The sequence below is a fragment of the Perca flavescens genome, chromosome 1, assembly GCF_004354835.1.
Source record: "Perca flavescens isolate YP-PL-M2 chromosome 1, PFLA_1.0, whole genome shotgun sequence".
Classification (NCBI taxonomy): Eukaryota; Metazoa; Chordata; class Actinopteri; order Perciformes; family Percidae; genus Perca; species Perca flavescens.
In genome coordinates, this window is record NC_041331.1 from 15,245,293 (window position 1) to 15,317,381 (window position 72,089).

The 72,089-nt window shown below is 40.5% G+C and overlaps 1 protein-coding gene across 7 annotated transcripts; it reads right to left on the reverse strand.

Moving 5' to 3' along the window:
• Positions 1-12,033: 12,033 nt before the first annotated feature.
• tle3b (TLE family member 3, transcriptional corepressor b) lies at positions 12,034-42,693 on the reverse strand. 7 transcript variants are annotated; one of them, XM_028581659.1, is made up of 21 exons: positions 42,589-42,693; positions 41,887-41,987; positions 41,581-41,644; positions 38,820-38,864; positions 32,372-32,434; positions 31,541-31,615; positions 27,461-27,499; positions 24,892-25,096; positions 24,519-24,577; positions 20,831-20,953; positions 19,916-19,966; positions 19,229-19,384; positions 18,109-18,244; positions 17,012-17,184; positions 16,313-16,389; positions 15,961-16,210; positions 14,759-15,006; positions 14,389-14,536; positions 14,110-14,260; positions 12,518-12,594; positions 12,034-12,219 (listed from the first exon to the last, which is right to left on the reverse strand). In XM_028581659.1, exons 1-21 carry the CDS (start codon positions 42,610-42,612, stop codon positions 12,112-12,114), a joined length of 2,373 nt encoding a protein of 790 aa, XP_028437460.1. In that variant the 5' UTR covers positions 42,613-42,693; the 3' UTR covers positions 12,034-12,111. The 7 variants fall into 7 exon arrangements, with proteins under 7 accessions (XP_028437460.1, XP_028437477.1, XP_028437455.1 ...); XM_028581676.1 differs by having other exon boundaries at positions 24,519-24,535; positions 31,511-31,615; XM_028581654.1 differs by having other exon boundaries at positions 31,511-31,615.
• Positions 42,694-72,089: the final 29,396 nt, after the last annotated feature.

A 72,089-nucleotide genomic window follows, 5' to 3' on the forward strand; every position in this document is an offset into this window, starting at 1 on the left:
GTCATGACGTGGCTCTCTAGTCCGTAGAAAAGGAAACCAGTTCTTAGAAGGTTCGTAACTTGATCCAATGGCAAACTGGCATTAGCATCAGCCCAGAACTAGAACTAGGTTAGCATTGGTGGAAAGGGGTAACACAGAATCCAAACCTTGATCCACTTGTATGTACAAAATATGTACATGTATGCATGCATCGCTTAGCCATACGTACAGAGCACTTCAGCCCACACAGTTAGATGAAATGCATGGCAGAGAAATCTCCCCATATTGCATCCCTCACCACCCTGTCTCCCCTCTCTCTCTCACACACACAGTCAGAAATCACAGCCTTACAGCCAGCCCCCCCACAGTTGTGAAAATTAATGCACTCACCACCTGTGGTGGGAGCAGAACAAGAGAGTGGGAAAGGACGTAGGAGAGGAAGACGGAAAAGACACAGCAACTGTTCAGGGTGGTGAGTCAGATTCACACACACTCACATTAATAGTATATACCATGAGTAATCTATGGCTTACTTGACACGCTTGTGCTTGACAAAATACATGACCGAAAAAGCCAAAAGTTGCTATTTCATAATCATGTGCTGGCCGTTATTGCCATGTTGTTATTTTATTCTCCAATCCTGTTTCACAATCATCACTGGTATCAGCACAAAGCCACGAATTCCCAAAGTAGTTTGTCATTTTCTGAGGTGTGTGTGTGGGAGTGTGTGAAATGTGAGTGTGACTGCTGAATGTGTCTCTGCTGGTTCTGTGATTCAAGTGAGGCAACAGAGGTGTGTGTGTGTGTGTGTGTGTGTGTGTGTGTGTGTGTGTGTGTGTGGGGGGGGGGGGCATGTGCGCAAGCGCGCACTGTGGCAAGCCACACAGGTCCTGAGCTGTGTTTGTCTCATCCCTTCCACCACTACTCCTGTCGTTCTCTCTCACACATTTTTACTTCAGTTTAGATCTCCTCTCTCTGTCACACTTCACTTGTTTCATATCAGTGTGTGTGTTATATTACAAGCTTTTGTGTCACAACCGTGACATCTGACAGTTCCCATTACCAACAATTACACCTACAATAACTACTTGATTTCCCTGTCAGCAGTGGCATTTGGTCCCTGTTTATGTTTTTCATAACCATCCCATTTTATTGTGTGAGTTTACAGTCTGAACACCAAACTAGACTGGTAATATATGCAGTAAAGTGCCAGGCTGGTGTTTAGACTGGCGTTTGATCAAATATTTACACTGGTGGATAAGTCTTTTGAGCTGACTCATGACCGACTTTTTGGTAGCGCCTGTAAGATGGTTATCAAAAAGGAAACACATAACAATCGCTGAAAAATGTGTTAAAACTCTCTGCAGCAAACTTGTTAATCAACTCACAGTCAGTGTGGTGTTTTAGCTAACATTGTAACAAAGGCCATAATAGTAAAACACTTGACATTTTACTGCGCATTGAGTATGTTTATTTTGATTCTTCAAGTAAATGTTGCTGATAATACTTATATACAGTACATTTACTTGAGTTAAGGTTTAAATGCATTATTTTTATTTGGAGTATTTCCACAGTGTGGTATTATTACTTGTACTCAAATAAAGGAACTGATTGCTTCCACCACTTAGATGCTAGCTGATTAGCTTACTAGCGGTAGTGCTAACTTGTTGCGTTAGGGGCCATCACATGAACTAAATACAACTTTCTTAGCCTGCAACATGTATTTGTTTTGACTCATAAACTCACGTTTCAATTCATCTTCAATCTAAACTTAACAAATCATATCTTTCATGCTGTGTTTTGCTTTTTAAACAGAGATTAACATGGAATTCCAGAACTTGCCCCACAAGATTTGGCCTCAGACGCTGCATTGTGAACTTCACACAGAGACAAGGCAAGAGGACTAAATGAGTCCCTGGTCACACTGAGGTGAGCCTCACTCAGACAACTGCTAAAGTATTTTACAATCCTCAAATATTGGTTTACTGTACGTACACATCGTCGCCAACTTGAGTTTCTAAGGTTACCGGAAATCATTCATTTTCAATGGAAGCTGGCTTCTCTCAGCTGCAAGGAGCGGCAAATATGTCGGCATCGCATTTTGAGCTACCACAGCGTCAATCAGAAAGTTGAAAGTATGTCAACTTTCTGGTAATGAGCTATGACGCGGTTCAGCCGCAAGCAGCGACAAACGCCAGCAACCAATCGGAATATAGACGTCCTTTGCGCTGGCTGATTCCAGAGAAACATACAATACGATGTAAACTTTCGTAAACTTTTGTAAGCTTCCGAGAAAATGGAGGAAAAGCTCGTAATCGCCGTTGCTGGGTTCCCTATCATTTATGATATGACGTTGTTTGCGTATAGGGACCAGTTAATGTTACCTGCCGGTCACATGGTCTCTAAACAGCCCGCTCACAGTGAAGTCCTGTACGGGTCAACAGCTGGCTGCTGCTCGCTCTGCCTGCATTCTGCTGCGGTTCAAGCGGCTAACGAGCGAGTTAAGTTAGCCAGTTTATTGTTAACAAACAATACAAATTCTGTCATTATAGATGTAATTTATAAAAGGTTTCTAGTTTCAATGTATTGGCCGTGCAGTGGCTGCTTGTGCTTTTTCTTCAATTGTGTGTTGAACAAGATCAAAGAATGCTGCCACGTCAGAGCGGCCAAAGCGTCAAAAAGCTTCCCCGTATGTTTTGACAAGCGTCCTTGACAGGGCGGCCAGAGCTTCTTTGCAGCTCAAGTTGGCGGCGGTGTGTACGTACAGTTACTTTCTAACTCCTGAACTTTTATGAGATTGGAGAGAGTTATTATTAAAATCAAGGTTCTTTATTGATCATGTGCACAACAATCGTTGGCAATAAAATAACAGACCTCAGGCACCTCCAACAGTGCTCAATAAATAACTAATGAGAAAATCACACAAGAAAAAGCCCAATCTGAATCTAAGATCTAAGTACAAGTTAAATATAGGGCTAAAATATACACAAATAAATATAAATTAAGTAATATTAGTAAGTAAGTAATTAGTGTTGACAGTATATTAAAAGTGAATGTAAAAAGGAATATCAGCCCCTGCTTTAAGTTTGACCAGAGATGGTTTAGAACCGAGATGCCCCAACTCAAAGTAATTTACTGTATCTGTGTCACGTGGGTTTCACTACTGCCATGCCTCTTTAGGAGATCAGTGGCAGTGTATTGATTCCAATGGGAGAAGTGAACATGAACACAGATTATGACTGATTATTTCGCCCCATAGTTACCAAAGTCAATATTGGACCCATTTATTCCATTTATAGTATATCGAAAAAAGCCATTCTATAGTATGTCAGAAAAAGTGATAAAAAAAAGTCATACAAAATATCGAAAAAAAGTGATTAAAAAAAGTCATAGTGTAGTTGGTCGAAAAAAGTGATAAGAAAGCCATAGTATAGTATGTCAAAAAAAAGTGAAAAAAGTCATAGTATAGTAATGTCAAAAAAGTGATTAAAAAGCCATACTATAGTATGTTGAAAAAAGCCATAGTATAGTATGTCGAAAAAAGTGATTAAGTCACGGTGTAGTATGTCAATAAAGTGATAAAAAAGCCATAGTATTTTGAATAAAGCCACAGTATAGTATGTCGGGGAAAAAAAGCCATTCTACAGGATGTCGGAAAAAGTTATAATATAAGCCATAAGATAGTATGTTGAAAAAAGTGATAAAAAGCCATACTATAGTATGTTGAAGAAAGTGATGAAAAAGTCATAGTATTGTATGCCACAAAAAGTGATGAAAAGCCATAGTATAGTATGTCAAAAACGCCATAGTATAGTAGGTTTTAAAAAAAGCCATAGTATGTAGAACAAAAGTAATAAAAAAGTCATAGTATAGTATGTCAAAAAAAAAGTCAGAAAAAAGTCAGAAAACTTCTGTGCAAATAGACATATAAAAGTCATAATATGACAAAAAATGGGATGTATATGTTTATAATTGGTGCTTTTATGTTTCTCAGAAGTGTTCAGTCTCTTTATCACTTTATCATGCACACAGGAGGAGGTGGGGATTGAACTATCAACCTTGTGGTTAAAGGAAAACATGCTTCCTAAGCAACTCTGCCCAATGTTTAACCACTGTACTAACAAGAAAAACTATAATTATATCATTGTATTGCATGTAGAAAATAGTCATCATTTTATATTGATGAACATATGAATTTTAGAAATGGTGTTAAGGTTCTTGCTGATTCAGCACGTAGAGCTTTGGGAGGAATTATTGGTAAAAGCAGGAATCTGAAAGACATAAGTTTTCAAACGTATTCTAAATTGTTTCAAGCCTGTGTGTGCCCTATACTTGATTATATTGTGGGTGTTAGAGGACTTAGGAATATATCTAATTGTAAATTAGTGCAAAATAGTGCTATAAGATATTTTCTGGGTGTGCATAAGTATACCCCTACATTGGCGATAGTGGGAGACATGGGATGGGAATCATGTGAGGCTCGCTGGAAGATATGTATGGCCCAGTTATGGAATCGTCTATTAGACGCAAATAGGTTGACAAGGAAAATATTTCTCTGGGATAAACACATTCTTGGTCTTTGGTCTAACGACATATGCAAATTGTTTTGTAATTATGGTTTTGGGGATTTTTTTCTTAATAATGAAAAGCTGAATGTCGGTTTGTTTAAAGAATCTGTGTTTGCTAAAGACAAAAAGCAGTGGGCTGATGATATATGGGCTAAGCCAAAATTGCGTATTTTTGTAATGATAAAACCAGAATATGGCACTGAGAATTATGTTGTATATAATTTGTCAAAAAGGCAAAGATCCTTATGTGCTCAAGTGAGATCTGGTGTTTTGCCTTTGACTATTGAAACAGGACGATATGTTAATGTAGAAGAGGAAAAACGTATCTGTCCTATGTGCTGTTTGAATGATGTAGAAAATGAGTTCCACTTTGTTTTCTGTTGTCCTTTTTATCGTGAGCAGCGTGATTTTTTGTTTTGTAGGATAAAAGCAGAGATTGATTTGGTAAATATGGATGATGCTCAAAGATTGAGATGGCTGTTCACATATGAAACATATAAATTGGCTAATTATTTAGATAAAGCCTGGGAGAAGAGGAAAAAATCTCTTTATCGAGTGTAGATGAGAACTAGTTGTTTGTGTGTGGTATGTGTGTACGTGTATATACATGTATGTGTGTGTATGTCTATATATTTGTATTCATGTATTTGTTCGAAGGATTTGTATATGCAACGGGAAGATGTTTGTTGAATAAGTGAATTTGTGGTGTCTTGTAATCCCATGTGGGATGGGCCAAGATGTTTGGCATGACACAGAAATAAAATATAACTAACTAACTAACTAACTAACTAACATAGTATAATAAGTCAGAAATAAGTAATAGTATAGTATGTTGAAAAAAATCATAAAAACGTCATAGTATAGTATGCCTAAAAAAAGCCATAGTATAGTATGTCGAAAAAAGTGATGAAAAAGCCTTAGTATATTATGTTGAAAAACACCATAGTATAGTATGTCGAAAAAAAAGCCATAGTATAGTATGTCGAAAAAAGTGATAAAAAAGCCATAGTATAGAATGTCCTAAAAAAGTAATAAAAAAGCCATAGTATTGTATGATGAAAAAAGTCATAGTATAGTAAAGGAAAACATGCTCTGCTTCCTGATCAGCCCAATACTAATAGCATAACATGTATAGGCGTTATGATTTCATAGTATTATATGTTGAAAATAGTCATACAAGTAATAGTCAGAAACAACTATAGTATAGTATGTTGAAAACAATAATAAAAAAGTCAGAGTATAGTATGTCGAAAAAGTCTGAAAAGTTATGCTATAGTATGTTACAAATAGTCATAATGAAGTATGTCGAAAAAAAGTAATAAAAAAAGTCATAGTATGTCGACAAAGTCCGAAAACTTTAAATAGTTTGTGCAAAAAGGCATATAAAAGCCATAATATGACAAAAAAATGGGATATATATGTTTATAATTGGTGCTTTTACGTTTCTCAGAAGTGTTCATTGTCTTTTATCACTTTATCATGCACACAGGAGGAGGTGGGGATTGAACTATCAACCTTGTGGTTAAAGGAAAACATGCTTCCTAAGCTACTCAGCCCAATGTTTAACCACTGTACTAACAAGATAACATGTAAGGCAGAATAATATCATAGTATTGTATGTAGAAAATAGTCATATCGTAGTAAGTCAGAAATAAGTAATAGTATAGTATGTTGAAAAAAGTCATAGTATATTGAAAAAAGTGTTAAAAAAAGCAATAGTGTAGTATGTTGAAAAAAGGCAAAGTATGGTATGTCAAAAAAATTTATGAAAAAGCCATAGTATAATATGTTGAAAAAAGTGATAAAAAAGTTATAGTATAGTATGTTGCAAATAGTCATAATGAAGTATGTCGAAAAAAAGTAATAAAAAAGTCAGAGTATGTCGAAAAAGTCCGAAAACTTATAGTTTGTGCAAAAAGGCATATAAAAGCCATAATATGACAAAGAAATGGGATATATATGTTTATTATTGGTGCTTTTACCGTTTCTCAGAAGTGTTCAGTGTCTTTTATCACTTTATCATGCACACAGGAGGAGGTGGGGATTGAACTGTCAACCTTGTGGTTAAAGGAAAACATGCTTCCTAAGCCACCCAGCCCAATGTTTAACCACTGTACTAACAACATAACATGTAAAGGCATAATAATATCATAGTGTTGTATGTAGAAAATAGTCATAGTATAATAAGTCAGAAATAAGTAATAGTATAGTATGTTGAAAAAAATCATAAAAACGTCATTGTATACTGTTGAAAAAGTGATAAAAAAAGCCATTAGTATGTTGAAAAAAAGCCATAGTATAGTATGTTGAAAAAAAGCCATAGTATATTGAAAAAAATGATTAAAAAAAAGCCATAGTATAGTATGTTGAAAAGTGATAACAAGGTCATAGTATAGTATGTCGAAGAAAGTGATAAGAAGCCATAGTATAGTATGTAGAAAAAAAGGATTAAAATGCCATATTATAGTATGTCGAAAAAATTTATAAAAAAAGCCATAGTATATGTCGAAAAAAGTGATAAAAAAGCCATAGTATAATATGTTGAAAAACGCCATAGTATAGTAGGTTTAAAAAAAGCCATAGTATAGTATGTCGAAAACAGTGATAAAAAAGTTATAGTATGGTATGTTGCAAATAGTCATAATGAAGTATGTCGAAAAAAAGTAATAAAAAATTCATAGTATGTCGAAAAAGTGATTAAAAAAAGCTGTAGTATAGTATGTTGAAAAAAGCCATAGTATATTGAAAAAAATGATTAAAAAAAAGCCATAGTATAGTATGTTGAAAAGTGATAAAAAGGTCATAGTATAGTATGTCGAAGAAAGTGATAAGAAGCCATAGTATAGTATGTAGAAAAAAAGCAAAGTATGGTATGTCGAAAAAAAGTGATAAAAAAGCCATAGTATAGTACATTGAAAAAAGGGATTAAAATGCCATATTATAGTATTTTGAAAAAATTGATAAAAAAAGCCATAGTATATGTCGAAAAAAGTGATAAAAAAGCCATAGTATAATATGTTGAAAAACGCCATAGTATAGTAGGTTTAAAAAAAGCCATAGTATAGTATGTCGAAAACAGTGATAAAAAAGTTATAGTATGGTATGTTGCAAATAGTCATAATGAAGTATGTCAAAATAAAGTGATAAAAAAGCCATAGTATGTTGATAAAGTGATAAAATAGCCATAGTATAGTATGTTTAAAACAGTGATAAAAAAAGCCATGGTATAGTATGTTGAAAAACGCCATAGTATAGTAGGTTTAAAAAAAAGCCATAGTATGTTTAAAAAAAAGCCATAGTATGTAGAAAAAAGTGATTAAAAAAGCCATAGTATGTTTTAAAAAAGCCATAGTATAGTATGTTTAAAAAAAAAGCCATAGTATAGTATGTTGAAAAAAGTGATAAAAAAGTTATAGCATGTTGCAAATAGTCATAATATAGTATGTCGAAAAAAAGTAATAAAAAAAGTCATAGTATAGTATATCGAAAACTTATATTATGTGCAAAAAGGCATATAAAAGCCATAGTATGACAAAAAATGGGATGTATATGTTTATTATTGGTGCTTTTACGTTTCTCAGAAGTGTTCAGTGTCTTTAATCACTTTATCATGCACACAGGAGGAGGTGGGGATTGAACTGTCAACCTTGTGGTTAAAGGAAAACATGCTTCCTAAGCCACTCAGCCCAATGTTTAACCACTGTACTAACAACATAACATGTAAAGGCATAATAATATCATAGTATTGTATGTAGAAAATAGTCATAGTATAATAAGTCAGAAATAAGTAATAGTATAGTATGTTGAAAAAAATCATAAAAACGTCATTGTATACTGTTGAAAAAGTGATAAAAAAAGCCATTAGTATGTTGAAAAAAAGCCATAGTATAGTATGTTGAAAAAAAGCCATAGTATATTGAAAAAAATGATTAAAAAAAAGCCATAGTATAGTATGTTGAAAAGTGATAACAAGGTCATAGTATAGTATGTCGAAGAAAGTGATAAGAAGCCATAGTATAGTATGTAGAAAAAAAGGATTAAAATGCCATATTATAGTATGTCGAAAAAATTGATAAAAAAAGCCATAGTATATGTCGAAAAAAGTGATAAAAAAGCCATAGTATAATATGTTGAAAAACGCCATAGTATAGTAGGTTTAAAAAAAGCCATAGTATAGTATGGCGAAAACAGTGATAAAAAAGTTATAGTATGGTATGTTGCAAATAGTCATAATGAAGTATGTCGAAAAAAAGTAATAAAAAATTCATAGTATGTCGAAAAAGTGATTAAAAAAAGCTGTAGTATAGTATGTTGAAAAAAGCCATAGTATATTGAAAAAAATGATTAAAAAAAAGCCATAGTATAGTATGTTGAAAAGTGATAAAAAGGTCATAGTATAGTATGTCGAAGAAAGTGATAAGAAGCCATAGTATAGTATGTAGAAAAAAAGCAAAGTATGGTATGTCGAAAAAAAGTGATAAAAAAGCCATAGTATAGTACATCGAAAAAAGGGATTAAAATGCCATATTATAGTATTTTGAAAAAATTGATAAAAAAAGCCATAGTATATGTCGAAAAAAGTGATAAAAAAGCCATAGTATAATATGTTGAAAAACGCCATAGTATAGTAGGTTTAAAAAAAGCCATAGTATAGTATGTCGAAAACAGTGATAAAAAAGTTATAGTATGGTATGTTGCAAATAGTCATAATGAAGTATGTCGAAATAAAGTGATAAAAAAGCCATAGTATGTTGATAAAGTGATAAAATAGCCATAGTATAGTATGTTTAAAACAGTGATAAAAAAGCCATGGTATAGTATGTTGAAAAACGCCATAGTATAGTAGGTTTAAAAAAAAGCCATAGTATAGTATGTTTAAAAAAAAGCCATAGTATGTAGAAAAAAGTGATTAAAAAAGCCATAGTATGTTTTAAAAAAGCCATAGTATAGTATGTTTAAAAAAAAAGCCAAAGTATAGTATGTTGAAAAAAGTGATAAAAAAGTTATAGCATGTTGCAAATAGTCATAATATAGTATGTCGAAAAAAAGTAATAAAAAAAGTCATAGTATAGTATATCGAAAACTTATATTATGTGCAAAAAGGCATATAAAAGCCATAGTATGACAAAAAATGGGATGTATATGTTTATTATTGGTGCTTTTACGTTTCTCAGAAGTGTTCAGTGTCTTTTATCACTTTATCATGCACACAGGAGGAGGTGGGGATTGAACTGTCAACCTTGTGGTTAAAGGAAAACATGCTTCCTAAGCCACTCAGCCCAATGTTTAACCACTGTACTAACAACATAACATGTAAAGGCATAATAATATCATAGTATTGTATGTAGAAAATAGTCATAGTATAATAAGTCAGAAATAAGTAATAGTATAGTATGTTGAAAAAAAATCCTAAAAAAAGTCATAGTATAGCATGTCAAAAAAGTGATTAAAAAAAGGCCATAGTATAGTATGTTGAAAAAAACCATAGTATATTGAAAAAGTCATAGTGTAGTATGTTAGAAATAGTCCTAGTATAATGTCGAAAAAAAGTGATAAAAAAGCCATAGTATAGTATGTCGAGAAACGCCATATGTTTATGAAAACGTCATAGTATATTATGTCGGGAAAAGTGAAAATAGTATAGTATGTCGAAGAAAGTGATAAGAAGCCATAGTATGTCAAAAAAGTGATTAAAAAAGGCGTAATGTAGTATGTTGAAAAAAGCCATAGTATATTGAAAAAAAGTGTTAAAAAAAAAAAAAGACAATGTAGTATGTTGAAAAAACGCAAAGTATGGTATGTCGAAAAAAAGTGATAAAAAAGCCATGTATAGTACATCGAAAAAAAGGATTAAAATGCCATATTAGTATGTGGAAAAAAATTTGTAAAAAAGCCATAGTATGTCGAAAAAGTCTTTGTATAAGTCTTAGTATATTACAAATAGTCATAGTATAGTATGTTAAAGAAAGTTTGGAAGAACCTGCAAACCACACAAAGTCTAAGTCACACAATATACACACATTAAACACGCCTGAAAGAAGCACTGAAGTTACACAGTGATACCACACGAAAACTGTTAAGTTTTAAAAAGTATAAATGGTAGAAAAAAAGTTGAATACAATTACAAATGTCCTTAAAGAGCTGAATATTTTCATATTTTTTTTGTAGCTCAGTGTAAATAATAGTACATGATCTCGGTGTCCTAAACGGTAGCTGTTGTAGGAACACCTGATGAAATGTTATCAGTAGGTCAATCACAAGGAAATAGGCCATTCTACAAAAACTGTTTTATTGATTTATTAACAACTGTACATTTCTTTTCAGCGCTGACAGCATTAGCTACATACTTTGGTGTGATTCAGAGGGACTGGCGCATTTGGCCCCTTATTTTCTTGTAGGAAATGCTGACATGATCAGGAGCACAGTGTACAAACCAGAATTATTCATTGTTGTCTTAACGTAGGCGACTTGATTCGGAAATTTTTGTTTACATTTAAGTGCTGTTCCCTCCGTCCCCATGAGCATTTACATGTCTCTCTGCCAACAATATTCCAGGAATATTGATAAAATACAAAGGGCAGAAGGATTCCAAAAATGTTTTAGTCTGAAGCCAAGAAATCAATGGTGCAATTCAACATCCATATTACGTCAAGTTAACTAAAAGTACATTTTCATCCAGTTTGTGCCTGCTGCAGTGCGTCTGCTGCCAACGGAGGTCCAAGGGTTAGGCTAATCATTAAACGTCCCCTACCACCCAGAATCTAACAAGGTAAAACAAATAGGGAGAAATATAGCACAGACAGAGCAGTACACTTTAAAAAAAAAAAGTCTTTTTATATATATATGAATTAAATTTACATCCATCTCTTTTCCTGAATCATAGTGTCCCGCTCCAAACCAGCAGAGGCTCTGCCGGAGTCAGAGGACTCCTCGTTTTCATTGTCCGGTAAGAGCACTGTGACAAAAGGCCATTTAAAATCTCCACAAAACGTCCTACTTACAAGTTTTGAGTTTCCGAGTTGCTCCTCTTTGATTTCTGAAAAGGTCCGTCTGAAGAATGTGCTTTAAGAAAATCAAAATTGTTAAAAAGTTCTAATCTATGTTCTGCTCTTCCACTCAAATAGCATGGCATAAGACAGAGTGGGCCCAAAAAAAAATCATCACAAGTACACCCAGGACATGAAAATATATATATTTTTATAATATATATAAAATGTCTTTTATTTAATCCAATATATACACTTTTCACAAGACGGCTGGAGGAACGAGGTTCTCAGAAATGAAGCGCCGCTTCATTGGGTTACACCCAAAAATTCAAGGAAAAACAGGAACCGAACAAATTCTGTCACAAAAAATGTGTAACCTTCCCCCCCTCCGAAACAAAAAAAGACAGAAAAACTTCTTTCCAGCACTAGCATCCTTGGGACAACAGCTCTATCAATTTCCACCAGGTGAGACTGCCATATCTGTAGTTTGTCTCATCGTGTTGTAGTCCACAGACACATGGCCGGTCGGGGAAAGTAAGTCATTTCATCAGAAGTGAGCACAGAAGCCTCCTTTGTCTCTAGTAGATGACTTCGTAGACGGTGGCCTTCTTGTCACCGGATCCTGTCACGATGTATTTGTCATCTGCTGAGATGTCACAGCTCAGGACGGAGGACGACTCCTTCGACTGTGGAAGTAAGAAGGGGGGGTGTACAGGTTCTCAGTTATTTGTGATCTTTACATTCTTTACTGTCTAATTAGGTTTTTCTTCTCAGCACATGCAGAACATACATTATAAAGGTTCAGTGGTACAGTTGTCTACTAACGCAAATAAGAAACCAGAGCGCCTCTGATGTCTTTCTAAAAGCATTATGGTTTATTATGGTCCAGTTAGTAACAGCGACAGAAAAAAGATTTGTCTGTCAAAAATCTTAAACTGCACTGCTGGCTCTAATGGACTGATTTAATTGTGTGTCTGTGTTTACCTGGAATATGCTGGCACCATAAGGAGTCCTCCATGCATTCAGCAGATTGTCCTTCCCTGTGCTCACAAACCATTTACCTGCAAACAGAGAACAGACATCTTGAGAATATAATCCGAAAGTGTGTACGCACACGCGCACACACACTTTTGTCTTCTTTAGTCTTAGAATAGAGATTCACATTATATCCTGCAGCCTACAACAACAGCTAATAACCTCATCAATAGACATAAAATGCACATAATAAAGAAGACTTGCACCATTTCCACTCTGGTAATTATTTAAATCACCCTCTGATTAATTACCCACTGACTAGTTGGGTAATGATTTAATTAGTGGCAGCAAGAGCTCTGAAGCAGTGAGCGTCATTTGAATTAACCAGTTCTGCGTTGGCAGTGATATGAGACCGTGCTGTGGGGGGTCTTGTGAGGAGGAATGAATACTGAGAGTGGGGCTGCAGGGGGGGAGAAGGCGATAGTGAAACCTCATTTGTCTGAGCCTTAAACTTGACACCAGCTGGGCAGACCAGCAGGCACAGTGATCTGAACTGAAAAAGCAATGACAAATTTAATGAGCATATTTGTAAAATACACCTTCCTTGGGAATGCACAAGCCTTTAGTCTGTGCAATTTAGACTGTACAGCGTGACATGAGCAAGCGTCCATCTGATTTTTCAAACTAATTCTTCTCACAAATAACCAGCACTTATCAGGAGCTCAGATAAAAAAAAAATGTTCCAGCGCAAAAATAAACAGCATTTTGATTGCACCCTACAAGTGACTAAGTAAGTCACTGGATGTTTGAATAATTTCAGCATCTACAGAAGCTGTCTCCTACACAACCCACCAGTAACCAACTGCAGCAGCTGTATGTCCAGTCGAAGACTGGTACTACAGCTAATACTCATCAAGACTGTAAAAATCTGACCAGACATGACTCAAGGATCTGGTTTCTAACATTGACAAAATCATTTTGATTTTGTCAAGACTAGAACTAGAGAAACACTGCGAGGGCATGCCTCGGCAAAGGTCTGCACTCTCAGAGTGCCCTTCTAGTTTATTCGTACATATGTGATATATATGGGTGTAGTTAAACCATGTCATCCGAATAGGTCTACCTAAAATCAAGTTTAAAAGACTGGTGCCATTGACCAACTGCCACTTTGCTCCTTTAAAAGCCATGATGTCTCTCTCATGGGTGGTAACCTATGAGAAAGATATTGCTCCTTATGACCTCATAAGGAGCAGATTCCAGATCGGTCCATCTGAGCTTTCATTTTCTCAAAAGGCAGAGCAGGATACCCAGGGCTCGGTTTACACCCATCACCATTTCTAGCCAATTGGGGACCATAGGCAGACTGGGGGAACACATATTAATGTTAAAAAAACCTCAAAGTGAAATTTTCATGCCATGGGACCTTTTAAAAACAAATCATCCACTGAATTTCAACACTAAATTTAATGGCAGTCAGCCAGAGTTGCTCTTGACCACACTATCCCTAACCAAAGATTAAACCCTTAAATCTTCTAGCTATTGAATGCCTAAATATTATTTGTTAATCCCTATAGGTCTGTGTTAAAGAGCCTGCTACTTACCACAGTAGGCGAACTTGAGTGAGAGGACACAGCTTTCGTGCAGGTGCAGCTGGTACTTGTCTGGCTTGGTGTGGTGAAGCACCTCCACATTGCTGCTCTCCATGCCCACAGCCAGCCATTCTCCAGTGGGACAGTAGCCCAGCGAAAAGATCTGCAACAGGGAGACAGCACATTTGGATCAAAAGTCATCAGCAGAAAGTAAAAGACACACTGAATGCATTCATCTGTGTGTCTTCTAGACACTCTAGAAGCATTTGTTTTAGACCGGCTTCTCTCTACCTGTGAGGTGAAGTCGTGTTGCTGGAGCTGTCGTCCCTCTCTCAGATCCCAGGAGCGAACAGTGTTGTCAAGCCCTCCGGTCCACAGTTTGGTCCCGTCGTGGGAGATGTCGATACAGCTGGCTCCATCTGTGTGGCCCTGGAACTGCCTGGAACACACCACAAGACACCAAACAAAGTCAGGAACAAAGGACAAAGCCTTCCCAACTCTAACAATAAGGCTGCCTTGTGTCGGTGGCCAACTATTTTATTCTTCAAACACAATGAGCTGTGTATTAAAGAAGGCCTGTAGCACGCATCCAAATGAGTCCATTGAGTCTTTCAGTATGTGCTCAAAGCGAACCATATTGGTAAACATACAAAGTACTGACCTAACGAGGGTCTGGTTATGGAGATCCCACACGGCGATGTTTCCATCCGAGCAGCAGGAGAAGCAGACCTTGGCGTCAGGGCTTATGGCCAGCGCGTAGCAGGCCGGAGCAGAGGAAGTGAGCTCGGCCTTGATGCGCGGCGTCTGTGAGGCCAGGTCCCAGATGGTCAACGTGCTGGCCTCGCCACCCACTATCAGGGTGCGGCCGTCAGGCAACAGCTTGCAGGAGCGGATGTAATTGTCCCTGTTCTGGAACAGAAACACGTATCGTCACGGTATTGATGTAATTGATCTGTAAATGTGAAATATAATAATAGCAATACATTTTATTTGATGCCACCTTTCCGGACACCCACGGTCACCTTACAGTAGATAAAAACACGCTCGTATAAATAATGCTCTGAAATATCTATGTGAACAGGGCAATTTGAGGTTAAGAACAAACTCAATTACAATTCTAAATGAGTAAAAAGAAGGGATTAGCAGCATACATCACTGGGTCCACGTCAAGACCATTTCTACTTAAACTCAAGAGAAGCTTTTCTTTGACAGGTGAAGTTTTCAGGCTGCTGCCGTCTCTTTTGTGTTCTAGTGAAGATGTGGATGTCAGCTTTAACAAGAGATGTCGGGGGAAAGAGTGGGGCTGCAGCTTTTGGCCAGGCTCCAAGAGAGCAGGAAGACCGATCAATAGGACTGTGAAAGCTCTTGCTCGAATTAAAACAGCACCCCGATGGCTTTATAAGACCCAATTGCACTCTGGACGCACCTTGACGGTGTTGGAGGCCATACAAGTTGAACGGCATGAAGCCGCAGTATCAAAATGAGAAATGGGAGGCAGTTGGGAGAAAGTAATAAGCTGGGTAATGGCAGACAGGGTTGGCCAATCAGAACATCATTACTCAGCAGGCTTCTTTTTTTTTTTTTTTTTCCTCACTAAGGATTATTTCAGCACAGCAGTGAGACACTTGGCTGAATTATTCACATCTCTGTCTGTTGGGATCTGGGGGGGAAGCTACGATGGGATGTGGAGTCAGGCTACATTTGATGCTCAAGAAAATCTTAATGAAGGAGGGCTGATGGCAGAGACCTCATGAAACAGGAGTACATTATGTTCCTGTTCTGATTGGATGCCTTTTCAAACATCCACAGTAATCAGCACAGATCTGAAACTCTTGCACAAACACAAAACCAACAACTAGTTACCAGGCAGTCGAGTTGGGACACTGGGCTCTTGCTGCCTGGTTGGCTGATGTCCCAGATCTTGACACAACCTTTGCCACCGGTGTAGACGTGACGTGTGGGGTTGCTGATGGTTACAGCGCACACCACTTCCCCGTGGCTCAGTGTGTTGATCTGGCGAGCGTGGCGCGGGATGCCCGGGCCTATCAGTGCGTCTGGAGGGAAGGGCACGGGCTGCATCTGACCATCTGCACTCACATGAAAAGAATAAGCTCTGCGGGGGACAGAGGAAGGGAAAGATGGTCAGTGTGAGCCTAGAGGTATATTCTATATGTTGATAAATAAAATAGCCAAATCCAAAGCTGCTGCTACTCACGGTTTTCCTCCAGAAATGGACGTGAGGCTGGCTGGCAGGCCCGGAGCTCTCATGTGAGGATGAGGATCAAACCCCGCCTGCATGAGCAAGAAGAGCCAAGAGTTAACAAACAACCAATAACCTGCAAAGATAAATTAGACTAAGCTAATATTCAAATTAAAAACTATGCCTCACTTTATCTGCTAACGCCCTGAGGAACTCTCGTACCATCGTTTCCAGGCAAATCCCTTGAAAAGGCGCAGATTCAGCTTCATTGCATACAGAGAAGCTTTACACAAGGCTACAACATCCCACTTGCTAATGCTAATGAAAGCCTGGGAGATTTTCAAACATGGAGACGCATTTCAGGGGCAAGCCTTTTTTTTTTTAAAAGCCTTTAGAATGCTAACTAACTAACATCAAAGTAAAGGAGCTAGGCCGTCTTTGTACTTTCTCATTATGTACACACAACAAGTTGCAGCCAGCCAAGCAGAAATATTCACAATGAGTTATGGAAATACAGGATGAATGCTTAAGTTTCTCAAAGTCGTTTTGCTAACGGATTCTACAACCTACAGCTGTGGAGGATACTTCATACAGAGGTGAAGTGAGGGCTTGTATCAAACTGATGGAATATATGAATTCATTTATGTGAAGAAGAAGAGGAGCTTTGTTCATTCATTGGATTCATAAATTCTATATAGAAGCTGGAATAGTTACAATTGGTGAGCGTCCATAAGCGGCAGCAGCTGCAGCACTCATCTGTGGTGAAATAAGACCCGGATAGACACCCGGGCTGGTCAGGGACCCGTTCATGTCATGATGACCCATCATGGCAAACGGGGAGGCATAGGTGCCCGCAATGGACAGAGGTGTACGCAGGGCTGGGGCGGCTAGAAAAAAGAAAAGGGCATTTTAATTGATTTATAGAAACTCTGCAGACGGGAGAGACAAAACAAAACCATGACGCATTACATATCGAAAGCTCCAGAACAACTACTAATGAACCTAATCATCAACTTTCAATTTGATCTTATCGTCAATTAAGCTGCAGTAGGGATGTTCACGAATAACGGTTTACCCACAATAAGAATTTTGACCAATTATTACTAAAACGGTTAAAAACAATATTTAAAAAAAAATATGTTAGAGTTATATAAAAAGACCACTTGAATTACACTGTGCTGAAAGATTATCATGGAATTTCTGCCCAACGATGCCAAAAACAAATAGCCTACCAAAGCTTTAAAACGCACCGAGTACGCCAGGCAGACAACCTCGCCGGTGGATGCGGTGGAGAGAGGCGGGGGCGTACGCTCCAGGGACAGCTACGGACTTGTGTCGGTCGGGCGGACATGAAAGAGGAAAGTGGCTGCATGTGTTCACGACAATGAACGCAACATCGTGGGTGCGCGACAGGTACAAGTCCGCGGCAGTCAACAGCAGCGGATATTTCTTAACCTCCCCAATGGATGAACTGGGACTCAGTTGCCTGCTGTCGGTTACCGGTTAATGATCGGTTAAAGAGGGTCGGCTATCAGTCAGAAATTAGCATCCCTAATCCGCAGATTACTTTCTTGATTAATTGTCTGGCCTGTAAAATGCTAATTTAAAATAAAAATATTCAGTTTATTATCACATAAGAAGAAGATTAAAAGCACATTGTATGCATCTTTGGAGAAGCATAATTCTTTTTTAAGTAACTTTTCAAGCAAGAATATTACATTTCAAAATAGCTTATTGTTTGTTTTGTTAGAATGAATGGCTTCACATCTAAATAAGTGGGACAGTGAAGGTGTGCCCAAGTGTTTCCATACCTAATGCCTCCATGCCGGGTGGTTTGCCCATGGTAAGAGGCCGTAGCCCTGGCGTGGTGCTGGTTCCTGGGGTTGGGGCCTCATTCCTCGGTGTAGGTGTGTTGGACTTCAGGCTTGGTGTGGACGACTTGTCGTTCTAAAACAGAAACACTCTTTAACCTCTTGGGGAAACCTTGTTTTGTATCCTATTACTGAAAGTTGAGTTCACTTATTCTCACTCTCAGCCCCACACACACGAAAATGAAACATGCCAGAGTTTAAAATAAAATAAAAAATTCCCCAAGTAAGTCTAAAATACCCTCACTAGCAGAGAATCCAGAGTGACTATCTGACTGGATGGCTCAAGGTAATCCAATCTAACAGTGACACTTCATTACAGCCACGGTGTCGGTGTGTGTGTGTGTGTGTGTGTGTGTGTGTGTGTGTGTGTGTGTGTGTGTGTGTGTGTGTGTGTGTGTGTGTGTGTGTGTGTGTGTGTGTGTGTGTGTGGGTGTGGGTGTGGGTGGGGGGGGACAAATCACCCTTTGCTTAGAAGTCAAGCTTGTTAAGAGTGGCTAGACAAGCAACCTGGTGGCCCAAACACTTCTATCACAATTAATCCATCTTCTTCTACATTTGCAGATGGAGTTCGAGGAGTGGGGGGGTTTAGTCTGGTGACACACTCTAATGAGATACGGAGAGAGGCTGGGTGTCGTAGGAGGTGGAGGGTAGTGATGTGGACTATAAATCTATCCTAATCCTCAGTGAAATGGTTTATGTAAAACCGATGCATGAGGATTGTTGTAGCCCAGTTAGTGAGAGACGAAGCAAAAAAGAGGGAGACAGCAGTTCCCCTGCTGCTGTGTCTCTGATTATTTACAGCCTCAGGCCGAGGAAGAAATGAGCATTTATTGGGTAAGCCATAAAGGAGATTGAGAGGAGTGAGCCACAGGGTTTGATTTCCTGAGAGTGCATCTCTGCCCCTTCAAGCCCCTCATAGCAGCCAACTGCTAAGCCTCCTGCGTATTAGTCCTTCACACAGACACCCACTTCACTTGACAAATGCCCTTTAGTCTGTCAGCTCACCCTCCACTGCAACCACCTTATTTCATCTTCTCTCTAGTCTTTCAGTGTCACTCACGTGGGCGTGGTCTTTTGCTTTGGAGGACGGCGTGCTGCCTGACGAGGCGACGGAGGCGGGGCTGTTAGGGGCAGCATCCTTCTTCAGGACTCGTGATTTATCCAGGCCGTTTTCTGGAGGAGAGTGAGCGGGGCTGACTCGAGGAGTGGCTGGATCCTACAGAGTTAAACGAGACAGACAGAGAGCGAGACTGAGCAAACAGACCGGAGGAAAGCCACTGGCATGTACATGTAGGTCAAACAAACTGGGGCCTCATGTGCAAACACCGATAAATATACTTCTGCGTGCTCGTTCACACACACACACACACACACACACACACACACACACACACACACACACACACACACACACACACACACACACACACACACACACACACACACACACACACACACACACACACACACACACACACACACACACACACACACACACACACACACACACACACACACACACACACACACACCTTCTCTTTGTATTCTTTGTATTACTTTCTGCATGAATGGCAAAAGAAATACAGCAAGTAGGCACACACAACAAATATTATGACAGACTTTTTGGCAACGCTGTGAAAGGTGTTGAGGCTTCTACAGACACACGACAAAAGAGCACTGTGTTTATTTTCTGTGCAGTGTTCACATAGGAATGTGGCAGAGCAGCTGAGTTCAAACGCAGTCTTACCTCATTGGAAACATCCACTACCAAGTCGTCACTTTTGTCTCCGTCACTGTCCTGAAATGAAGGTGTGACAGGCTATACATTACTGGGAGATCACTAACAGTGCACATAAACCAATGCAGTCCAATTTTTGACTACTAGATCAACATCAAAGACCAGATTTATGGACTTTACCCTCTTTTTAGCATTTTTTTTGCTTTCGATTCTGTATTATCGTAACAAATGAGACTGGGCAACGCTTTTTTCACAGTTACATTAGTTCCAATTTCTTGAAGGTTTTCTGGAAAGAACTGTGTAAATTGGTAGTAATTATAGGGACAATAAAGACAGCTCTGTAATTATTTAAGTCAGTAGTTGATATCCAGAGTAATGTCTCTAAAAGAACAGGTCCATTCGAATCCAAGTAAATTATATTATACACATATTATTGGAAACTTTACTCTTCATATACGTTGAATTGTATACTCAGCTCAGCTGTAAACAATGTTCAGCTGACATGCTGTGCACTGACTTAAAGACTCAAGGATGCACTAGCTTAGCATTTGATTGGAATTTATTAATTCATTGGAAGTGTACCAATTGAACACTGTCTCTATTTGACCTTTAATTAGAGCCAAATTACTGTATGTATTCCTTTCCAGGACACTTTCTAGGAAATTATTAGGAATTTACTGACGCATAAAAATAAAGCATTTCCAAAACTTGGTTGGGTATATAATGAAATAACTGTATAATAAATGAACTGGTAATAAACTGTTTAATTAGTTGTGCAACATTTTTCATGAGTGGCCTAATCTAGTTAATCAAAGTTAAAATATAAACAGAAACAAAGCTCAGGGCCCCACCAACAGCTAGAGTAAGACAGCTACAAACTCATTAATGCAAACACTACAAACAATAAAACTAATAAACACTCACATATCGGCTCATGCTGTCTTTGTCGTCCACTTTGCGTTTCTTGGAGTCAAGGCTGTAATCTGATGAGCCGCGGTGCTTCTCACTCGCAGCCCGCAGGCTGTCTGATGGCGACACGGAGTTATTCTGCCAACAACAACAACAACATGCAGCCAGACCACATCAGTTCATTCTGAGTGTGCTACACCTTTGACTCTTAGCATCCTCAAAAACACTGTCAATAATCACCACATAGGGACACGCTTTCTATGAACATTACGGTGTTGTATCTTGCAGAATTGCAGCTTCAGCAATATCATTTGAGGAAGTGAGGTCTAGCACTATTGCAAATGCGATCTTACTCCATCTGAACCTATCTTGACATGATGTAAAGATGTTTTGCAAGGTGTGACTAAATAACATTTACGTAGTGCAAGAAAGTAAGCACTGAGTAAGCTGTACTGCCCTACCACCATATGCCCTCAGTCAAGTGAATGTTTTGGGGCTTAAATGCAGCAAGTGACAAACCCTCAGAAACCAGAAATGACCAAATGGTGTGTAGCCCTTTCCTTTGTCAATAGACAATATTGACTGTAAAGCTAAAATACACAATGCTCTTGGATTGAGCTGGACTGATTTGGGATAGAAGGTGGGTACAGATTCAGGGACAGTACGGCACTGCTGCCAATGCAATGTGGAGTAAGAAGGAAACCGACGAGGCAGCTGCGCAAACAAACACCTCTGGTGACAAAAGCATGAATTGGCAAGCAAGGTGATGCGCAGGACAGATTGAGGAGAGGTGGAGATAAAATGTGAGGTGGGAGCAGAGTGCAGCATGGGAAAACCTGACATCTAATCCTCTTGTAAACCCTCACAGTGACCTGGTCAGAGACACGCTTAAAGCAACATTAGCAATTCAAACCAAACACAGCTTGCATTCCTGACTTTCTGTCAGTGACATGCAAGTACATGCAAATAAAACCAAAAGTGACCAAAGTCGCACTGTGTAACTGTAAAACCCACGTTAAGGACTGCTGGAGAGTCTGCGGGTGCGTGCGTTAGGGCTGGGACAATTCGTCGCCGTAGATTACTTAAATGCGTCGACACAAATAATTTGCGTTGACACGTCACTAAATAAAATAAATAGATAACACTTGCATGCAAATTAATTAATGTAATTCAGAACTAATGTAATGCGGAACTACTGTTAGATATGCGGGTTCTAGGGACACCTAATCTGTAGCCCCGCCTTAGCTCTGAAGCTAGCAGAGCTCCTCCGCCTACACGCAGTGTTTTGTCAGGTCGACGGTCCAGTGAGTGAGTCAGAGATAGACAGAGCACGAAAGGACGAGTATGGCGAGTGCTGGCGACCCACAAGAGTTCCCTGCCGGCCTCTTTAAGATCGCAAGTTTGGCAAAACTTTGAGACTATATGGCTGCAGTTTGGAGCCTCCTGTGTCATGTCCTCTTGTCTAATGCCGTCCCTGCCTCAAAAACTTCGGTCTTCGGGTCAGTTCCAGTGGTAGGCTACAGGCGAGAGAGTGGTGGATAAGACGAGGACTCTGTGTCAGCGTTGTTCAGCAGTTGTTGGGTATGTGAGTGGAAATACATCTAACATGATAACGCATATACAACGCCATCACCCAGATGTGCCAATCACTGGAACGAGACAAAAAAACTGTCCAACTTCTCCTCCCTACAGTGCTTAACCAGCCTTTAGATACAAATAATTCAAGTTATATTAAAGCAAGAAGAGCTTATCAATTATTTTACCTACTGTTAAAAAAGCAAATACAGGTTAATCTCTCATACACTACTCTTTTTGCACTTGCTCTGTTTACTTTAAGTTTTTATTTTTGTATTCCTCCTGAAAGTGACTTTATTTTGTAGTTGGATTGATAGCCTGCATCTGGCTTCAGGTTGCACTACAAATTAATTTTACGTGAACAGTGCAGTGTTAAACAATTTTAATAAATAGAGATTTGAACCTTATTGAAATTTGTTTTGTTATGTGAAATTTTGTGAAAATAATCGCTATTCAAAAAATGTATAGTTAGTTAGATTAGTCGACTAAATCGTTTGGGACAGCCCTAGTGTGCGTGCGTAAACAGCAGGAAATGACCGTAAAAGTTCATAAAAAAAAAAAAACAACAAAAAAAAGGAAGGGAAGAAAGAAGCCATTGAGGGAACCTGGATAAGAGTGCAATGTGAAGACACAAAGAGGGTGTTGCCAGCAGAGAAAAGAGCCATGAAAGGCAGAGAAAAAGAAGAAAGACAAGAGAGCAAAACAGGAAAGGAACTTGGCAAGTAATGAGAGCGTAGCAGTGTGGCAATGAGTTCTCCCCACTAGTGGGAATGCCTGGACAAGCTGGCACTCTCTCAGAAGCTGCAAACAGGGTTTTTGTAGTCTGGTCACTGGTGTGGTGGGGTGTCACTGCCAAACAGGCTGACAGGCAATGAGGGAGGGAGGAGGAGGGGTGAAGGCGAGCAATCCCTGAGGCCAGCGGACACCGTCAGGCAGCTCAACAAATCCCTGCCTTCATCAGAAACTGACAGATATGGTGAAAGAGGGAGAAGAAAGATGTCTGACTCCTTGGCTGCAAATGAGGAAAGAGAAAGAAGAGCAGCAGAGAAAGGTAACAGCTTGAGTGAAAGGATGACTTTTAAAAAAAAAAAAAAAAAAAAAAAAAAAAAAAAAAGACATCCTGAGGAGAGTAGAGTGTGACGGGGAGAAAAGTGCCTACTGTGGTTGGGCAGTTAATGGCACACACACACACACTTTCCGCCAGTTCCACATCCCTCCTTCTCAGGTCAGAATAAGGAAATTATTTTAGCTACTGTTGTGGAAAAGAAAGGAGAGTTTTAGTCTGGCTTGGTGTGAAGATGCTGTCTGACGGACAAAGATCTCCTACAGCATTACAGCCTGTCTGTGTGTCTGAGCCCGTGACCTTTAAAGGATTGCTTAGACTCAATAACCCTGCAGTTGCCTCCGACTCTGGTATCAGATGACCTGAGACAACAGGACAGGAAGACTCTGCGTGTGTGCAGTGGAAAGGGAGGGTGGGGGGGTTGGGGGGGAATGAGGAGATCAGGTAAGGCAGTATTGGCAGCCACTCGTCACCATACGAGATGGGGGAAGAGTTTGGGTTCCCTTCAGACATGAGTGGTCCCATTCAGGATGGCCAGTCAATTGGAACTCAATCTGGCCAAGCAGATCCAACAGAGCGTTACGCACCAGCTAACAGAGCTTTAAGCCAGTCCAATAAACAAGGACTTTAACATGAGAGGGAGAGAGATAGGAAGAGACAGAGGGGGAGAGAAGAAGAAGTGAAAAGTAGTAAATGAATGAGAGAAGAAGAAGAAAGCAGAAAAGTGTATGCAAAGGAAAGAGGATGGTAGATAAAAGGAGTGGAGTATTGGACACATGCAACAGTGAATCCTCTGAAGTTGAGAGGAAAGAAGAGAAGGAGAGTCAAAGTCGCTTTTAATTGTCCTGAAATTAAAGGAGGCAGCTGACTACTAATCCTTGCCCAGTGATTGGAGTCATTTTCCACCTGGATAAAGATGGCACAGGCGTATTTGGCCAGACCTCATCGGCACGGATTTCTATTGAACGGTGGGCCTAAGACTACATAAAGCACACCTAATCACCAAACACAGTGGGCTAGACAGGCAAAGTTAAAAGACACACAGAAGATGGAGAGTCAACGTACCGTGCTCGACTCACGTTCTTTCAGAGGATTGGCCAGAGGCAAGTGAAAAGATGAGGGGCCAGGAGAGAGACAAGCAAAACACAAATTAGTATGGGTGTCACCACGACTCAGCACTCCAATCAGATTATACAATTATTATTCAGCTAAAAGATCATTCCAAAAGGTCTGCAACTCTTTGGTAACACTTCTTAATTAGGTGCTTTTTATAAAAAGGGTTATAACTAATGCTTCAAATATATAATTAGGCAAAAATAATAAAACCTGTATAAACATTTCCTCACACAGTAATTCTGTACATAAACAGGTTTGTATGATGAATGTATCAAAAGTGTGTGTGTGTGTGTGTGTGTGTGTGTTAGGCTATGCTCCTCACCTCTGTGCTCCAGGTCGTGGTGGTTCTTCTCGTCCTTTACAGGCAGGTGAGCCTGGCTGCCAAGAGCACCTAGAGCCAGCAGGCCGGAGCCAGCGCCCGTCACAGGGGGGAGGCCGGGTGGCTGCAGGCCTGAGGGGTGTGGGGGCAGCTGGACTGGGGGGCCGTGGGCCGCGTGAGAGAGGTGCTGAGCCTGAAGCTGCTGCTGCTGTAAACAAACGAAGACAAACAAGACAGACGACAAGTGGGTCGGCTGGGAAGGGAATCCATGAATGACCACACTCTACTCATGCATTAGAGCTGGCTTTGACATCATTTAGTTCAAGGCCAAACCATTTATGCATATAGCAGACTGGCAGTGACTGCCAACATGCTGATCCAGCACACTCGATGTCAGAGGAAAAACGGATTCTGTTCATAACTGTAGATGTTATCATCTAGCTGAAAGTGTTAGGTAACTTAAACAGAATACATTAAGTATTACTTTATCTTTAGCTGTGCAGTATTAGCCCAATACTGTTTTACATCATGAGGCAGCAATATGTATATACTTAAACCACATTATAGCTGATTTATTACATTAATTACACTAATAATAAAATAATCAGTGTGCTAAGAGAGCCATGCATATTAGGGCTGTGACATCTGTCGTGTATTTCTACTACTCTTCAGAACCCAAACTGATGTCTTCACACTGTTGGTTTTGTTTGACCAACAGTTTAAAACACAACTGAGTATTACCTTTACAAAGATACAAAACAAGAAACGCAGCAAATTATCACATCTGAGAAGCTGGAACCAGAGAATATTTGCTTGACAAATGAAATCCAAATTGCTGTTGATTAATCTTCTGGTTGAATCAGCTCTGTGGAAAGGTTTGCACACGGACGAGCTGTGCCTGAGAGCTTCCATGTGTATACTACAGACAGGATACTCTTTTGACAGCATGCTCTTCACTTATTACAACACTGCTACACTGTTTTACAAATTGTTTATCGTTTCTTATTTATGGTACGAGACCTTTATGTGACAACTACGTATTACTCAACAACATGTCACCTCTGGTTGTCAGAAATGATACCAAATGTTTTTGCTCTCTCCTAAACCACCATGCTTCAATCATAGTTGGGACGGTTAAAAATCAATAGTTCTACACTTGAAAACCTCAAACCCTTTCAACACTCTGGAAAACCAAGCAAGCATGCCCACCCCTCAAGCAAAATGCTGTTAAGCACAGACAGTGGAGAACGCACACACACACACACACACACACACACACACACACACACACACACACACTTCCCAAGAGGCCATGGATGCCTGTGTGAGAGAGGCAGCCAAAGAGGAGTGAGTAGATAGACAGGAGTTAAATAGCCACTCAGGCAAGAGGGAAGCAAGTGCTTTAAAACAAGGTTAAATAACACTTAGCACATCCATCAACTGCCTCTCAAAAGAAAAAAAAAAAAAACATGATTGCTGTTCTGCTTGCTGGATAGAACTTCAATAGCCTCATCCATACATTTATTACATAAAATGGAGAAACTAGATGAGGGTATATCTAGTGGTTTACCACATTTAAAAAAGGTCTATTTAGCAGCTGGCCATTATTCAGTCAGCTCATTATGTCGAGCTGGACCTGAAATCGTACGATGGATAGAAGCAACTGAGGGGCGGCATTGTTAATCGATATTGTACTGGTGTGCCGAGCAGCCTATTTGTTGTGAAAAAGGAAAAGCGAGTCAAAAAGAGAAGATGGGGCAGCCAGAACAAGAAAAGGAGGGAGAGGCAGGATAAGAAAATAACAAGAGAATGAAAGAGAGAGTGAGCGAGGGATTGAGGCAGGGACGTCCCTATTGAGTGTGCCTAATGAGGAAAAGCGTGCAGGGATCATTATCAAGAAGCCTCATTAACGAGCTATGGCTGAGGAGAGGAGCGAGGGGAGACGAGGGAGGGGAGTGGTGAGCGAGAGAAAGAGGGGGAAGAAATTCAGAAAATAAATTGCTTCCAATTCAATATTCATGGATAAAGAGCTGGCTTCCTTTCACACTTATCTTTTTTCATTATGTGTAAATGCCGCCGCAGCTCAGGCAACTTCCACAGGAAACAGGCAATTAAAGTTAACTAGGCGAAGCTGGCTCCCTACAGAACAGACTGTCAGGTGGAACAAGCGTCAACAGCACCAGCACAAACCAGCTGGCAGACTGGCTTAATAAGTCTGGCAGTGATAGCCACATTACCTACTAATTCTGTGCTTTACAACTGCTTCTGTGGCTCATCATATTTTCTTCAGTTGTCGTGACAAAGATTAGACTACATCCTAATATGGATTAAGACACAGGAAACGTTTTGTTTAAGGTTAGAAAAAAAAAGTGCCGTCAAATCTGTGACACCTGAGCGAGGCAGACAAAAGTACAGGACGCCAAAAATATCCCAACACACCCAAGTCATGCTTTGGCTCCAAAAAGGCATCAGCTCCCCTTCACAAAGACACATGTTAGATTGCCAGCAAGCACTTCAAAACACTTGATAAAACCAAAATTGTTTCTCTGCGTTTGGTAACCTGAACACTGACCATGAAGGCTGGGTAGACACTATGAGGCGGCTGCTGCTGCTGAGTCACAGGAGAGAGGAAGAGGAGAGATTGAGCCAGAAATGATACAAGCAAGAAAACTGAAGAGGTCAACAGAAACTTTGGTCTATAAAGTAAAGATTTTCCAGAGTGCAAGTTGATGGCTTCAAATTGCTAGTTTTGTCCAATCAACATACATACATACATACATACATACATACATACATACATACATACATATATATATATATATATATAAATAAAAAGAATTAAAAAAAAATAAATATTCACATTCTAAAGGCTGGAATTAGGGATTTTTGGCCAGTCTTTTTTAACTAGTGCCTCTAATAATGAAGCTGGTGATTTCAGGCAAAATCTTATTTAATGACATGAAATAAAAATGTAATGCAAGCCACCTAAAACATGACAAAACCTCAGACATTAAGAAATGTGTAGATGCTGATGAGTCAAGCCATGTGTAGGACTCTTACTTTATTACAAAATTTCATATTTACATCTGGTTTGAGTGTGTAGGCTTTTCATACAGTAAATATGCACACGCAAATAAAACATGCAAACTTTTCACAGAGATCACTGTCGGCAAAAACAAAACCAGGCAGTATAATTTACATTGTGTGTTGTGCATTTGAATAAGGGTTGGTGATAAACAGCACACCAACTGTAACTGACTTGTTAACCATTATTGAAGTACAATCTGACCCTGTGTTGAAATCATGGAAATGAGTGTAGGAGCATGGAAATGAGACAGCACCTCTGGCACTTGTCAAATCAAACTCAATCATGCAAAACATAGTGTTGGAGCGACAAGACTAGTTTGCATTTTTGACTTAGTTTTTCAGTCCTCTTAACACAGTTCAGCCTGCTCCAGTTGTAGGTAACTTATGTTTTTGTTTAGTATGGGAGAAACAATGTAACTAGGGCTGTCAAAATAAACGCCATCAAACGCACGCATGTTCTCGGATTTGGGCTTCGGGCCGCTCCATAGTTTGGGAAATCAGGCGTCCTGCATCACCCTTTCGGGGTTCAAATTCGCTAGCTCTACTTTATCCCGCTTATTACGCAGCTTTTTACACGGCTACCCACACAGAGGTACCCCACCCCGCTGATCACGGTCGAGACGGTTAACTTTACCGCTGAGAAGCATCCGGAGAATCTTCTAGACAGTATTTGTCATTGTTTTGGATTGTTACAATAAAAAGCATTTGCATAAAGAAAGCACATTTGTCCGCTCCCATGTTGTTAAGAGTATTAAAAAAAAAAAAGTGTGATTAGTTTGTGATTAATGCCCATCTCTTTCCCACAGTCCAAGGGGACATCTTCATATTGCTTGCTTTATTCAACCATGAGCTAAAACTCAGAGATTTCATTTGACAACGAGAAAAGCACAGCGTCTACCCTTCCAGCAGCTGGATCTAGAAATTCTTTTAGCCTTTTTGCTTTATAAATGATTTTGAAGATTATATCAGTAATCCAAATAGTAGGCGATTAGTTTTCTGTTGATCGACTAATCATTTCAGCCTTATGTAAAATAGCAACATTTTGTCTTAGAAAACCTCTATTTGCATATCAAGAGACCACACATTGGGTCTCTCAGTCACCTCCAGCTGGAAGGAGAGTTGGGCTGGGAGACTGTTGGGTGTTTCGGGGACTTTAAACTAGGGCTGCCACCTCTTAGTCGATTAGTCGACTAATGGGTCGTTTTGGTCTTAGTCGACTAAGATTTCTTTAGTTGACAAGTCATTTTTTATGCTTATTCATGCTTAATTACTCATTTCCAAGAAACTTCTGAGCACATTTATTGTAAACACAAGATTTAAAGTGGTGCTTTTGCAGGATTAATTGTGGAGAAACTCAGTTTTACAGATGGTTAATTAACTACATTTATATTGTGCTTTTCTAGTCTTAACCACCTCTCAAAGCGCACAGCTCTGTCAATTAAATCAACTAATCGATTAGTCGACAAAATTGTATAAGTGTTAGTTGACTAAGAATTTCTTTAGTCGAGGACAGCCCTACTTTAAACTAATGTATATATGTTGCATCACATAGGCTAACATCTACCGTGTGTGTTTCTGGACTCAACCTATTTTCTGATCTAGCTGCTGCCAAAAGCTGCCAGACTCTGATGCTCCCCGAATATATCCCAGAGACTTTAATGACAAGAACACCACAGCAGCACGGCCCCATTCACACTGTGGGGAGATTGATCACCTGCCATGTATTCGCCCCTATAATTAAAGTCTGTTTTCCTGTGCGTCTGTGTGTGAGTGCATGCGTGTGTGTGTCCCTGCCCACCCTTTAAGAAGGCAGGGTCACTCCTGTTGTTTCACTGAGCTGGTTGAGAGAAGAAAAAAAAAAAAAAAAGGAAACAGGAAGCAATTACCTTAAAAACAGGGGGTTGTGCTCCTGGCTCATTCCCCTTAATTGAATTTCGATATCTGCCTCTCAGACTTGACCTCCCACTAGTGGGACTAGCTAACTGCTGACTAGCCTCTAACTACAGAGGGCTAATCAAAAGGGTCAGTTATCCATCTGCGCCTGAGCTGGCTATTAAAAAGCAGCTCGGCCGAAGGTTTTTAAATAAAAGCAGATGGAAGACCAAATCACTAAAAAAGTACATTTGGCCAGAGTGGATTTTGTTTGTGTTTAGGGTTGTGGCTACAATTAAAAAAGGTCATTGACTGTTTGTTTTTTTTTATTGTTTTTTTTAAGTGTGCTCTGTTGTTCTATTAAAGACTAGATCACTGCAATATACGGTTAATATAATTGGGGTAAACTAAAAACAAGCAAGTTGAAAGCCAACCGTCCTAGCAAAACCATCATCATTGGATGTTACACATAAATAAAATCCAATATCAACACTAACCGAATCAATATGGCTACTTAAAAAGGAGCTATATACAATGTTCTAGTATCTGGTTTCACTATCACAGGAATTTAATTGATTAAATGTGATAAATTAGTCTTATTTGATAGTAAATTGAACTACTGGACTGTTGGTCAGTCAAAATAAGCAATTTGAAGACAGCACCCGGAGTTTTAGGAAACAGTGATGGGCATTTCATTTACTGAAATTTTATAGACTAAATGATTCATTAATTAAATCGAGAAAGAAATGCCATTAATCAATGAAAATTATCGTTAGTTGCAGCCCTAGCAGCAACAACAACAGTAGCTCATTTAGGTCATTTATATGGTGTGACTATAAGGCTAGCAGTGTGTGAATGCTCCTAAATTAGAAAAACAGCAGTTTTTCCACTTCTTCCGATTCTGCCAACATTGTTTGAATGCAGCCTAAATCTTTCATCCACTACATCTTACAAATGTAAGTGCCCTGTTACATCCACACTGTTGTAATCTTGGTTACAATCACAATGCTTGTCCCAACCTGATCACTCTAATTCCTCCTGCTGCTGGGTCAGAGGAAAGGGTAAGCCTATTGGCTGGAACCTTTTATCAAAAATTGAAAGTGCAGCCAAAGTGAAATCTGAGAAACACCATGATCTAAACTCAGCATGGACTGTATATCGGATGTTCTTTGACTCAGCCTGAGGACAGCTGCTGTTAGGAACTGCACCCAGCGTGCTGACAGGTCACAGTTAACCAACAATCAGGAAATGTATATTGACAGTACCACTGCAAACATTGCAAATTAAAATAAAAAACACAATGAACCATTGGAGACAGGGGCAAGCCTGCACACGTGAAGAGGACATGGACATGCTAGATTGTATTCAGTCGGAATGTTCAAATGCCACAGACAGGAGGAAGAAAATGGTTACAGATTAATACAATAAACTACTCTTATTCCCTTCTCACCCCTATTTTCCTTCTGAATGTATTACCCTTTCCCAGATTATCCATGACACACAAAACTTTAGCTAAGGCGCATAAAGGTGAAATAAACCTGTAAGCGTAATGTAGCATGCTTAAATAGTCCATATGTCTCTACTGGAGTGCCGGCATCCTCTATGTGTGCAGTTTTGCCCCTGGCCTCAGGTCAAATGAAGGAAGAAAAGGGGATATACACACAGTCAGAGGCAGATTGGGAAGTCCACGTACCCCGATGATCGCATTCAGCTCAGTCATCGTCACCTGCTTTGCCCGTTCAACAGCCTGAGCCACTTGCTGTTGATGCTGCAGGACACAAACACCAAGATTAGATTCCTTATGGAGAAGAATTCATTCCAAACACACATATCCAGACCTGATGGTTTACCTAGACAAGTCTAGGAACAGGCTCTTTGGCTGAGGGAAAAAATAAAAGACTCATAGTTGGTACAATATGATATATAAGAATTTAATCAAGAATATATCAACCAATAGTGTTTGTGTTTCCCTGAGGCATAATTTCCATCCATGTGGGTGTTTTCAGCAGCTGGACTAATTTCTAAGACTGACAGGATAACTGTGCCATGCCTTACCGTGAGAAATTAATAAAACCAGTTCAACTGAAATCTTTTGTCAGGAGATTGGGACAGCCAATTTCAGTTTCCTACTTGATAAAGGCATTTGCAGGCTTGTTTTAAGTTCCTTGCAAGTTTAGACTCACAGTGTAGAGCAGCAGTTAGTGATGGCAAGTGATTGAATAATGCATTTCAATCATAAATTAAATACAAACAAGTAAATTATTTGAGTGGGTTTGTGCTGCTAAAATGCTCAATTCAATGACCGTTTCATGGTTAACATAATTGCTTAAAAATCAGCATTCCTATTATGCAATGAATGCATGTCTTGTACAAGATGCATTGTCATGCCTATTCATCCTATTGACAGAGTCTCTGCACAGTAGCCAGCCTCACTATTTCCTGTACAGCTACTGTGTGTCTCTCTTGTGCATGTTGAACGAAATTATTCTCACTCTTAAATGCTGCAAGCCGGAGTGACACTCACCTCTTGTGACAAGAACGGCATGATCTGAGCGAGAATTGCATTGAGACGTTTGGCGATCTCAGTCTGTAGGAGAAGAGAAAGAAAATGTTAGAATGATAAGTATACTGCATGCTACAGGCAACACTATAATCAAGCAGTTAAATTACCTATAAAACAAAAGGGTGTGCATTTGTGCACACACACACGAATGTTTGCAGCGTCCATCTGGAGAGAACCTGTATTTCTTAACTAAATTGGGACCGCCTTAGAACAAATTTACTCTCCTGCCTCCATTAGACTAAGGCCTTATTTCATTACGAGGCTGAAATATGCTAATACCATCTGGCTGGGGAGACCATAATGAGGTCCATACTTCATAATTACAGCCCATAGAGAGGAGGGTGGGGCGGGCTGAAGCAGACAGGTTAACTCTCTGGTACATCTATCAGAGGCATCTTTGGTATCGACCACAGAATATTAGCTGGGAGCGTAAGATGATACTGCAGGGCTCGACGAACATAGAGCACTTTACAGAGCTGCATTTGGACAAATGGATACACTGCGCTGCCCACCTACCGCACTTGAATGTCCCAAGACATTTTGCCAAACCCATTTCTTTTTTTAAATCTGTACTTTGCACAGAGAGAGGAGAAAGAGGAGGAGAAGGAGAGGAACACAAAAGTAGAAATCAGAATAAAGGAGAAGGGGTGGAGAGTGTGTGGGGGTGATAAATGGTGAAGTGAAACGCTCTGATTTGACACTAAGGTAATGTAGTTTGACTGAACCGGGGGAGGTGAACTAATTGATTCTGGGAGATTAGGGGTGGGGGCCCAGCAGGTGTGTGGGGGTGAAGAGGTCCTTCCCTCCGGTTTATACGCTGCTGCATTCCACTCATTTTCTCCTTTAACCTTGTTTGACTGTGGAAGGGGGAGGGAGGAGAGGGGAGAAGAAAGAAAGTGGAAAAGGGGGACAGGAGGTGCCGGTGGCCTTTTGCACAGCTCTCTGGGTCACTCTTTTCATCTTGGAGGGGGGGGCAGACAGGAAAAGAAGGAGAGAAGAGCAGGGGGACAGACCTTTGCTGGCCTTTCAGGAATTATCTCACAACCCTCTGTCTGACCTTAGACACACTGAGCTTTCTCTCTCCATCCAGCCTGCCCCCTCCATCCTTCTCCCAACACTACTTCACACCCCTCCCTGCTAATCTCCACTACTCTCCTCTGTGCCCTCCCTCCTTCCTCTTCTTTCTCTCATCTTCCCCCTCTTCTGTTGCTGGGGCAACGCTATCTGGCACGGCTGATCGTTATGCAAATTGGGCTGGGGCCCTGACCAGAACAGCCTGTAAAATCATATTAGGCGCAGCAAAGAGGCAGGTCATTAAATTGAATTTTCGGCCTGTCGATCTGATCGGCACGGGAAATTAATGAGGGATAACTGGGAGTAGGGAGGTGGTTCCACTGGGGGTGGTGGGGGCTGACATAGAAAGAGAGGAAGGGAGCTCTATGGAGACTCATAAACCATCATCATTAGCGGGGGGTTGGATACAATGACACACAGTAGGATTAGAGTGTTTCAGTATCACACCACTTCTCTGGAAATGGCTGCAAGGGGAGCAACATGGGGCTTGTAGGAAACAGCGGTATGCTGATACACTCGACTATTAGAGCAAAAACATTACAAACCCTCACCACAAACCATTCACAAAGACAGGCATCCATTTGTTCACAGCAAATCACCACTCCAGAGCAAACAATCGTGGAATTCAGGTGCACTCTGGCTTTTGTGTTGAAGTGTTTAGTTCACTGTGCTAAAAACACAAAGGTTTCTCTCAGCAGTTTATTCTGAAAGGCGAGCAGGAGCGCCAGGTGCTTTGAGAGCTGAGATCACGTTGAGCTGTGTTCACGGTTTTCTAAGGTTAAATGTTCCCGAAACCCATAGCTTCCTCTGAAATTTACCCCAGAGTCAAAATATTACTCTGGAGCCAGGAAATAAAACAATGGAACAGACTTCCTTTGCATCCATTTTTCTTTTTGTGGCCGAATTATAGACGCCGTACATTGTACCTGTCATATCTCAGCTACAATTTAAAAGAATGGAGGACAAGCATGACTCCCGCATTGACTATAAAAGCAGTCAACCGAAACGCTGGCAGCGCTGCCTTTATCAGCTACATCTTGTCCTTCCTTTAAAAATTCAGTCAATCCCCTCTGTTCTGACTAAGTTCACACATGTTAGGGAGGGCAAATTGCTTAGTAACATGACTTTTCACAGCCATTTGGCAGGGAAAAATACTTATAACACATCACATCCAATGACACGCAGCGCTCTTAAATTACTCCCGCTTTACTTTGGAGGCACTATTTTCCACAGTGCTTTTAGTGGCAGAGACAGGCACTGGAAATAGTTTATTGTCACTTAATGCCACTGAAAACAGAAGCCTTTGAGCTGGCAGAAGCTTTTTACTGCAGCTCCACAATTGCAGGTACTCAGGGTTGTCTAGTAGCACCAGAGCATGGAGAGGCGCTCTCTCCACTGTATCCCTCTGTCAATGGTGCATTGAAAGCCATTTGGCTGTTTGTCGCTCCAGGCATTAGCCCCCAAGTGGAGAGCAAAGTCTCTGACGAGGATTCAATTGGCAAGGAAACCAAGTGGCATATGATGGTGGTGGTGTTGGTGGTGGTGGTGGTGGTGGTGGGGGGAGACTCTGTTTGGGAATTATCTTCTCAGCCAGAGAAGAGGAAGAAAGAGGCACTTAGAGGTATCTTGTTCATTACAAATGCATGAAGAATATTTTGCATGTCATTCTATTTTAAGCTCATACACACAAAACTGAAGTGACATCCATTCCTGCAGGGGAGCGTATGGAAATAAGCTGTTTTCCAACAGATTACATCTGATTTTAAATCATCATGTAAACAATATTTTTTTTTATAGATTTTATTTTGAATTATGCAGTTTATGTGTACAGACACACGTCTTTTCTTACATTTAACCACATCAACACTAACACACAAAGCCATAATCGGCTGGTTGACTGCACACACGCACACACTTGTGTAACGCTGTTCTACCAGCCCTTCTATCCTGGCTATGAAAAATAAAGCAAGTCTCACAGCCTCCAATAACCTCGTCAAGCTCCCTTGAGAGTGTGTGTGTGTGTGTGTTCTCGTAGTCAGTTTGTTTTGGCTTCGAGATAGGTCAGCCATCATCACCTTGGCAAACAATTCCAGGAATCCTATATAAATTATTCATTTGCACAAGCTCTCTTTCTCCCTCCCTCTGCTCCTCCTTTCACCCTCTTCCTCCATCTAGGAAGCGGACAACTCTCCTTGATGCTTGTTTCCCTTATTCACTCAACAAGTGAGGAAATGGATACATACAACAGATACACAAAATGGCTGCCTAAGGTGCAAGCAGCCAAATATAATGGTGTGGTATAGGATTCATTGATGGTTAATTCTTCTATTTATGTTCCTTTTGTTTTCAATTTACCAAAAGAGAGAACTGAAATCAACATGTAGGCAAGCGTACAAGAGAGATAAACATGGACCACAACAGAGGACAGAGGTAGTAAAAAACAAAGAAGCCCCCACCACACCCACACCAAAAAGTCAGCAGGGCATGTTGCTGAGGCAGCCTAATAAGCTGCGCTAATTAAAATCACTTATTGACAGCAAGCGAGGGTGATTACCTCCACCCTGCACTCTTTGCCATCATAAGAGACACAGTCAAAACAAATTACCCCCCGGCAATCGCACAGATCCCTTCGCTAGCAACCATTCAGCTCAGCAGCAGCATAGGAGAAGCTGTGTGTCTGTTGGAACTTCAATTACAGTGTGTTTGTGTGTGTGTAAATGCACAACTACTGTTACTATGTAAGGGATATGAGTATTTATTTCTATGTGCATATGTGTGTGGTTTGTGCCCATTCCCCTGCTTTTCAATCTAGCTTAGTAGCGATAAAAAACACAAAGTGAGTTTATCACATCTTTTTTTTTTTCACACTGCAATAAATCTTCGAAACAAGCGAAGGAATATGCCTACGTGCATCCAATAAGCCAGCCTCCATCTCTTCCTACCAATAACAGGGACAGCTAAGGGCTGTCTGTTTACCTCTCGCTGATGTCATCACAAACACTCGTTCACCAGGGACCGGAGAATGGAGAGAGAGGAAGGGAGGTGGCAGGAATCATGCATTATTCAGAATGCTCCCTCGACTCCATTGGGCTTATTGATAAACAAAGGAGATGTACAGGAGAGGACCAGTCTATTAACCCATTTGACCTAAAGCCTCCATCCCCCTTCCATATGTCCCACTGCCACCAGCATCCACCCACAACAACCAGCTCCATCCCCACACTGCAACATCCTTGTTGGCGATAAGTGCCTGACAGAAAACGTTCAAGAACAGGACACACACACACACACACACACACACACACACACACACACACACACACACACACACACACACACACACACACACACACACACACACACACACACACACACACACACACACACACACACACACACACACACACACACACACACACACACACACACACACACACACACACAGCTGCTGCTCCAACTGGGCTACCCTCCCACTGATGCCATTTACCTTCTGGATCTGAGGGCCATGAAGCCTCCGCCCCACCTCTCTCTGTCTCTCTTTCTTCCCCTCTGACAGACTCCCACCCTCATACATCATATCACACAGCTAATGACACAAGGACCATCCTTCACATCACATCGTTGGGGTGGGGGTACAGACAGAGGAGGGGAAAGCAATGAAAACAGATAAGGGCATGAAAAGGGAGGTGGAAAAGGAGAATTGAGGAGTCAAAGGTGACTGAGGGAAACAGAAGGCAAGACAGAATCAGAGAAAATGTAAATGCAAGTGTAGAAAGATAAAAGAGGGGCATCTTGAGATCACAGTAATCTTTTTTTCCTCTTCTCAAGTCAAATGAATAAAAGATTATGCTAATGTCTGTTAATAGAAAAGAAAATGTGGGTTTCACACAGGCTGACTAAAAGGCCTCAGGTCAGATCTTTATATATAAACAGTTGTTTTGCAGTGTTGTTTACAGGTGTAATCTGACTTTTATAAAGCACTTAGGATTATGGTGACTGCAGTAGCAGATGTCTTATCCTAACTGCACCAGTCGGACAGCATGCACACTCCTTATCCTGTGGACACGCCTAATCACTTGATATGAAATGCTAAAATCATCTAAGTCCATAAAATGTCAAAAAAATAGTGTATGCTCATCACAATTTCCCTATTCCAACTTAAAACTAGAAGGACACTTGGAGAGTGCAGTCCTCCGCCAAGGCTCACAATGTTAATGCAGTGTGGATTTTCCCAGTCAGGAACTCATTTTTTTGTGTCAATTTGTTCATCTGCCCCGTGATTCTGATCCAGTCCAAAACTTAACAGGTTCTTTCTTGGCCCATGCTACACCCTTCTACCAGTTTCATAAAAATGGGACCAGTAGTTTTTTTTCTGCATTCCTTTCGACAGACAAACCAACCAACCAACCAACCAACCAACCAACGGAGACAACAGAAAACAAAACCTCTTTGGCGGAGGTAATTATATAAAATAACAGCAAATCTTTGAGTGAATTATTGACTTTTTCAAAACAATTTAATCTGTCTAATTGACTCAATTAATCAATTGTTTTAATAATAACAGAATACAGCAGAGGCATTTGAGAGCACAGCTGACAGAAAAGCTACTGAGCCTTTTGTGTCTTGCTCTGGGACACTTGCATTCTTGGTGGTGCACGGGATACAAGTATTTGGGTTAAGGGATGGTTTCCACAAACACTAAACCATCATGCCTTCAAAACTCTGGGCATGACAAGCCAAAAATCAACTGGAAGCAAACCAATAGAGAAGCCTGATGTGAACCGTGGTCACTATTTCTAATGCTAAGATGATTTTAACATATCTGTCGCCCCTTTCCTTAATGCCTCCAGACTACTGAAATGGATCCTTGGGTGGTGTCGCGGAAACTACAGATATGCCCTATTCATCTGTAGAAGTCTTTCCACTGCAGCATGATGCCCAGTGTTGGGTGGCAGCCGAACTAATGCGCTTTTAGCCCGGCTGGCACTGGGGACACGCAGACACACACACAGACACACACACACACACACACACACACACACACACACACACAGACACACAGACAGACACACAGACAGACACACAGACAGACACAGACACACTTAACTTTAATCTTATCAAACCATTCCCATCAGGCAGCGTGCCCTTCATGTTGTTTAGCCTGTCAGCATTTTCACTACAGGAAGCCAGTTAGTGTATGCTTCCAACAGCCATTTAAGGATGAGGGTAGAAAGTAAGGTCAGGTATGTGTGTTTATAGTCCTCAATCACTCGGGGGGAAAAAACAACAACCGTGTTTTGGCTGTACACAGACCATCCCTGATATGGCTTCATACCTGTTTGTGCATCTCAATGTTGAGCCCATAGGACATCTCATAGTACTGTAAAACAGAAGAGAGAATAGAAAACATTAATACATAAAGAGGTTACCCTGAAAACTTTGTTTCAAAGACTTTTCAATGATGCATTTCTTATTTGTACATAAAATCAAATAAGTAATTTGAGGCAAGAAATGAGCCCAGATATTTATCCTTTGTGATATCTATATTTCTTAATCGTGTACAACAAAATAGGAAAAAATTTACTTGTGACTTTTTTCTACTGAGGAACAGTGAATTGAAGGGGAGGGGGGAGTGTTGACTGATATGACATTTGTATTAGTCCTCTAAAGCACCCAAACAATAAAAGAGACAAGTTTATGTTGCAGCACAGGGGAGGGGGGAGGGGGGGGGGGGCTTTTAAAAACACAACGACATTAACCAAAGAGGTTGACAACTTCATGTTCTTTGTGCAACCACAGCTGACAGAGGATTGGCTACTGTTCTCATTTACTTCTACTGGGCACTGACAGTCTTTGAGGTCAAAACACTGTATGTGGATTTAAAAACACAGGAGAACGCCAATACTCGCATTTAAAACAAGATTATCTGATGATGATTGCCAAAAGCTTGTGAGCCACCCAACAGACCCAAACTAAAGTAGTTGGACTTGTTTATCAAACACAGCAAACCGCTTCCATTTATTATAGCTATTCCCCACCACCTTCTGGTTCCTCACAGGGAAAATAATATTTAACAAACGTACTGCTGCGTTTGGTTAAAGTCATCCCTTTCATGTATAAACAAGATAAGCATGCACATACACAAACTAAGAGTGAGGTCTAAGTTGCAACTCTCATCAGATAGACAAAATGCTGATTTTACTGTATTAGAAAGAACTTTTCAGTTGGGTTGTCTTCGCAGAGGAATTTATTTCATTTGACTCCATTTGATCATCAGCGAGCTCTGAACTGAATGTAATATGTTTAATTTGCATTCATGGAACAGTTTTACATTTAACCCCTTCACAGCTCTTTGACAGAAATCAAGCACCTATCTTAGCTCCCAAGTGAGGTTTCCAGAACACAGGAAAAGTGCTAGGTGCTAGTACGCACATCAACAAACCAAAGTGCAACACAATATGTAGTAAGGCTTTGCAGTGGTTTAATATTATTGATTATGGAATTTGAATTGAACTGTAATGATATTAGGGCTGCAACTATCAGGTTAATCACTGATTCACCCGCTGACCTTTTTCTTGTTGAAACGATTACTTATTCGATCACATGTCAAAAATAGAGAAAAGACGCCTGTCACAATTTTCCAAAACCCAAGACGACACTTCAAATGTCCCGTTTTGTCCAAACCCCCAAAATATTCAGTTTACTGTCATAAAAGGACTAAGAAAAGCTGCAACTTCCCACATTTGAGAAACTGGAACCAGCAAATGTTTGACATTTCTAAATATGATGACGATATGACAGCACATTGTCATCTTACAAAAAATGTTTGTTGTCCAAATTAGTGATTCAAAGTAGGGATGCTAGTATAGATTTTTTTTTCTGACCGATAGCCGACCCTCATTAACCGTTAACCAACCAGCATGCAACTGAGTCCCAGTCCACCCCTCCAGGAGGCTCAGGCACAATTTTCGCGTCCGCGAAGAGCTGCAGACTTTTACCGGCCATGCAGCCACGAGGTGTGTGTGCATTGTCGTGGTAACATTCAGCCACTTTCCTCGAAACCGCTTGCTCGTTTCTGTGGGACCGACAAATCCGCAGCAGTCCGTGGAGCGTATGACTAAGCCTGTCTCACCACATGCACCTGCGAGGTTGTCAGCTATGTGTACAGGACGGCCGATTTAACCCCCCAGTCCTCATCAATATAGCAGCTGAGAGACATGAACTTAGCAGGAAAAAGAAGAGCTTTAAGTGCAATTTGCTGGTGCAAAGTTAGCACTAGCAGTTAAGAAATAGATTGTGTGGGCTTTTTTTTTCTTTTACTATGCAACCAACGGTTTATAATTATTATTTTAACTGTTTAACTGATAGCATTAATTCTTATTGTCAGTAAACGGTTCATTGTTAAAGCCATAGTGTGTAGTTTCTGCCGCCCCCATGAGGAATTCTATGTAACGACAGCAAAACTGTCGGCGTTTCCACATGATACAAGCCTTCCGTGAACGCCCCACGTGGATACGCAGTTTTTAGTAGCCAAGGAGGACACGGAGGATTAAAAAAAACTGATGAATTGTGAAAGCACATTTGTGTTACACATTTGAGTTTTGTTTAATCTCAAAAGTGTCTGAATGACCCCATGGTTTACCTTGGGTGAGTTAAGAAGTTAAATAATAATAATAATAATAATAATAATAATAATAATAATAATAATGGAAACCCTCCAATTCATGCACAAAAGCCAGCAGACCAGTCATTAACCCCCAGTGGGTCATGTTGGGTGTGTTAGGGAGGGGTTAGGGAGGGTCACATAGAGGACCCCAGAGCCATAGAGGGGGTGTCGTCACACCCCACAATCAATAGTTGGACATTTGACCCCTGCTAGAGTTTCAACCGCCCCCTCCACACACCCCCACTCTGCACCTTCTTATCCAATGAAAACAGAAAACACAGGCCTGAGTCAACACCACCAAAGCAGGGACAAATGCTAGCATGGCCTTTGCAGAACACCAGGGCTGCACCACCTGTGACTTTTCACCTGAGGCTAAAGGGAGGATACGGCATTAAATCAGATTAACAGCTTTAACAATGACTGCTCTTACCATGACGTAGTGACGCTGCATCTCTGTCTTTTCATTGGCCAGTTTATCGTACTCCACTTTAAGACTTTGGGAAGAGAAGAGAAAAATAAAATGATGCTTTTACGGCGAGTTTGAAATCTGTTACATATCTGCATTAAAGCATGTTATTGATTTAGGTATATTACGCCACGTTAAAAATTCAGAACAGATAGATATTTATCAGTGTAACATCAGTGTGTGGCTTCAAAAATGGAACAAGACAGAAGCAGCTTCCTCTTCCTATTCTTTCCAGGAAGTCAACGCTGTTTACAGTAGGCTAGTCATTACCTGTGGTACTGGGCCTGCAGGAACTGAAATTCGTCTTTGATCCTGTCGCAGGACTCTGCCACTGTGAACTTGAAGCCAGGCTGCCCTGGCTGGTGAGGTGCCTGGAAAGTGCAAGGTTGGAGATACCACAGGTGTAAATACCACCATCACAGTCCAGATAATAGTCTCATCTCTCTCTAACCACCACCCCCTCCTCTTTCTTGGTGAACAAGGTTTTTTTTTTTCCTCTCTTTCTCTTGATGGTTTGTCCTCACATTTCCCTTGAGCCCTGAGTGGCGGAGGAAAGAGTCGCTTCATCCATCCTCAAAGTAATTTTACATGGTAGGCAAAGGATGATGAAAAAAAGAAAAATCACATTTAAAGTTGCGTGTTTTTAGTATCTGCTGCAAAAAGCTAAATTTATCTTTTATCAGTGTATAATTGAGACTAGAACAAACTACACTGAGAAATGAAGTCAGCTTACAGCAGGAGATGATGATCTACTTTCCTAAATTCAACAAAAAGCTCTGATCTTGTCGCCAATAAACAAGCTATCCCAGTTTCTCTCCTGCCAGAATGAAGCGCCTCAGCAGCACCGATGCAGCCAGACCATAAATCGTAAGGTGTGGATCAGCAGCTCCACTTTGACGAGCTAATTAGGCTACTTTGAAGGGCGGTGCATTTGCATCAATTTACAAACAGTGACAAAAGACAGCTACTTACCGGATGCCGGCCTTGTGGATACATGTCGCGTTCTTTACACAAGGGAACTCGGTGCGTTTTCTCTCTCCTTCCGTAATCGCGGTGAAGGTGCGGTAAATCACCGCCACCCCCTCCCCTGTATACGCAGGATTGCTGCGGACAAAGCCCTGTTCCTCGGATGCAAGGCGCCCACTCAGACCCCGACCACTGGACGTATCACCTCGGCGGCCTCTCCTTTGTACCTACACAAACAGAAAACGAGGCACTGCTGAGGACCTGAATCACTTTCGCAGCAAGCGACCCTAGTGTAAATCGACAGGAATTAAAGCTTTATAAACTTAACGGGGCTGGTTGATGATCTACTACCTGAAAAAAAATGAAAATAAAAGTTGTTTTTTAATCGTCAAGGTTGCATTAACATTTTTTTTTTTTCTTCATATAAATTTCACATTTTCTGTCAAAAAACCCTTAATATGTCGCATCGATTTGCATTACACGGCGGGGAGAAGACAAGAGTACCAGCAAAATGTGTCTGATCCGATGTAGCCTATCAAATAAATCCCAAAGTTGATACTTTGATCACAACCTCAACGACATGATGCTTTGTTTCTCTCGGAAATCTAGCGAGTAGTTCTCCACAAAGGGAACAAGAACACACACACACAAGGGTTGTTTTGGTGTACGGGTAAAAATCTGAAAACCAGGAGCCGCTGCTGCTTTCAAAGTCGGCTGCCATAAAGCCACACCACCACCACCCGTCTTGTTAGAGGCTCTCTTCGTGTCGCCCTTTTTACCTTTGTCTGGGCTGATTCTTCCCCTCTCTCTTCTGCACAGGTAAAAAAAAAAAAAAAAAAAAAATAGTATCCAGGCACAAAAAGCTTAATATCCTTCACTTGTTACCGTCACCACAGAGTGATAATGGCGGAAAATGTCAGTCGCCGTTTCTATTTTTCATCCACTTCTTCCTCTTTGCCTCTTGATAGTCCTTTAAAACCTGGTGATACCGAGGCGGAGTGCGTCTCTCCGTCCGGTCGGACGTTGGAAAGCCCTCGATCGGGACGAGTTGTTGAGCGCATACAACTTCAAAGAATATTAGATCCAGTAGTAGTAAACGAATCTTCCAGTAAGTCCAAATATTATTAATTGGCAAATAAACGCGTTATTCTTTTGAAAATGACGGCCGTTGTGAAATATACCAGTTCCTCCGCCGCGCGCTGTACCACACACAGACTGTGCACTGACACGAGGATCCGACTGCCGAGAGAGGGCCCTGCTCTGACCAATGGGGTTCTCCGAAGGAGTTTAGCAACGGCGACCAATCACAGCGCGGTAACCCCCACGTGGGGTGTTCAGTGCACCGGTGTTCTGATTGGGTTGCGATATGTGACCTCACATGTTCGCCATTTTGGATATGAAGTGACATTCGGTGCGTTCAACAACTTGTTCGAAACAAATGGCAATAATGTATATATCTGTGCATTTCGAACGGTGTTTGTTACATTATCAGTGCTTATCTGCGACTTTTACCATTAAAAACTATGCCGATTCAAACACTATATGCTGGTCTAAACAGGAAAGTAGCCCCACTAACCAAAGACAGAATTGATCATTTTAATAAAAGCACTATGCTGCAAATGTGATATGTGATTATAATATGTGAACAATTACAAGTGAAGCTAGTGTGACCCTGAACAATGTGAAACAGGAAAATCACACTTTCTGCTCTTAATTCAAGGAGAAGCAGAGAAGCCAAGAAAAATAAATGTCCTGTTAGTTACTATGCCAAGAAAAATAGGAGCTCATAGAAATTCATTCAAGACCTGAAGTGCGCAGAGGATGTGAATACTGCTTAATCTACAGCAGAGTGTCCTTTTAGTGACTTGAATTGATCGACCTATTTCTAACGAGACCTCAAGCATCTACAAGCTTCCCTATCAGCGGCACTAGGTAGGCTACAACACGTCTGCGCGTGAGGATATCAGCCTATCAAGTGTTGCTCAGTGTGCCCGGCCCCACGTGGGTCCTCTTCCTTCCTCTTCACTGCTTTCTATCCAATGGTGTCGCAGCTGCCTTCCTGGCCGACTTACGATTGGCTCAGGCGCGGAAAATCTGTCAGTCAGGAGCCAGTGTTGTCAATCAAAGCCACGTTGGGTACGGCGCTGACAAATGCCTGTGCTACTCTCCCTCCTGCCTGCGAATAGTGCCTGGAATGGCTGCTTAATTAGCTTCGAATGGCTTTTCCTTTCAGCTCAAACAATCTGTCACTACCATGTGGTAAAAAGAGCCTTGCATAAAACAAAAGCAGGAGAGAAAAAAGCCAGTAGGGGCTAAATATCAGTTTGATTCTCCCCCCCTCTTCAACCCCTCCTCCATGAAAACATTTGCTGCAAAACAAAGCTTTTACCTCACTCAAACATTGGCTTGTTTCACTCATCTGTTTTTGCCCTCATTTTCTTCTAAAATTGTGTTTGTTTGTTTATCTGGGTGTCCATTCAGTCCACTCACATTTGATTTTTTTTTCTTTTTAAATTCCCTGAAACAAGTAGACCACATTTGGCTACCCTATCTGACATTTATCATGTTATAGGTTTATTAGGACAAGGTTAGCCTAAATGTTGTGGGTAGTAGTTTGTCTAAAGATAAGGTACTAATCATTTTACTTAGTTTAAAATAAATTGTGTATATGGACATTTACAGATGTCAACAAAGAATATTTTGTTTTTGGGGGGGGGGGGGCATTTTAAGCCTTTATCTACATAGGACAGCTGAAGACATGAAAGGGGAGATAGGTGGAATGAAATGTAGCAAAGGGCCGCAGGGCGGAGTTAAACCTGTGGCCGCTGCGTCGAGGAATAAACCGCTACGTATGTAAGGGCGCCTGCTCTACCAGGTGAGCTACAGGCGCCCGTCATTAAAGAAATTAACAGGAAACTTGAAGCCCGTGAAGAACATGATAAAAAAAAAACGCTAAATAAATGTTTGCTAGTGACACAATCTTGAACTAAATCAGATTTTAGAAAATGCTAATTATTTGTGAATATTAGGCCTACTTTACAGTGCCTGCGCAATGATAAAAAAAAAAATGTTTCGTCCTGAAAAATGTATCTCAATTTGATTTAATTCTTTATTTTTTTTCTTTATTTTTTTAACACAAAGCAAAGTATTTCTAAAATGCAGATAGAACTACGCAGGCACTTGAGACCTAAACTCAATTATTCTTACATTTGTAATCATTTGTAGCAGAAAGCAACAACAAAGTGTCCAAAATCCGAGAAGTATACCAAATTTTCAACATAACTGTAGCTAGCATGCTGTGAGCTTTAGCTGTTGCTTAGCAACAAATGTATCCCTCCTGCAGATGTTCTGACATGAGTTGGGATAACGACTCACAAACCGAGGGTATGTCAGTATGCTGCAAACTCACTGGGAGACTTTAAAGAAGATTTTTCACACAAAGCTTCCCCGATGATAAATGATCTTAGTAGTCCAGGTTGTAATCATAGTCATTCGAGTGCATTATGTCGGCAGGATAATTTAAAAGGCAACTCCATTTTTTTGGTACAGCCCTATTTCTGATACCGTGGTGGCAGAAATTTCGCCATGGTGGGCCGCCACTACAAAATCAACAAAGAGGAAACACTGAGAATTGTTCATCCTTACCAGTGATGCACCTGAATGTCTAGGATATCGGTGGGACATAACACCGGTAAAGTGTAGGCAGGTGCAGAAAGGCACAGATATACAGATGTTACATATTAGGCTTTGGTATGACGCAGGCTTTCCAAATAAAGGTTGCACAAAAGTTCATTATGTAATCCGAGCTATAATATGATGATATATTCCAATCTATTAATATGCTTGCTATAGTTATATTAAAAAGTATGAAAAGTTCCTTATTGAGTTATGGTGGAACAATCTGACTATCAACTCTTTTTTTTTTTTTTTTTCTGAATGAGAAAAAAAAAAAATCCACTGAACTAATTTCCTCTCGGCCTCTCAGCTGTTTTACCTTTGACTTTGAACACACATACTTGCGGACTGAAGGAGTCCTGGCTGCACGTGTGAGAAAAATGGACCAAGACAAAAACAGATACCAGGAGCAATTTAGCCTCTAACTTTGTGAAGCCTTCGTTGTAACGACTCGGGCCTCGTCGCCCAAAAAACATCTTAAGGCTAAGATGATCATAAAATTTATTCTTACAAACCTTCTTAAGTTTAAGAGGAGTTTCCCAAAAGCATTGTAACCGAAGAGGCTCTTAGAAACGGTCGTAGATTAACGATCCTACCCACTTGTAGGAAGCTTAAGGCATTTAAAGAACCTCCTAAACTTGCATGAGGAAATCCAGCGAATTCATTTGCACCATTGTTTATGCCGTCATTGTCTCCCTCTTCCTCTTCTAACCTAATCTATTCTGACTGAAATGTCACTTTGCTGATGGTCTATTTTCAAGTTCTGTAAATTTTGTATTTATACAGGCATGTCTTTGTCACACACGCACAGCTAGTCCGATGCAGAAATGATGACAGAATGACATTCACAAATCACAACAGATGACGTGCTTATTCGTGAAACGTATAGGGACCGTCACTGTCTTATTCTAGGCTTCATAGGAGTTCATCGAAACGTTGACGTCTTCCTCGAGCAGCAGCTTAATCAAAGTTTACTTTCTTGAACTGACATCCGCCCTGTGACATGAATCATAAAGCGCAGCAAGCTGAAGGCTGTTGACTGCACATCAGGCTTTGTTTTCATTCTGAACCATCCCAAGTCAAAGACATTTCTTTGTGCCGTTTACAGCACACGGATGTATTTTTACAGACAAGTTAAATGTGCAAAGTTATATTAAAGTGCATTCAGTATCACCTTCAGAACCACGGGCAGCCAACATTAAAGGCCGGTTTATAATTCTGCGTTGAATTTACCCCGTATGACGTGGCGGGCGTGGCTGACGTGCACCTCCCCAAAAATGTAACGCCAACCGTAACTGCGATCGGTCCGCTTGGTAGCATTGCATTTCCTCCTACGCATTTCTGGCTGATCCTTTTTTCTCGGTGAAAGCCCATGTCTCTAAGTGGCCGAACAAGCGCAGACAATTCACCCTCCTTCTGTCTCAATCAGTTCAACGGTCGTACACACCATCTTCTCTGATATCTTCTCTCTTTTCTGCAATTTCAGTAAAAGTAACATTTATTATCTCCATCTCCAGCGTGATCCGCTCAATTTCAGTCACCATTGTTTGCTCTGTGTAGAGCCTATACGTACAACTAGAAATCAGTCGTAAGAAGCTTCTTTTTAACAGCAATGCACATGCACTCGCTCTTAAGTGCTGCTTTGGGAAATGCGGATAGAAATTTAAGAGCACACGCAGAAACAGTCGTAGAAAATGCTCCTAACTTCTAAGATCGATCGCTGGCGGCACAGTAGATCAGTGGTTCACTTCCCCACACAGGGTCTTTTTGTATTAAGTTTGTTTGTGTGAATTTCCACTGCGTGCTCCAGTTTCCTACCACATGCCAGAGACATGCTAGTTATGTGTATTAGAAACTAAATTGCCCATGAATGTTAAGGTGTCTCTATAAGAATATGGCAACCTGCTCTCTACACACGTTATTCTGGTATAAATTAGTGACGCTTGAAAGGATTAAATGTGTATATATGTGTAATGAGTATGTTATTTTTTTTGTATAGTTTGCCAGACTGAGGATCCCAAGAAAAATGGCAATGCTAAAAACCTCTTCCTCAACCTCAAATACAAGATGTTTTCATGTTTAAAGAGAGAGCAAATTACTAAGTATTTTACGATCACTTGTAAGTCATATGCCAATGCACTACTTTAACCTACTCATTTTCATGTCACTATACACGGAAATGACATTGAGATGTTTTATTTTTGGGAAGTTTGTTTTATGTTTAAAAACAATGTACAGTAACTCTTAAGGTTATAAAGCCTACGTTTCACTCAGGTATTTCAGACACAACTTTTATCTAGACTCCTAAAAGCGTGAATGATTTATTACATTTAGCATAGAAATACTGAAAACATAAACGCCTATCTTGTCATTTCAATTTTTGTAAAGGAATTAAAAAATAAGTCTAATAGGATATTCTCTACTGTCATCAAACGAGCCACCATGCTAGAGCTGTAAAATCATCCAATCATCCACATAATGCCCAGACAGTAGAGGTCTTAAAATGGACTTACCCTACCCGAACCTGGCGTGCATAAATTAATTTTCAAAAAAAGGAGACCAGATCTGAAAGGGACCAAAGGACAGTCAGACCCAGTCTGAGGAAAACTGGGGATAATCATATCAGAACGATCCTACTAGAGAACAACACAGACAGTATGATGGGCCACACAGCCACAGGCTAAAACGGTAGCAATCACAGTTCCCACTCTCAATCTTGCACCCAAAACCACATTTTTCTCCCTGTGATGATTATGACAGAACATATGATCAGATAGATTCACTTTGGTATTTGCGATTGACGCGATTTGCGGCAATACAATAGAATACTACCAGACCCAATTAGACTAAATATAATTTAGACCCTTCCCAATTCAGGTCCCGGGTCAGGTCTCTGTGGGTAGGACCTGTGATGACCTCTACTTTGCAGTGTATGTTGTATGAATATACCGTGTGGTGGAATTTCCGGAAACGCCATGTTATGGTATCATGACACATAAGGGAAAGCTTAGACAACATCAGGTCATTCATAGGTTGCCGGTCAAGGGGACGAGAATATTCAGCCAGTCTCTAATAACCAAACTTGTTCATGTGTATAATTGTGTTTGTCTCTACAGATTCAGGGAATCTAGGCAGCTGTATGATAAGGGACTGTTTTGTCTCAGGACTGTCTCCTTCTGGAGGTCGGAGGGCCAGCCACACTTTAGCATACTTCCCAGAGAGAAATACGCTGAACTAGGCTTTAGCGTCTGTGTTTAGGCGACTGCAATTTCTTTGTTTACCTTAAAGGTTCAGCTCAACGTAACGCCTCCAGCATGAGTTTAAATTCACCTACAGGAAGACAGGATCTTCAGAAAGTTGGGACGGCACCGCACAATAACACATTGAGGTAAAACTGCACTGCCTGCTTAATTGTCTCCTCAATTGATTGATGAATTAAATGTTTGTGTAAGTCATATGTCTCCCGAACCTTCTTCACGTATGTGAAATGAGTTGTGCTGCTACTGAGTTTTTCCTCAACATACAGTACAACTTTTTTTTACGCTGTCCAAAATCAACTGCGCGCATATCCGCATCATCTTCTATTCATCATATCTCAAGCGGGCTGGTACTGTTGATTTATGCAGAATTGCTGGTCAATTGTGCCAATATTTGTCAGTTTGCTCTGCACTGAGGATCCAGGGATTGGTATGTGTAGGGGCAGTGTAAGGATGTGGGTTATCTGGGAACTGGCAAACACAGCGGTGGTCTCCACAGGCCAGAGACTCTGATTCAAGAACCACATACAAACAGACGTTATCATCAGCTTCATCTCACACATTGAGGACCGTGGATATGTCGCGCACGCGCACACACACACACACACACACACACACACACACACACACACACACACACACACACACACACACACACACACACACACACACACACACACACACACACACACACACACAGATCCACTTTTCATCCCACTCAATAGAGAGTGGCCTAGATTAGGCAGCAACAAAGGAGTGGGCTTCACCTCTGGGACAAGGAGGCCAGTCCACCCTTGTAGACCTCTGCACTGTTTATTTGCACTGGAAACCCAGACGCTGTGAAACTCCCACTCTGAGGCACTACACAAATATTGGGGCTATTTGAAGAGGTGGTTTTAATTCTTTACAGAGCAATGATTGGCTCTTTTCACTCCCATCTCTGCAAGAGCTTGGCCAATGGATTCCTTCACCCTCCTTCAGCCCCCTCCCCACACATCAACTCACACCAGCCCCAAAATAAATATAACGGATGTATATTTTTCAATGGATTTAGTGGCCACTGAAGACTCAAATCCCATTTATTCTGCTTATGGTATCACATTCTCTGCCCAAACAACTCCTCAGTACCAAGACCCCAACTTCTATAGCGAACTGATGCTTGTTCCTGCTTCTGCTATACACAAGGATCTTGACACTTCCTGAGAAGAGAAACCTTGTCCAGTTGCCTTTTGGAGGCCTGCAGTGTGAAAAACAAGGAGGGGGATTGCATACTACTTCAAAGGCTTAACATTGATTCACACTTTTCTTTTTGTGTAAGTAGTCTCACCTTTGTCAAGTTGTTTGATTATCAGCATCCATCACATTAATTACTTCATCTTTTCAACTGTCAGCTCTTTCAACCATCCCAGTCAATTTTTCTATGGAGGAGTGCAAAAATGGGGCCTATTTCCACAGGGGTCTGGTTGGTGGGATAGTCGTAGCAGTATTGTGAAGCACCCACTGACTGGGGATTATTGACATGCTTTCACAGGCAGGTTCAGGCCATGAAAGAACATTCCTTGCCACAATGGACCCAGTGTGTGTCGCGGGGGGGTGCAGACATGAACAGGGCCCCAAAGTGTATCACTGTGACTCGTCAGCCTGTAATCAATGCAAACAAGATGAAAGGGCCTTATCAAAAGAGACAAACACAGACATGAGCAGTGTCTGAACGAAAAAGGTGAAGACCTTATTTGGCTAAAGTCCACGCATTTGTCTGTCCTATTGGCTGGTGTATATACTGTATGCGTCTGTCCACATGTAGGCCTGCACACATTTGTAGAAGAAATAGTATGACTGAACAAATGCAGATGTTATTATGCATTCGTGATTAGTACAGAAGGTAGCATTGTCAGTGCCAGTGGGCTGCCTCACAGGTATGATATACCAGCAGAAAACAGGAGTAAAATAATTCTCCACATTTTATTTTATTATTTAACACAGAACTGAATTTCTGCTGCCTTATTCCAGCTTGTACATTATTGGTAAAAGATGTTAGGAGGTTATGCGGCATTAACCATTTATAACTAGTATTGTTAAGACAAATATAGGACAATTCAGTCATTGATAACAGTTTAAAACTTAAAAAGTGGTTTGTTTTTCTATATATATATATATATATGTATATATATACGGTATATCTATATATATCTATATCTATATCTATATATATATATATATATATATAATCACATCATTTGAATTAAATTTGAGTCATTTGTTTTGTAGTTTTTTAAACCAGCTTACATGTAACTGTAGGTTAATTGTAGTTGCCCTGGAACATAATATTAAGCACTCGTGCATAGTATTTGTTGTCCTCGAAGCGTCAATTTGGAGTTCACAGTTGAAAACATGATTTTGTCTTTTTTTCTGACTTCTCTGCTGAGCATTAATGATGATAAAGAATGGCTCTGCTGCCTCTTGTGCGGTCTGTGATTAACGATCTCATTTAGTCAGCACTCGTTGTGATCAGGTCTGCAGGCCAGCCCTGTGTAAGGCTCTTTAGTGGGTCGGTGTTATTTTTTGTGATTACCGTCCAAGTGGCTGCTGTAAGAAACAGGTCAACAAAGCGACCTCATCCTGTCCTTCAGCTGGAGAGTGAAAGAGAACCTGGTGATGACGGTGAGGCCCACTCTGCCTTTACCAAGTGAATGATAACGCAGCCAGGGAGGTGCCAAGTACCCCTTCTACTATTACTGCTACTCCCACCAGAGAAAAACAGGTGCCTGGTCTAGCAACCCTTTCTCATAGAAATTCTGTTTATATATCACTGAATTGCTTTCCCAATTACGTTGTGCTGGCAATCACATGCCTGGATTATATTAACAGGCACATTTTTGGGAGTGAATGAAGTGCTACATTTATGTACCACATAGGGCTGTCGGGGTTACCGCATTACAATATATTATAACTGCATCACAGCTGTTTGTTTGTTACATGACGAAAAGTTTAGAAGAAAATTTGGATTGTCCAACAAGGCAGGCCTACTTGGTTCCTTCGGGGAATGACTGTAAAGATTTACAAAGAATATGTTTACGACTTTTACTATCTAACTGAGATGTTTTGGGACCGATTGGAGAGGACTGTTATCGACAAAGTAGACACGGTGATACGCTGGTAAAAGCAAATGACGTTTAACCATGTATCCAGCTAATTTATATAGCTCACGTTACTGTATTGTGTGAATAGTTAACTTCAGTTAATATTGTATGTGGCGTTTTCTTTTGTCGGGTGCAAATGTTTCACAAGTTCCTTCCCAAGACTATTTTGCAGAGCCACCGTCACTACATCCAGAACTCAGCACCTCCCAGGACGATTGGGATTAGTTTTTAGAAAAATGCAAACAACCCAGAGCAGAAAAGAGATACAACAAAAATATTTATTAATTTAATGATTAAATAAGATAGCGTCTCCAAACTTACCTCAATTATAACTTGCCTCCTGCTAGTTGTACTACAGCACTTTTAAAAAATAAGTAAAATTAATAAATATTTTTGTTGTATCTCTTTTCGGTGTTGTAATTTGTAGACGTCCCTAAGAACTCGTCTTACTGCCGGTAGCAGCAGAGAGCAGAAGCCAGCAGGCAAGTGTTATTTACATAAACTCCTGGTGTACTTACAAACTTTCCAATCCATCGTTTTATGAGTACATAACCTATTTGTACTAGTGTAGAAGTTTGGTATCTTTTCGGGCATTATTAGTGGGGTAATGTAAAAGTTACACTCTTGGACCCATTAGCCCCTGCACTAAGCTAATCAGCTGATAACGCTAACTCGCCCAATATTTGACCCAGGGGAAAAAAGCTTCTGGGGGGGTGTTTGGCTCTATGTCGTGGTGCAAAGGACCCTAGGGTGAAATTACTCCGAACCATCACTTTAAGGTGAGGAAAAAAAAAATAGGGGTTTTAAGTTATCACAATTAACGCCAAAACATGATAAATATCATCACATCATGATTATCTGAATGTTAATTTTGTCCTCATCGCTTACCCCTTGTGGATATAAAACAGTACTTTAGATCATTGCTTACAGTCATACAAAAAGGTGGGGCATTTTCTCATTATTCAAGTATTCATGTCATTATCTCTGTAATCTTTTTTCTAGTTTCATCTCCAATTCATCCCCGTCTGGTTGCCTGTTCATGTGTTATATCTCATAGAGTGTCAGATTTGGTGGTGATGTTTCAACATGTCCATGTGTTATATCTCAGAGTGTCAGTTTAAGTGTGATGTCTCAACATTTTTATTTTGTTATTCTTGGGTCCACATGGTGGTTGGGGAGTCTCAACAATCTTCTTAGACAATGGAACCATAATAATGATAAACATGACAGTTGCAGAGGCTGCAGCTCTGTAAATTGTTCTTTATTGGCGGGTTTGCGCTTAACCGCGTGTTCCAACATACAATTTCTATTAGAAACAAGGGTTCCAACATACAAAATTTTTTCTATTAGAAACAAGGGGGCAAAAATATGGTTTCCAGGATCTACAAGTATGTGAGAGCAGACTGACATCTTGGTGACATTTCAAATGTCTTTTCTATGTAATGATCTTTTTTCATCTATCACTCAGCGGGCAACCAGAATCCATTATGGACCAGAGCTGTAGTAATCGAACGTGAGAGAAACGAGAAAGTGAGGTGACGAGGTATAAGTAAATCAACCTATACTGTCGTTTAGATATGAGGAAAATAATAGATACGGCTGGATGGAAGGTGAGCACAAAGCAAAGTTAGAGTTCCCTGTCATGTATCAGGCAGCCAACTTTAATCCTGCTCACTTGGTTGCTTCCTCATTATTACATCATTAAGGGAATACCAGACCTTTGAATCACTCGACAAAATGTGAAATATGTGAGATGATTCAGAGGTCTGGAATAGGGCTGAGATTCTGCCACTGTTGTGCATGTTTGGTAACGTGAGAATGGGAGCTAGCAAGCTAAACACACCTATTTAGTTTCAAAACTCTTGTCAATCAAAGCAACGTGCGGTTGTATAGAAGCTGTGTGGGTTATGACTTAGAACAGAAAGTAACTGTGTGATAAACACACCGCTCACAAAAATGCCAACTGTCAGTTGCAAACATGGTTTACTTTCTCAGAGACTTCACCGGATTTGAAACAAATAAGCTCACACGGTGCAAAAAGGAAGTATGTGACAGGGTTTAATCTTCACTCACAGGTCTAGTTAGAGTTCCTCTCAACACCACTTCTGCCTGACGTGACATTAACTCACACACAGCCAAACAGCAACTTGTGTTAATATCTTCAAGCCGTCCACTTAAAAGCAATGCTGTTGTTAGTGTTATGCCCTCCCTCCCTCCCTCCCTCCGTCTGTCCCTCACCTCTAACATGCTGAGTGCTGCCATCCTGATATCAGGTTTCTCCACAATCATAGCTCTGCAGCGGTCCACTTATCACTGAGGCTGGCACGCTGCCCACTCCCCATCACTGTATGTCTATCGTTCTCTCGTTCAGATGGAGGAAACAGCTCTCTCTCAGATATTGATATGTATCGCTATATAAATGACGTTACTATTTTGTTGTGCTTTCCTTTAAGCTTAAAAGTTTCTACAACTTCTACAACTTAAGTTCCTTTAAGCCTTAAATTCCCAATAAGTAGATACACAGTCTGAAAAATGATCAAGCGTTTTATAAGCTGCATTAAATAAATTATATAGAAATGAACAAAAAACATGTCAGACTTGAATCCTTATAAATCACATAATGTTAAATGTTGACAGAATTGGAGCTCACATCTCGGATCAGCTACAATGAATTAGTTATCGGCACCACGTCTATTAAAACTGGGGAAAGCACATAGTGATGGTATTTTCGTTGTTGGGTGTTTCTCTGTTAGCCTAGCTATTTGTTCCAAGGGATGGGTCTAATTCCTGGTGTGTGCTTGCACTTGGCACGCTTTTATTAGATGGTGATGCTTCAGGCGATTCACTTTGTGATACTTCCCATAGAGATGGTCCGATACAATTTTTTGCTTCCCGATACCGATTCCGATACCTGACATTGCATATCGGCTAATACAGAGTACCGATCCGATACCAGTGTGTCATATATTTTATTATGTTTTAACAACCATATGCTACTATCCCTGTATGGATGTGATATTATTTCTATCTTTGTTGTCTGTCTGGCTCAGGTTAAACTCTTTGTGAAACATAAACAAACACAAACAATGAATGCCGTAGAACTTTCTTTTATTATCCAGTTTGACAGTTAGTCAACTACTTTAACGTAGATTTTCTTTAGGGCTTTATTACGCGGTATGGAATTGGTGCATAAACTCCAGTACTTCCCGATACCGATACCAACGTTTTAGGCAGTATCGGAGTATCTCTAGCTCTATATCTCTATCTTTGTCAACACAGATTTTGGATTTAGTTAACAGTTTTACATCACCAAATCGTCCAGTGTCAGACTTCAAGAAGCTTAGCCTGTTTGGGACTGGCTCACTTACTTGGCCAAACAGGGCCAAAGTATTGCTAAACCACGGAAAACTCTAAACACCACAAGTTAACAGCTCTCAATGTTGGGTTTTTGGGACTGTTGAGAAAAAGTTACTATAGAGTGAGCACTCATCTCTCCCATCTATCCAACTTACAGTTAGCTAACTTAAGCTAACCCCCCTGTGCCTATTTTGGGAAAGAGGCGGTCTATTCCTAAAGCACTGCTATGTGATTGGGTGTTACTAAGTTTTCAAGCAATGTCATTTATAAGTATAGTATATCAAAGTTTATATCAATAATAATGCCTGGCCCTACCAACTGCCCAGAATTATCATAAGAAAGAAGTGTGTATTTGCAAGTGCACGCGTGCATTCTTTTGTGTGTTTGGGGGACCTTATTAAAGCCAGCCGCTCCTATGTGTCATCACTCGTCATGCCCTGAAAGCCAACATAATATTAATACATTTTTATTTCGGGCTGCCTCGTTACAAATAAGTGTGTCATTGTTTTTACTCACATGTCTGTGTGTGTGTGTGTGTGTGTGTGTGTGTTCATCACAGGTATATCAAACTGTGCTGCCCCCCGTGCTGGCAGGCCATTGCAATGCAGGCACATATCCAAACACATCTAAATACTTCCAGCAGCTGGCCTCGGGGCCAGTGTAGCTGTTTAGCCCATAATAGTGACTGATTAGAATACCAGTGGCGAGAACTGAACTAAAGCAGTTGTTGACAAGTGATATTAAGCAAAGTGGGGAGTCCAGCCGAGTGGACTTGATGATGCCACCAGGGAAACATGTGCTGGCCCACACAGGGGCACTCTTTAACACCGTAGCATCCAAACAGCTGATAACTCTATCCAAGAGACTAGAGGAGGGGTACATTGCTTCACCCCACCGCCCTGCAAGAGGAAACCAAATGATGAAGCTCTGTGACAATACTGTAGAGACTGGACTTGCACTAGGGCTGAATGATATGAGGAAAATATGTGATAACATTGTTGAATATCACGATAACGATATTGCTTGCGATAAATCAACAGATATTAAAGCGTACCCAGTTCTGCCTTTCTGCTGCTTTCAGTATACTGCTAAAATACAGCAATTGCTTGTTGAATTTGAAACAACTGAAAGGAAATCATTTCCATTCTTTTATTGAACAAATTGAACATTTGTTTGAATATAAAAGGCAGCACTAAAAAAAGAATACAAGTTACATTTTAAAATGCAGGGATCATTTCATTGGTCAACACTACAGCTGACATTCTATTGGTTGTTGACTTTTGGCAGGGTTATAACACAAAAAAATCCAAGCGCGCAGGAGAGATCCGAGAGCAGAAAATTTGCAAGCGAGCAGTGTGCGAGGAGAAGGTTCAAAGCTGAGAGCAGGAAATCTGTCCAAACAACAACATATCTGAGTCTAAGCAGAAAGTGTGAGCACGAGCAGAGCAAATCTAAGCACGAGCAGTGACTATTTGAGTGTGAGAGCAAGGTTTTGAGCGCGAGCAGTGACTATTTGAATGTGAGAGCAAGAAATCTGTACATAATATCAGTGAAAAATGCTCTCAAATTGAAATAATGCGCTCTTGACTAATGGCAGTAATATAACTCCATACACGTGTGTGTGTGCGCGAGTGTGAGTTGCGATTTATAAATGTTTTTACTAACTTGTCTGTAAATGTATATACTACTTAATGTTTTTCACCTGTTCTCGTACGTAATTTCTGGTCCTTAAAGGTCCAGTGTGTAACGTGTTTAGTTGTTCATTATCAAAATCTGTGTTGCCCGTTCACAAACTTGTCCTTTTTCATGAATATTTACCACCACCATCAATTCCAAGTATTCCTTTTGGCTTGAAATTTTACATTTGCATTCGCATGAACTGGGGTAGACGCTCCATAGTCATGCGCCATCTTGAAATACATTAGCCAGTAAGGGACATACAGGACATACTGCTCCGCTTTTCGCGTTTTCGCTGTCACATGATAAACTCACAGGTGCTGCTAATGGGTATCGTAGCTTCCCGGCCCCGGAGGACCACACGTATTCAAAATCCAAATTTCAGGAAAAGCAGGGTTCATCTTCGCCCAGAGAAAGAAAAAGGATATTGAAAAGAGCAAGAAACCAGCGTCATCAGAAATACGCGCGCACGCACACACACACACACACACACACACACACACACACCTCTTCTGATTCCCTGATCACTTTCTGTATTTATTTTTTATTTTTTAAAGGTTTGTAATGTTGTGAAGTACTGTATCTAACAGAGCAGAAACACCAGAAAAAAAATTATCCTAAAAGATGAAATGCACTAAAGTATTAATGAGATTTTGGGCTTTGGGGAAATTTAATGTAATTCATTTTGTCACTGACAGAGAGCTATTAGCACCTTCCAACATTCCCCCAGAGATCCATCCTCAATGTTTGATTGTGTTTCGCTGCTCTACAAAGTGCCACCTCAGTGTAATGAGTTGTTCATAATTTGTCACCACTCTGCCTCTTTCAACAAAATAACCTTTTGTTCTGCTTTGCTGTCCACCTCACTGCACTCTCCCAGGAAGGCTTTTAGGGACATCTACTTCAGAAAAGGAAGAGCTGCACAATGCATGGAAAAGAGACGTGGAAGACGACAGGTCTCTTACTTGCATTATTCATGCAGAAAAATGCATTTAGCTCCAGTCTTTTCAAAGCTAATATTATGTTAATAAGGAAAAAGGAATTGTGCGAGTTATAGTGCACTTCCTAAAAGAAAGCATATGTGCCTACAAACATGAAAAATACTACTGTTAATGCACCTTGCTGCCTTTTTGCTCCTGTATGCATCATTTGATGGTAACGGCCCGTCTGGGCTGATCTGATCTGAAGTCAGGGATGCTGCACCAAGCTATCCACACTATGCTCATCTGAGCAACAGCAGCAATGCTAATGCAGGAACAGTCTTTCATGCATAATGATGACTAGAGCTCCCACAATGAGGACCTTAATACTGGAGCAACAATATAAAGTAATTTTGCATTTGGGATATAGACGAGGAAGGTGAATGGATATAAGTTTGTGCTGTTTAAAACTTTTAATAAATAAATTTGAAAAACTCAGCAGTAACATGTCATTTAAGGAATAATGTCCCAGTTACTCAAGATAATTAATCCACAGACCTTAGTGTCAACAGTTTTAATTGGAACTACTTTCTTCCAAAGACATAGTACCAGCTGCAAACTACAAACTATGTGTGTCTACTGGGTGAAACTCCACTATACTGTGGCAGCAAAGCAGTTTGTGCACCATTAGCCACAGATAAATAACACAAACGAAAAGGTATGATATAGGGCTGGGCGATATGGAGAAAATCAAATATCACGATATTTTTGACCAAATACCTCGATATCGATACCGCAACAATATTGTAGTGTTGACTATTGGTGCTTTCACAAAATATTTACACAATGAGATTTTTGATAAATAATCATCAGTAATGTGGATATTAATGACTAAGTGGGTAAAGTAAAATAATAGAACAGTTACAACAGCCTGGTAAGTTCAGAAATTGACATCACGTTACTGTAATGCAGCCTTTAAAACCAGGAAAAGACAACGCTTATGCCATAATACGATATTACAATATCCAAAATCTAAGACGATATCTAGTCTCATATCACAATATCGATATAATATCGATATATTGTCCAGCTCTAGTATGATAAAAGCTGAAACACGCTAAATATGTTCTAAATGCACCTTCAGCTTGTAGAGACAGCAACAAAAATTTGTATTAAAAAAGAAACCAATGTAGGTTTAAGAAAATAACACGACTGCATCCAATAATGAAATATGTTTGCTTGACTAAGTTGTAGTTCTGTCAGTAGTTCCCTGTAGATAAATACTGTATATGACACAAAGGGAAAGCCAATCTGCCACTATGTACAGTAGAATATGCTGCTCATACTCATGCCATATTCATGTGCACACTACAACTATTCATGCACATTCACTGCATTTAACCCAGCTTCACATATCCAATGAGAAGCATCAAAGTTTACAACAATAAAGTTGAATAGCCGGGTGAACCAGAATACATATCAACATCACTATAGGCTCCCAGTGAATGTATGAATTGATTGAAGTCAGTCTCACAAAGCATTACATGACCTTGCTACAACCACTGATTTATGCACTCCATATAAACCTACTTAAACCCTCTTCACACAGGAAGTATTATTACTCATGCACTTCCCACATTCAGCAGCAAACAGCTTGGGGCACAGCCTTCTGCGACAGGGCTCCCTCCCTTTGGAACATGTTCCCTGCCAACATCAACAGATCTGTCTTACAAGTAGTCAATTCAAGACTTAAGACCCATTTATTCTGAGAAATCTCAATGCATGTATATATCCATAGTGAAAAAAAGGTTTCTTATTTACATATCTACAGTGGAATGGCTGATGTGTGAAACAGGAATTTCTAGTTAATATATTAGTTCCACTCATTTAATTGATATTTTAACTTGTCACAGTGTGTTAATGTTAAGTAAGATAGAATAAGCAATAGAGATGCACCGATCCAATATATTCATTCAGTCACAGCTTTAAGCGTCACAGCATTCACTGGCCTCATGTTACTTTACATATAAAGGCTTTCAATAAGTTCTACGCAGTGATGTAAACTGCTTCTTAAAGCATCGATATCAGATAAGTACTCAGTATAAGCAGATAACCTAAAATAAGATATGAGAGAGAAAGAGAAAGAGCGTGATAGTTGTGTCCTAACTAAGCAATCTGTAAGTCTTCTTGAGCAGACAACAGAGTATTTTCTTTACTTAAATGAATATATCTGTTTTGGGTGGTTGAACTGCAATTGGTTCATGTCAAAATGTTATATAGTAATTTTTAATTAGCAGTCGTGATTAAATAATAGTTTAAAAGAATGAATATAAGAGAAAAGCAAATGGATACTAGTAAGCTTTAGTAATTAAATGGTAAACATAAGCTTTCCTCATAGCTCTAACAGCAATGGATACAGATACCAAAGGTCCTCCTATTAACATGGTAGACCCTTATTTTTAAAGTGGATTATGTCTTCGTGTGCCATTATTAGCACTTTACCTGACAAATAAAAGATATGGTTATAAAGCACTGATATATTCCAGAAGACTAATCAGATTTGACTTAAACACAGCATCGCATTTATATCATTGTCATCTGTATGAACACATTCATTTTAATTATCCATCGTGGATGCATGTTGAAAAGATACATAATGGCTTCTTGCTTACAAATACACAACTACATAGCCTGCACACATCCTCTCAGTGGCCATATGTTCCTCCACTAAACTGTATTCAGTTGTAACTACATGAATATGCAAAAGAGGGCTTTCAGTTCAATCAGGAGCACAGAGCTGTCAAGTAGAGTAGATTGTTGCCAGAGGGGCCTCGCCAAAATTACAATGAAACTGTCACAGCCAGAGTCAAGAACACCCTGTGTAAGCCTTTCTCTCATTAATTGGGATTTGGGGAGAACGTGGGTCTCCTTGGTAGCAAGGTTCAAGTGGTTGTTAGAGAACCACGGTGCAACTCCTTGAGCCATTCCATCCTCCAGGCCTGAGAAGATGAGATTGTTACGAAACGTGATCAACAGCCTCTCAGAGGTCACGATGTGGAGCTTTAGCACCTACAGGAGTATGTACTTTAGTTCATGCTCTTTGTAGCAGCACTCACAAATGTGTTTTAGAAACTGACTGAAGTGCCTCTCAAACAACAGACAGTTCTCTCATTCAAAGAGCCACACACACCTTGTCCAGGGTCGCGCTGTTTTTAAGTGGCTTTGGCAGCTGATGTCTTTATAGGGTGACCAAACGTCCTCTTTTGCCCGGACATGTCCACTTTTTACCTACTGTCCGGGGCGTCCGTTTTTTTTTTTTTATAAATTCATTAAAATGTCCGGTTTTCACTGTTTTTCATGGGACCATTAAGCGTGTACTTAAATTGACTGGCACTTTGCTCAACACAATACTACGGTAGGCTACTTTGTTGTGTGACGTAATTCCTGAGAGGCTGCCTTGTGAGCGGCTCTGCGACGCGCACATACACAGGGACCAGGGCAGACAGACAGGGACCAGGGCAGACAGACAGGGACCAGGGCAGACAGCGGAGCAGCATTACACACAAAATGCCGAAGCGTTTCCTGCTAAAGATTTCCCACCGTGGTCAGAAAACACAGGGGAGACACTTTGTTTCTCTCACTATGACTCTAGAGTCGGGACTCGCTCCCTGTCACTCTCACTTCTCCCCCGCTCTATATCACACACACACACACACACACACACACACACACACACACACACACACACACACGGCGTCTCGACGCACACACTAGCGCACAAGTATAAACATCAGTCCACTTACAACCATAAAACAAGACTAGTGCAGCTTCACAGTTGAACTGCAAAAAAAATGTCCCACATACCGTCCCGGTCGGGACAAGTGGGAGGCGGAGTGCACCGTGTGCAAAGCTGGCACATATGTTTCAGTGTCTTTATTATTTATCTTATTACATTGAAAAGGTATTAAGAGATATTTTGTTGAAGCTGGATTTTCTAACACAGAAGAGGTCATATTTAGAACATTATTTCATATTATTTATTTATTTTAAAAGAGAGCTATTATTTTGTGTTGTTACAGATTTTATTTTATTACAGAAGTTATTTTTGCACAATTGAGGCATAATAAAGCATGTTCATTAACCTCTGAGAATCACCACTGTCTGGATTTGTCTCGAGGCCAGGCCGAGTGTCCTCTTTTTTGGAAATCAAAATATGGTCACCCTATGTCTTTATAATGTGCAGAAGATGAGTACCGTAGAAGGATATAGTGTCTTTATAAATACTGAATAACAAGACTAAGAGCCATGCTCTGTGAGACTGTATTTCGACACAGCGGTACGTTGTGCTTAATGCTAACGGCAGCGGGTATATGGTCATAAACCAAAGTATTAAACAAATTGAAAGTTTGATCTGATGATGGTGCTAGATTAAAAGGATCATCAGTTTGTACAGTTCATGCAGAGTGGAATATGAATCTCTGTACCAAATGTCATGGCAACCAATAGTTGTCAAGACATTTCACTAAAAGCAAAAAATTTCAACCTGCTGATGGCGCTACGGGAAAAGTCAGGGCATCACACCAAAATCCATTCAACAGTTGTTGAGATATTTCAATCTGGACCAAAGTGATGGGTCTACTGACAGACCGAGATTACCATTCAAAGAGCTAGGCAGCTGGTGTGGCTAAAAGTGGCTCATAAAGACCCTCATAAAACACGTTTATATTTATATGGTGACACATACCAAAGGTCACAGACTGAATAAATAGTTGGCAGTTGGAGAGGAGAGATTCAGCCTCAATGCCAAGCTGTTTTAAGCCGTGAGATAGCAGTTACAATAGCCTTGGTCAACAATTAAAACTGCACTAAACCACATCATCTGCCTTAAAGTCATTTAGATGTGCTCCCAAAGATAGCAGTTAATGAGATTAAAGAACTGCGATCACGCTGTGAGTAGCCAGCTGAAGTAGGCGGATAGAGCCGAAGACACGCTGTACTGGCTCAGAGTGAGAAGAGAATCAGCAGTGTGTGTGTGTGTGTGTTTATATCAGTGATCCCTCCAAATGTAAGTGCTCCACTATTGTCAAATAAGAGAATCAGGAGTGAAAATTGCAGATGTCCCAATTAGTCATAGGATATAATGAAAGCTTTGTCAAGGGCATTTATTTAGGAGATCTATTTTATCAGGTTATGTGTATAAATAGGAGGATTACTGTGTTTTCTGTTAAATGGAATCCGGTACGGATTATATTTATATATTTTTTTAATCTGTTTATGGAAACATAGCTTTATTTGATTACATGAAAGACATTTTTTTTTTTTTTGACAAACATGGTTTCAGGGTTTCTGAAATGTAAAGATGTTCTGCCTTCCTTTGTTTTATATGGTGCATTTTACATATACTGAAACACTGTATTTGCCAAATGAATTAATATGATAATGAAAATAATCACTGGTTGCAGCCCTACATTTTCCCTCCAACCTTTTGTAGATATCCTTTGCTATACAATTGTCTCATATGAACTCGGGCATGCTTTTGGCGAGATGAAACCTTAAAGGTGAAAGCCGGAGCTGGAGAGGAGAGCTGGAACATACCAGGGACCACAGATATTTATTATGTCAGAGCTGTTGTTGAGCTGTTGTCAAGGGGCCAAAAACTCCTGGTGTCACCCCTGTGAGTAGTTACAGCAGCACTATGTCTATGCTGATTCATCCCACATCTGCCTATAGTGCAAAAAACAAAAGGCTATCTGTCTCTGGAGGCCCTCCTGTGATACATTTCTAAGTGTCAGTTCCACAACCTTGCTGGGGAAAAAAAAAAAATCCCCCTTTGGCTTCTCCGATGTTCCTCTACTTGTTATTGCCACACAAAGATACAACCAAAAGTCCCTCCAGGCACAAGACTTCATACGAGCCCTTCAATGCTTGGCAACTGACACAGGGAGCCTTGTTAAAAATACCCTTGCTTCTTTACCAGCATGCATCTAGTTTTCAGCCACTATATTGACAAAAACGAGTGGAAAGGGCAAACAGATGGGGGGATTAAAATACGATAAATACATTAACACTCAATACATTTAATCAATAGTAAATGTGGGATTCAACCTGGAGTAGGAGGAGGCCACTTTCCTCAAATCTCCGCTCACACCCACATAACAAACAGTCAAAAGGCAATTACGGTATATCGTGCATACAAGATCATATCGATCATACAAGACGCATTTTCTATCAATTCCTGACTGATAAAAATTGATTGCAGTCTTTGTCTCCAATTTAACCCCATTACACATCCAGCACTCCAGTTTAATTATCTGACTTCAGTATTATAATACCTCTCTTTGCTGAGTGCCAGGGCCGTAAACATCTTGATGTGATCTGAGCCTGACACACTCTGAGAGTGATTAAGCAAATCAACATAAATTAATGAAACTAATAAATCACTGCATGCGATGGCAATTTTCTCGCTTGTCTATGCTGATGAAGATCTCAAATAACACTTTCCCTAAAATGCTTTAATTACGTGCTGGTGCCATGAGATCTCTGTAAAACAACCCCACTACGACGCCGCCACACACCAAACAAACAAAAGCAATGATGATGAAAAGAATGCTGGAAACAATACTTACATTTAGTCCTGTGGCTAATAAGATTCATTTACTAGATATGAAGACTCACTCAGCAGACATTACGCTATGTTCCCACACGTTTTCTTTTACTGATTCAACTTATTGCATTTCAATTAAACTTCTGGACCATCCTGAGTCTCAAAAAAAAACAACTTCCAAGAACCTTTCAAACCTGGTTCTCAGCCAACGCTTACCATCTGTGCTCCACATTTCAAGCAAAGGTTGAAAAAGCCATGAGTATCAAGGAGATTTTCCTTGCGCGCTTCAAGCAGCCAACACATAAAAGGATTGGATGAAGAAGTGCAGGCCCAATCTGGATATTATTCAGAAGATAGTTTGATTAAAAGCAGCAGCTGACAAGGCGAACAAGCCAAGAGTCTTCTCACTGTTTTCAGTTAACCGCAGTCCTGCTTTTCAAAACAGCACTGACAGGCTGGGTTTAAACATAATTGGACAAGCAACTGATTACATTTACAGCTGAGTGACAACGCACCAGGAGAGGAAATGAAGTCATGAAAGTTTACCCTGTGCAATTTCGTAAATTATTACTCCGAAACGAGGACTAAAATCACATTTGCTGGCTCTAAGCGGAGTGAGCCAAGCCAAACATCACATTTGGGAAATATAAACTTAAATCTACAATACAAGGAATTCATATTAGCGTGCGGCTGGATTTCGTCAAATGATTGTGCAGTTTATGGATGAGACAGAAAGTCCCAAGCAATGATGAGAAAACAATCTCAGCATGGCAGAGACGCATAGGCTTTAGGCTTGTGAGAGCTGAAGCAGTGCAGGTTGCTAACTTCCCTTCAGATGTACTCACCAATACTATAATTTGGTTCCCTTTGAGAGCTGCAGTACTTAGCCCTGTTGCCAAGGCTGAGTGAGCAGCTTCCCCGCTGGACATCTTAATGAGATCTGCACAGGTGTCACCATAGTTTCGCAGCTGTCTGGAGGCTCCTACCTAACAAGACAATGCACAGAAGTGGAAAAAAAAAACAGCACAAATATTTCACTAAACAATAGACCGAATCCTGCTTGAATTTCAAAAAACAATGAAGGCTTAGGGGATGCCTCCACTTTGTACTCGGTTTCACATTCTCTATATTCTCTATATGTATCTCCATGACCTGAACTGACCGAGGTTGAATTGAATTCTGAATGACCTCTTGAAGTATTAACACGACTGAGTCTACGGCCATGCACGCTGCTCTGTGAAGCTGTATCAAGGCAGAGCTAAATGCTAATGGAAACATGCTAACACGTTGATGTTTTTTAGCGTGCAAGTATAAAGCTCACCGTGTTTGCCAACCTAATTTTAAGTGTAAAGCATAGTATGCCAACATTTGCTAATTAGCAGTCAACACAAAGAACAGCTGAGGCTGACGGGATATGAGGGCGTTGAGATATTTTAGTTTCGACCGGTCCAACCAACCAACATTTTCATCCCTAGAGTCCAGCCGCTGATGTGGCTAAAAAGCAATAAAACATAAAAAGTGGAAAGCTGTGAAAAATACAAACATACATCTCACAATCTCTTATCTTCACTCTTTAAAATGTTAACTATCCAATAAAGCGGAAATACTTTACATACAAAATGAGATGCTTCTTAATCACCATAACTTCAGACTATTTGGCGAACAATCTTTCAACACTGGGACATTGCAGTTTCATATTAATTCATCTCTCGTTAGGAGGAAATTATCCATTACTCTTGAATAGTCTTCAAGAATTATGCTGAGACCAATTTCACGCCATTTCAAAAGGACAAGCTATTCACTCCTTGTAAATAGCTAAAGCCTATCTCTAACAAATGACAAAGTAGCAGGATATCATAAGCTTCATCGCTGCCACAAATTGAGTATTCAACTCAATGCCAGTCTGCTCTCTATGTGTGTTTCGCATGAGTGGCTCCTTTAAGAGCCAACTCAATTTTAATTCCTCTGGCATAAATCGATTATTAAAGGTCAGTTGTTGATATTTACTTTAATAAGATATCTCATGGTCCGTCACTTCATTGTCTCTAGCTTTCACCGTTTACTCAAAGATATTAAAAATGAGTATGACGGCTATTAATGTATTTGGAGCACATTAACATATATAAAGTTCCATATTAGGCATGAAAAAAAAACCTGGGACAAAATTCTAACATGTTTGTAGGCTGAATCGTAGGAAAGCTTAATGATGTCAAGTCACTCGGCTTGGGAGAACACATTTGATTTTCAGCATCAATACATCTATAGCACGTCAGGAACCCATACACTACTATTAATACTGCTGCCCCCAGCACCAACAGGCCAAATAACTAATTAATGACCTTGGTAAGCTTACTGACAGTATCTCTTATTGTTCTGGTTCCAAATGTTCTACTTCAGATCACAAAATAATTGATGATTTTCACTATGGGTTCAATTCAAAATGTTTGTTTAGAACAATAATACACTCAGCTCACTCAACTCACTGTTCATCACAAGCCCCTTTCACACAGCCTGTTCAAGGCAGGAATGCCGCACTGTTATTCTGCCTCGCCGTTCTGCATGAAAGATATGAACACAGAATGGGGGGGACAGAGTTTTTCCGCCGTTAAGCTGGCAACGGGTAAAGTAACTGAACATACAACGCATGTGTAAAAGGGACAGCTGGCATGGTGGGACAACAAGGACACACACACTAGATGCCGATGCTGTTGTGTTACACGTCAGGCGTCTTTCGCTTCCAGTATGACAGCATGCTATCTATCGCGGCTGTAAGCAGTCCGACAAAGTGCCACCGCGAGGGACTAAACACTGAGAGATGCATAAACACACTGTGACGCGCTCGAGATTGTATTGCAATGATTTATTCCTCCACAGGTAAAATACAACTAGCACTGCAGTTACCAAATGTAAAGTTACTCTGTGTTGAAATAAGTGCCTTAGTGCGGCGTGAAAGCGTTCGCTCCCAGGCTCACCCCCTCTCTGTCAAAGCCCAAAAAACACGGCAATTCGTGACAGAAATAAGTTTTGGAATATTGGATTGTATGAGTTCGACAATCGACTTGTGTGGACTTCACCGGAACACCGGAACTAAACAGAGGTATGTGCACTGGCTGAATTAGCACAACTTTTATGCATTTCTTTCCCATCTACTACAGTCAGATTCACTGTGTTCACTTGGAAGGAATCAGTTCACATGGCTGGGCACTTGGAATGACATCTCGAACATATTAAGAGGCTAAAAGCCCCGTTTCAGCCGCCTGGGTGCGAACTGGAGCAGGAGCATAACTCGGTGTAGGCAACACCAATTATTTTATTTTTTCGTTTTTCTCGCCACTGACTCACTCCGTGACCACAAACAACATAGCTACGTGTTGAAATCAACCGGAATTCTCCTTTAATGACCTGGCTACCACAGTCTTTTAATAGTAATACCATTTAGCATGTTTGGAATTAATTTAAAAAAAACAGCATCTACAGAGAGGAGTTTTCACTCATCAGCTTGGGCAGTTGAACTTAAGATTGATATCTGCATGGTCAGTTTTAACACATTACAGGTCCCATTTTGAGGGAACAGCTGCTATCACGTGATTCAACGTAGCACTGTACTAGAAGTCTACTGTTGTTTACTTTTTTCTGAGTGTATATTATCAGTAAAACTGAAATGTAATTTCATGGACAAAACATCCTTCTATGAAACTTTATATGTTGTCTTACAATACAGACACATCCATAATATTTCAGTATGAATTATATATCCTTAGCCTGAAGCTAACTCTCCAGTCAGCAGAACTATCAGTAAAAATAACAATTGCAATATTGCATAAACGGTTTCCTCGCCATACCAAATGTAACATAAAAGGAGCTATAGCATTTCATATACTGTTTCCTTGGAGGACATGAAGACTGTGGTCTCTAATACTTGTTTTGTGTCTGCAGAAAAAGGGAGGCTGTCATCACTTCCATGCCCAAGTAAATCTTGTGTCAGCATTGAAAAGCGTGGAAATTCAAGCTGCAAGCCGTTTACCTCTGAGGAAACCAAATGAGTGGAGACTTCCAATTAGGCCAGTATCCATGGATCAGAGGGGAGTTGACTGTTTGTTTTGTTTTTCTCAGCCCTCCTCTCTCCGTGCAGAAGAGTGTGTGTCACAGCACTTTTTCCTGATGAGTCCGATGTGATCTGTCGTTTTCTTTGTCATTCACTCTCTTGCTCTCTCTCTCTCTCTCTCTCCCTCCCTCTGGACTCCTTCCATCACTCGTCCGAGTGAGATAGTGGCGTGACAGTGATGTGATGGGGCTACACAGACTGTCAAGATGGATTGCTACACTGGGAGATTTGCAGACACACGCACACAATGGATGGGTGACACACAAACGTACAGACACAGTCTCACATGCGTGCATTCACCCATATTAATACACACAATTGCACACATGCATGACCATACAATCACAGACTGTGCTGCGTGCACGGACAAACACGGTTCAGTGAACTCCTCGGCCTGTCAGTCGAAGGTCGCTCAATCTGACAAAGTGTTCCAGTTGGAAACGGGCTCAGGGAGGCATCATGGCTTCACTGCCTCCACTACAACATGAACACACACACACACATACCTTAAGTTTATTTTTCAAATACACAAATTCAGACACACTCCTTTTTTACATAAAGTCAGACAGGCCTGGTTCTGCAATTGCCGTCTGAAGTGTACTTGGTGTGGTTAAACTTCAGCAAGCAAACATACACGTCACATCACGTGCATTTTATATACACGTTTAAAGCTTCACACGCTTCTGATGTGTAACCAGTAATGTTAATGCATGTTAATGCAATATGAACAAACCTCAAATACCACCTCCAAACAGATGACATATGATGCACACACATGACCCTATGATCTGTGTCATAGTTTTTGTAGCAGGCCTGTTTAAAACACACCGCCGTGGCCTTTAAACCACACACACACACACACACACACACACACACACACACAAGTCAAGGCTGATCAGTGTGAATTTCTGCCAAACGGTACTTCCTTGCCTCCCTGATGTACACACGCACAACCAAACACACGCAGAGGCCTAACCCCACAGGACAGCATGTCAGGCAAAGATCTGAGAACACATTTTCGACTTGGCTGAGCAATCGAGCGGCCTTGGGGTCCACTCGGGTGCTGGTCTCTGCCCACCCTCCATCTGCCCCTCCTTCTGCATCGCCGGTCAACAGCGAGCAGTCAATGAGGTCAGCCAGAGAGAGATAAATCCATACTCCGCTTGCACGGCCGCCTGAAAGACTCAATTCCTGTTTTTCATCCTTTATCTGCAGACCAAACACTGTTGCTTTGTGCAACAATTTTATCCAGAGGTTGTGACTTGATGTTCACTTGATGGATACTTAAGAGATGATGTGGTGCTTCAAGAACACTGTTGTGTACAACAGCTGCAGCTCTACCAGCAGTGCAGCGAATAGAAAACAAAGTGTAATACAAAGAAGATATGAATGTGAAGCATTTAAAGGCACAGTCATACAAATGTAAACAAAAGTGTCATCCGACCACCAAACCTCCACTCCACCATCCACAGAAGCTGCTATCATCATCAAATCAATTGATAGATTTTCAGTACTAGGACTAAAGTTGGATTTATAGATAGGAGCATGCACACATAGCCATTGAAGATATGTTGTAGCTGACGTTCACCTCCTCAAAAATGTAACTACACGTCGGGGCTACAGCGGCAACGGTGATACCAAATGGGGAATGCAACAACTGTGATTGGTCAGCTTGGGCTATTTGTGTTTGAGCCAAACACACATCTAGCAAAGCCATCTTCATGCTCACCGCAGTGAATGTAAGGATTGAAGACAACAATTGCACAGCGGTAATCCTCAAAAACTGCGCCGTACATATCAATACTGTAGCTTTACACCAGACAACCACTAAATCGTCCGCGATGCTGGTTAAGATTTATTTACATAGTAATGTTTTCCAAATGGAGCAGGAAATCGGAATTATCTTTTTAAATTCAATCGATTTCCACATTTCTTCTATAATGCTTTCTCTTCTATTGTGTACATTAATGACTCTTATTTTTAGGGTCAGAAATATAACTGATTGGGCCAAAAGCTAAAAAGTTGCTGTCTGGAAAATCAACGACCATTTGAAGTAAAGTTCAAAAACTGAATTAACAGAAAATGATCAGATCATTAAACACAGACACCGGTCGTTCTTTAAGGTGGGCACTAAGTCAGTATACTGCAAAAGGTGAGATATAGTGCTGTGGCTTTTGTCCTGAATTTCAAGCTCACAAACAAACATATTTAACTGGGGCATTCAGAATCAAGTTTGCCATTACCACAACAATATGAGCTCACCATTAATACCACATTAATAACACATTAAACAGGACACACACTAGAGTAGCAATAATCTACACTCTATCCTCTACCATGCTATGTTCCAGATGGAAAACAACACGGGTCAGACAATTGAGAACAGACTCAATTACTGAAAACATAAACATCAAAGTCTATTCAGCATTTATGAATGATTAGCACCACGTTAGTTGAAGGGCTAATTAGGCCTCAAGAGTGTGGGCTGTGTTATTAGCACGCACTTGTCACTGTAGCACCGAGGAGAGCACATTTCCGTCCTGCTGCTAGGAGCCAGGTGGCCTTTGTTTGCGAGCTGCAGACGTTTCTCAACAGCAATCTTTCCTCTGAAGACCTGTCTGCTCCTCTGTGCTCCACTTAGACCTCGAGTCTGAAAGCCACAGGGGAGAAGAAACACACACAGACAACAGAGGAAGTGGTGGGGGAGACGAGGCCGTGTCAAAACACAGACTCGGAATACCTCAGCCACCACCAGCGCTGTGTTTGCGCACG

Bases quoted from the DNA above. Each gene is read 5' to 3' on its own strand.
- tle3b (XM_028581654.1), bottom strand. From the start codon at position 42,612: ATGTATCCACAAGGCCGGCATCCG. The intron at 38,865-41,580 runs GTAAGAGCAGTC...TCTGTTTTACAG, and splicing joins TGCAGCGTCACTACGTCATG to TACTATGAGATGTCCTATGG. The intron at 15,007-15,960 runs GTAACTAGTTGT...TTTCTGTTCCAG, and splicing joins TGTCCCAACTCGACTGCCTG to AACAGGGACAATTACATCCG.